Source organism: Lactuca saligna, chromosome 8 (genome assembly GCF_052625555.1).
Source record: "Lactuca saligna cultivar CGN05327 chromosome 8, ASM5262555v1, whole genome shotgun sequence".
NCBI classification, from domain to species: domain Eukaryota; kingdom Viridiplantae; phylum Streptophyta; class Magnoliopsida; order Asterales; family Asteraceae; genus Lactuca; species Lactuca saligna.
The window spans coordinates 6,956,443-7,028,531 of NC_136424.1; the positions used below are offsets into that span (position 1 = coordinate 6,956,443).

The 72,089-nt window shown below is 35.7% G+C and overlaps 2 protein-coding genes and 1 long non-coding RNA gene across 3 annotated transcripts; 1 reads left to right on the top strand and 2 right to left on the bottom strand.

Annotated features, from left to right (window-relative positions):
- Positions 1 to 5,769: 5,769 nt before the first annotated feature.
- LOC145011742 (large ribosomal subunit protein eL24-like) lies at positions 5,770 to 7,342 on the bottom strand. Its single transcript, XM_078970473.1, has 5 exons — positions 7,251 to 7,342; positions 6,652 to 6,727; positions 6,476 to 6,577; positions 6,240 to 6,388; positions 5,770 to 6,133 (listed from the first exon to the last, which is right to left on the bottom strand). Exons 1-5 carry the CDS (start codon positions 7,259 to 7,261, stop codon positions 5,986 to 5,988), a joined length of 486 nt encoding a protein of 161 aa, XP_078826599.1. The 5' UTR covers positions 7,262 to 7,342; the 3' UTR covers positions 5,770 to 5,985.
- Positions 7,343 to 32,234: 24,892 nt separating this feature from the next.
- On the top strand, positions 32,235 to 32,856 carry LOC145012423 (uncharacterized). The gene is made up of 2 exons (XR_013664489.1): positions 32,235 to 32,405; positions 32,495 to 32,856. It is a non-coding gene; the product is annotated as an uncharacterized LOC145012423 (long non-coding RNA).
- Positions 32,857 to 35,167: 2,311 nt separating this feature from the next.
- On the bottom strand, positions 35,168 to 36,689 carry LOC145010821 (large ribosomal subunit protein eL24-like). The gene is made up of 5 exons (XM_078969371.1): positions 36,579 to 36,689; positions 35,984 to 36,059; positions 35,808 to 35,909; positions 35,572 to 35,720; positions 35,168 to 35,466 (listed from the first exon to the last, which is right to left on the bottom strand). Exons 1-5 carry the CDS (start codon positions 36,587 to 36,589, stop codon positions 35,319 to 35,321), a joined length of 486 nt encoding a protein of 161 aa, XP_078825497.1. The 5' UTR covers positions 36,590 to 36,689; the 3' UTR covers positions 35,168 to 35,318.
- Positions 36,690 to 72,089: the final 35,400 nt, after the last annotated feature.

The following is a 72,089-nucleotide window of genomic DNA, read 5'->3' on the forward strand; positions in this document are numbered from 1 at the left end:
AGGCGCGAGCAAATCCCGACGTGGTGATGAGTATGTATCTTTCTCTTATCTCTTATTTGATATTGATTATTACTTATGTTTATATGTTGTGTTATAGGATCATTCTTAGTGAACAGTATATCAACTTTGGTATTGTTTGATTCGGGTGCCACCCGATCTTTTGTGTTGCTCGCGTTCAGCAAGCGATTTGTAGGAGCTCCGGGGGAGCTGGACTGCCCACTGGATGTGGAGATAGCAGATGACAGGACCATCAGGGTTATGAGGGTTCACATAGGATGTATGCTACAGTTATTCGATCAACAGTTTTCAGTAGACCTGGTTCCTATTCCCCTGCGTGGGAATAAGATTATAGTGGGTATGGATTGGTTGAGCCCTAATGGGGTAGTGATTGATTGTAAGCAGCATCTAGTGAGGGTTCACACTCTTAGTGGGGTAGGGTTAGTGATCCAGGACGAAAGGCCACAGCGTGGACCGGTGTTTTGTTCAGCAGCGAGGGCGAAGTGCCACTTTCAGCAGCGTTGCACAGGATACGTCGCTTATGTTATGGATACCCGGGATAAGGGTAAGGAAACAGTTGATGATGTATTGGTAGTGCGAGAGTACCCAAATGTATTCCCGAAGGATTTACCTGGGATACCTCCGGTGCGGCTCCGATAGCCAAGGCACCATATCGATTGGCTCCTCCCGAGATGCAGGAATTGTCTACGCAGCTGCAAGAGCTGCTAGACAAGGGTTTTATCAGGCCGAGGAGTTCACCATGGGGAGCGCCGATCCTATTTGTGAAGAAGAAGGACGGGTCACATCGCATGTGCATAGACTACCAGGAGCTGAACAAGGTAACGATGAAGAACCGTTACCAAGTTTCGAGGATAGATGATTTGTTTGATCAGCTTCAAGGGCCATCTTGCTTCTCCAAGATTGATCTACGGTTAGGGTATCACTAGAAGCGAGTCAAGGATGATGATGTGCAGAAGACAGTTTTTAGGACTCTCTATGGTCATTATGAGTTTGTGGTGATGTTTTTTGGGTTCACCAATGCTCCAACCATGTTCATGCACCTCATGAACCACGTGTGAAAACCGATGTTGGATCAGTCTATAAAAGTCTTCATTGATGACATCTTAGTTTACTACAAGACTCAAGAGCAGCATGAGGAGTACCTAAGGGAGATGTTGGAGACACTGAGGAGGGAGTGACTTTTTGTGAAGTTCTCCAAGTGTGAGTTATGGTTGCGTGAGGCGCAGTTCCTTTGGCATCTTGTCAACCAGAAGGGTATTCTGGTCGATCTGGCCAAGATAGAGGCCATGATGCAGTGAGAGATTCCGAAGTCTCCATCTGAGATTCGGAGTTTCCTGGGTCTGGTAGGGTATTACAAGAGATTTATTCAGTACTTCTCCAAGATTGCAGTTCCTTTGACCCATATGACCAAGAACTCGGTGGCTTTTCGTTAGGAACCTGAGCAGTAGACAGCCTTTGAGATGCTTAGGCAGCGGTTGTGTGAGGCTGCGATTCCCACTATACCATAGGCTGTAGAGGATTTTGTAGTTTACTGTGATGCTTCGACCATAAGCATGGGAGAATTTTTGATGCAGCAAGGTCATGTGATATCTTATGCTTAGAGTCAGCTGAAGCCTCGCGAGGCTAACTATCTGACGCATGATTTAGAGCTGGGGGTTGTGGTGTTCGCCCTCAACATTTGGCGGCATTACCTCTACGAGATCCGTTGTACCATTTACATAGACCACAAGAGTCTGAGGTACCTCATGGATCAGGAGAATCTGAACATGACGCAATGCCGGTGGTTAGTTGTGGTGAAGGACTACGATTATGAGATCCTTTATCACCAGGGCAAGGCCAACATAGTAACACCCTGAGCCGCAAGGCGGTAGCGGCCCCGATCTGATACATATGTTTGAGGATGATAGTGCTTACTCCATTGCTGGAGCAGATCTGAGGAGCGCCGCAAGTGCGAACGGATCATAGGCCAGGTAGCCTCATTTGATTACGACAGTTGTGGATTGTTGACCCTGCATGGAAGGGTTTGGGTACTGTACTTTATCGGTGAAGGTGGGTTCCATCTGATCACATATCGGCTTGGAAGGAGAACTAAACACTCCTTATAAGGGGTGTGGACACCTTCCTTGTCACAACGCGTTTTAAAGTCGCGAGGGCAGCAGATCCCATAAGAACTTTGCAATTACGCATGCTCAGGCGAGAGCAATCCAGGGATGGGTGATCCCCTAGGAAGTTTTCGCACCTGGAGCCCAAAGCAGACAATATTGTGTACGTGCAAGAGGGGGTGTTACAAATGGTATCAGAGCTAGGGCATGGGTCGATGTGTTCGACAGGGATGTCGATGTGTTCGACGGGGATGTCAAACCCTATAATGGGGTGAAGGTGGGTTGATATTGATCCCACATCAGCTTGGAAGGAGAACTAAACACTCCTTATAAGGGGTATGGATACCTTCCTTGTCACAACGCGTTTCAAAGCCCTGAGGGCAGCAGGTCCCATAAGAACTTCGCAGTTAAGAGTGATCGGCAAGAGCAATCCAGGGATGGCTGACCCCATGGGAAGTTTTCACGCCCAAAGCCCAAAGCGGACAATATTATGATATGTGCCAGAGGGCGATGTTACACATACACATGCAAGAGTTATTTAGACATCTAGCATCCTATCATAATAAACCTTGAGCCGGCATTGGTGCCTTCAACCCGCTAAACACAGTGAGGAGACTCGCCTCATTCCGCTGATAGCCAAATAACTGCCCAAGTCATTGAACCGGAAATCCTCGCACCAGCTATTAATAAATACAATTTTAATCAATAATTAACCCGATAACCCAAAATTCGAGGCCCACTCCATAAACTAGCTTCCTAAAGGGTAAAAGACCATTTTACCCTTTTCTTACTTGTTCCATAACCAAGGTCCAACCCAAATGCACAAAAGCCCAAAATGGCAACCCAAGGCCCAAACCAAAAGCAACATAAGCCCATTATGGTCCAATAACCCGATTGGTCCCCAGACCATCATGGACCTACTTCCAAGAAAACCCTAAGTCCATCCATGGCCCAAAGTCTAAAGTCCACTGGTCCAACAAGGCCTAAGTCTTAAAAAGCCCAAAGTCAACTTGTTGAGGAGTACGCCCCACGTACTCACCCACGAAGCACAAGGTACAAATAAACGATGCATAAAACCTTCATTAAGCTAAGTGTAATTCCAGTGTACTCATCAGGGACCAAAAATCCATACTAAGCTCTTAATGGTTAAGCCAATGACTTCCAAGCTCAGATATGACCTTAATGAGATGTCTTAACACGTTAAGTTGGCAACTTTACTCCCTTTTCATGGCTTAATGGGACCAAAAACCTTAATATAAACCATAATAAGCAGCCAAACTCATGAATGATCCAACACAACTCATCAATATTACATTTTTATAAACAAGGGACCTCCCAAATGTCATGATCTATCATATTAAGCTAATGGAGTAGCTCATACTCACATGGATGACTCTAAGGACCAAAAATGAACCTAAAATTCTCCTTAAACTAGATCTAACACCTAGAGTCATCAAGAGAGAAACTTTTTACCTCTAAATGATAGATAAAGATGTAACAAGCCTAGATCCAAAAGCTCCAAACAATCCCACACTTTTCCAAGAAGTTCCTTCTTCTTCAAAGATCACCAAAATGCTTAAAATACCACCAAAAGCTCAAAAACCACTCAAATGAGGGCTATGGTTTCGTTTCTAGGGTTTAAAGGGATAGAGGCTAAAGATAATAGGGTTTGGTGGTGAGTTAAGAAGCTTAAATATGGTCCAAGACCCTAAATTAGGGTTTAGGTCTGATTGGCGTACGCCCAGCGTATTGACCTCAGAACTAGTACGTCATGCATACACATGTGTACGCCCCACGTACTCGCTTAAACCCTATAACCATGAATCTTCCGAAGGCCATATCTTCTTTGTTATAAGTCCATTTTTGACGATCCTTATATTCACGAAGATGTAACAAGAAGCTCTACACTTCTATCAACTCATACTTACCTTAAAACCTCTCAAACAAAAATCCAAATTCCATACAAGCCCAAACTAACACTTTACCGAAATACCCCTTGGCTCCAAAACACAAACCGAACTTCCCGGATCATCCAAATTATCCTACCCACACCCAAATGGGTCTAAATCTCTTTTCCTCAAGGGCCCTAAGTCTGATGATGCTCGGTCTTCTGGTCCCCACCCCGTATTATGAAATGACTCGGAGCAGGGTGTTACACCCAAGGTCCTAAATCCTTTTCACTAGCACTTCCTAGGTGTTAATAGTGAAGCCCTGGAGCGCCATAAAGCCACGAGAAGTAGAAATTTTGGCTCAAAAGTTCTACCCGCACAGAGTCCGATTTCTCGCTAAACCACCTGTAAATTAAGTTATGCTTATCATACTTTAAGTATAGCTTATGTTTAAGTTCATTATTGTTATTATGAACCTATAAACAAGATTTATCAGTGATTCCAAACGGACCCTACCTCCGATATGATCCTATATGGTTGTTCCTTACTTGATAAATCTTGAAGTAGATTTTGTGTTAATAATGAATCTAGACTAATAATTAGTCGTAATAAATATAAGACTAAGACTTAGTGATAATGACACTAGACTACATCAAAGGAAAAGACAGTTGATAGAAGCGAAGCGCTGCCCAAATTTCGAGTCGTCACTTTAACAAGTGAGTGCACAGTTACTTTCATCTTACACATAGATATGAAGTATTTAATATTAATACATTTTGTATGCACTTATTATCTGTGTTCCTGATATCTATGCTAGATGAACGATTTATACATGTTTTACTTGATTTAAATTGTATATGTATTTTTATACCTATAAATATATTGGGTAAAAATGTGTAGATGAAAGATGATATAGATGAGAGGTGAAAGATGATGAGAAGCCTTGACTTTAAAGTTGATCCAGTCATCTAGCATAGTATAGATGGTAACCACAGACTATTCTAGACAGTCCAGTAGAACGCTACTAGGCTCACATCTTGTAGGTGTTTTTGAACTACGTGTACGCTAGATGTACTCTAAAAACTCTGGCAGATATGGACTTGGTGCTTTATAAATGAACATTAGCAGTTGTACCTAATACATAACATTGGCAGCTATACCTAATAGATAACCTGACGGCGATGGATTTCGTGCGTATTCCTTATGACAATCCTTAGGAATGAATAAATGAAGAATAGATGATTCTTAAGAAAGATCCTTAAGAATAAAGAAAATAATTGGAATGGAAATTTCGTTAATTGTTTGATGATTAAACATAATAAGTTTATTATTGTGAGTCGGAAACCCTATGTACTTACCAGATTTCTGTATTGACGAGGGCATCTCGATGTTTTAATATAAATAAAAGATATTTTTTCGAAAATGTTTTGATAAGAAGATTATCATGTTTTTGGGGAAAAATTTCACAATATTATTCTTCAAAAATGATACGCTAATTTAAACAAAAAAAAAAAAAAAAGGTATTTTTAACTATGAAAATGAAGATGTCAAACACTGGCATCCTCACATACATAGATACTCTCTAAAAACACTTTAAAACAAGATTATTTAGACTCAACTTTAGTTTGGAACCAAACCAATACAAGATTGTTTAAACTTAACTTTCTTTGTGGTAAAGAGCATTAACAAATGCCATTTCACAATGGAGGCAAACCAACATAAAGATTGCTAAAATCAACAAAACAAATCAACAGCTAAAATGAAACAACATAAAGTTTGCTAAAATCCAATGACCAGAGTCATAACCCTAATTTGATCCAAAACAACATATTGCAGATGCTTCACTCTCAAAATTGGTAAAAGATAGTAACAAACATCTAAAAGACAAGGTCGCTCAGAAGCAAATATCATAAACAATACAAAATATTAAAATGTTCAACCAAGAAAATCATCAAAAAAATAAAAGTGGTGGAATTTCAACGCTTGCCACCACCACCTCCTAACTTAGGTCCTTTACCTTTAGGGGCATTGCCACCCTTGCTTTGAGTCTTTTGTTTTGACACCACCTCTGCCTTCTTTGCTTTCTTCTCATCTTTTGTCTTCTTAATCCTTTCCTTTATCTCACTAAAATTTCATGAATGTAAAAAAAAAAATATAAATAGAAGATTTTTGGTTCAAATGGTAATATCACAAAAAAGAAAGAAAACCTAAAAAAGGAATGAACATATACCGAAGAGCTGCCTCCCTAGCAGCATCACGAACTTCAGGCTTCTCACTTCTTTTCTTCTGAATAACTTCCAAAGTGGCCCCCACAATGGCTCTTGAATATGGCTTCTTGGTTGCACGTCTTCTCTTCTTCACTGCTTCCTGAGCAATGTCCTGAAATAATTGAATGCCAAGAATAAAAATTGGTCAGATTATTATCAAAATGAGTGGAAAAACAAATCAATAGATTTTGAATCTGACCTTCTTGTGTTGCTTTCTGTACATGGCTGTCCATGTGAGCTTGGAAGGCTTCAACTTGTTATGGAAGTACCTCTTGCATTTGGAATTGGCAAACAGGAAAACCTAGATTGAAGAACGAAAGTCTTTTAATTCAAGAAAAGTATAACAATCTTGACATGTATAATCAGATCATGTACCTGAGAATCTGATCTAATGAATCTGATACCCCTTCCAGGATATATCTTCTGGCCACTGAAACGGCATAATTCAGTCCTACAAACGATTCATCGTAGTTGTCAGTTAACTTGAGGGGTTTCCATGGTATGTAACGATTTAGAAAAAGGAAATCAAAAGTACATACGATTAGATTTCATAACAAACCGTATAGCTCATGTTGAAGAGATATACAAGCAGAGCTAAACATCTACATTTTTTGGTCGTGATAATAGATGTAACGCAACAGAAACGTTTGGCCACATATGAATATAGAATCAATGTCGATAAAACCTATAACCAATCCTAGATCTTAAGAGCATATATCGTTGTATATCTCTAGTTGATCGCGTTTCTAACCCTAATAATACAGCTTCGACCTCTTTTACTTACGGTTTGGAAACCCTAATATGATTGCAACAGATTGGATTGAAATAATTGGGGGAAAATGACGATTAAGCAAGTATCTAAAAAATTAGCCATTTTATACCACTTCCTAATCAACAAAACCAACAATAAGCTTGGAGACTCAAACAAAAAAGCGTGAAATTTTCGACGAATTGTAAAGAAATTGGGAACATACTTCAAAACCATGGCGGCCGCTGCTACAGTTCTACACTTGCTGAAGAAAAAAAAACCCTAGGAACACCAATTGTATCCGTCCTTATATAGCACCATCACTTTTAACGAAACATGCGCGTTTTAATCATATCACACAGCTCCCTTGAGGAAATAGAGATGGCACTTGTAGCCCCTCTAGTTTTATTTTTGTCTTAAATTACCCAAACTAAGCAATTATGTGTATCGTTGCGTAAAATAAAGCTAGATAGTTACCCAAACTCTAGTTTTGTTTTTATCTTAAATTACCCAAACTATATTGCGTAAAATAAAACCATATATTTAAAGTTTTTTTTGTGTATACATAAATATTAACTATAAAATAATAATTTTTACAATAATTTAATATATAAGTTTGTAATTATTTGAATCATATTATAAAATATATATCTATTAAAAGCATACCATTCAACGGTATCTACTTGTGGTTTGCATTTAAATGGAATTAAATATGGTTTTCGATTTAAAATTACAATTTAACGTTATGATTAATTAATTTAGAAATTATTTATTTGTTGACTTTTTTAATTTCAATCATGATGGTTAATTAACATATAAACTATTGCTTGTAAGTTAACACAATGTATATTTTTTGTTAGAGAAAATAACATTGTAGCACAACAAAGTTTTAGCTGTCCTCGGATTGGTCAATGAAGTTAATTTTTTTACGTAATTAGTTCTTAAAGTTTCAAACTTCATGTCAATTACACCATTTTGCAAGATATGAAGCAAACACTCGGTAATACAGGTGACATGGCACGTTGTGTCCCACCTTTATTACCACATAACTCACACACACTACAGTATATTGAATCCTATTTTTTGTTGTACTCTTTGCAAATTTTCATATAACTCTCTGCTTCTTCTTCCCTAACCCAACAACACCTTTTGGCGAAGCAGAGGAAGAAGGTGGAGGTGGCGGTAGCGGTGGCGGTGTCGGCGAAGCATTTAGAAATAGTGAAGAAAGGTGAGAGATGGAGTGTGGTATGAGTTTAGTGACATCTAGTTGATACAATAGGATATGGAAAAATGGGTTTTCCCAGTTTATCACCATGAAACCTAACTATCTTTTCCTTTTTGTTCATTTTTTCATTCCGATATGGTTTTCTATGTCGACCAAAAGATTATGACCATTAGTTGAATCCAAAAATGTTAATGGGTTTGTGAATCCATGTGATGGCACACATGCAATCGCATCACAGACCACCTTATACCATCGCTTTTTTCACAACACTAATTGACACCCACCAACACCACCATATCACACAACAACACCACCATACCCCTGTATACCTTACCACTCCATAACAGTCTTCATCCTCCATTGAATAGACCACTATCTTCATCTATATTCATTGTTATGTTCATCAGCAACACTTGATTCCAACACTACATTGGATATCTATCATCACCATTTGTGCCCTTCATCATCGCATCAGCCAACGCAACACATGTAATAAAAACACAGCAAGAAGGATAAGAGGGAAAATCCACACACATTTGCAAAAAAACAAATTACACAGATATCAAGCCCTGTTCACCATAGATCGCACCATTAAAGACCATATATTCATATGTTCCTTTGAGTGAAGCCAGAAAACATGAAGAATGAGGAGTATGAGTCGAAGATCAAGTGGAAGGAGTAAAAGATTAAGATAAAGATCCGGGTGATTTTGAGTCTTGCAATGAATATGGTTTCCAAGGTGTTTGGTTTGTTGCCATGTACAACGATCGAATTGAAGATACATATATGCGGTGAGTGGGTGAATTTCTAAAGTTGTTGCCAACGAGATTTAGTGGCGATAGCGAAGAAGCCGTAGATGAGGTGTGGATACGACGTAGACAGCTATATGGCAGAGGAGATGGAAGCTAACCAATTCCAACCTAAAAGGAAATCGATTGTGGGATTGGGAAGAATAAGTAGTCTTCACTCTTTGGTGGGCTTTTGTCACACCCCCGAACCAGACGGCGGAAACGTCTGGGGGCTTGCACGTGACTTCATCCCTGTAGTATCATCACATAGTATATAATTGAAACATAACATCATCATCATCACACATGTAATATAACAACGTACATTGTTTACAACGAGTATTGTGTTTAAATATTACATGCCAAAAATATAAAAGTACGATGGAACAATATATAACAAGACATCTATTAAATTGTTCAGCTCAACCTGCTTCAACGGTTTCCTGAGAATACAAGTTAATTTGAAAATGTCAACATAAAAATGTTGGTGAGTTCATAAGCACGTTTTGAGAAAATGATTTGTATAACTTTGTAATCACAAGAAAATCCTGTATTTTCTTAAAATGGTTTAGTGTGTTTGTGTTCAATCTGGTATTAATGCATGTGTGTTTTTGTTTATTAGAATCCCAAAAGTAGGTGAAGAGAATGTAAAGAGAATGTCCCCAGACAACCCTATGTTGTCTGTAAAAGAGAATGTTGCCATACCACCCCCCAAGGTTGAGTATCGGTGTGGGTATGTTCCTGAGTAATCTAAATAGAAAAGAGAATGGTCTCCCGTAAATTTCATAATGTTAATTCATCTAAGTAAGTTGTTATAACCATGTTAATTAATGACAAATTTGTCTATCTTGGCTTTGCTGAACGCCGATGGAAAATAAAATAAGGATTTTGGTCACCCTACACTGATGTAGTCTAACTGTAACGAACAACTTAGGTGCAGGGTGTCATCCCCATATAGATCTATACACAAACCCCTACTCTCCCTCTAAGAGACTCTAGTTATAACTACAGGCTACGATCGTACACACATTAAGTGCAACTGACACGTCTCACTAGATCCTTAATCGAATTTTACGCGAAGAGAAACATATAAAACTCATTCCGGGCCCAATGAAACATGTAAGCGAACCACAGAGGCTCATTAAACACGTAAGTCATTTTTAGGCCTAAAAGGGATGAGATTATATAACATGGGCCCAAAATACATGTAAAAGTACAACTAAGGCTCATTTCACACGTAAGGTATCTATAGGCCCAAATAGTATCCAAGATCCATTGTGTATGTTAATGGGTTAATGAGGCCCAATAAACATATGAATATCATTCAGGATCTATCAAGCATGTAAATGGGCCACTAAGGCCCAATAATAATGAAAATGACAAAATTAGCCTGTTTGTTGTTATTTTTGCTAGTATTAGCCAAATTATTTATTAAAATAGCATAAAAAGCCCATTTTTTGTAAAAATTACATTCTTGGCCGAATAATCCAAAATTTACAATTAAAGCCCAATTTTAGTAAAACTAACACTTTAGTCCGCATTTTGGACAAAACTTGTATTTATGGCTAGTTTTTGGTTAAAAAAATAACATTTTAACTCATATTTGTCAAAATATCATTTTTAGCTTGGTTTTTGTGAAAATATACATTTCGGTCCATTTATAAAAAAAAATCATCTTTTTGGCCCAAATGTTCATAATTTCACAACTTTAACCCCATTTTATAAAAAATTTACATTTTTGACACAACTTTCTTGGAAATGACAATTTAACCCATAAAAGACCAAAAATTATCATTTTTGAGCCCAAAACTGTGAGAAGCCCAAATAAGGCCCATTCATAAAAATATTTACATTTTCGGTCCCTATAAGGGTTCAAATGTCGAGTTTAGCCATTGTTTAGCAAATATTTCCTTTTGATCCACATACCAACCGAGAGTTACAAAAACAACCTATATTTTGTCATTTTTAGCCCCTTTGATGAAGTTTTCTTAGATTCAACTATTCTTGATGTATTTTAAACCCTTTTCTTGTGAGATATGTTGAAAGGAGTGTTATATTATACCAATATCATCATCTTTTTAGTGGATCTTTTAGTTCATGAAGTTTACAACACATAAACTCATATGTAACCAAAGAAAACATGCAAAATCATGCATACACACATAGATCTACACAAAACAACTTGTATTCTCCCCCAAAACAAAGTGAAAATCGAAATTATGGGGTATGAACTCAATTTGCTTTGATGTTTTCGGTTTTAGGGGAGGAAATGAGAAGATCTCGGCCCTAGCAAGCTTCTTGAGAAGGTTTTCAAACTCTAAGATTGTCTAAGAAACATGATCCACGAAAAACATGGGTGTAAGAAGAGTGATTGAGCTTAAAAATTAAGTATATCAACTTGGATTTGCAAGATCTTACCACAATGTGAAGCTTGAAGTGATTCTCTTGAAGATCTTCCCTATACCCACGATTTTCTTGAGAGAAGAAGGGTGTAAGAGTGTTGAGAGAATAAGTGTTGATCTTGAAATGTGAGAGAGGTTGGAGAGTGAGAGAGAGAGAGAGAGGGTGAGAGGCCGAGAGATAGAGTGAGAGATAAGAAAGAAAAGAGGTTGAATTTAGTATAGGGTGATGTGAGAGTTGCATGGATACATGCACTCTTGCATGGACATCCAATATGTATTAATGAGGTGCCACCCCCCCCCACCACCACCACCACCACCATTTTCCCTCCCATTTGTTTTTTTGTTTTTTTTTTTTTTTGTGATGTTGGGCCGAGAATAGGGTAAGAAAAAAAAATGAATTGGTTTGGGCCTTTTCTTGCTTTAGTTCGAAATCATGAGGCCCAAAATAAATATTTTTCGATCTATTGGGCCTTTATGAGGATTCACGACCCAAAGAAGCCCAAGGATGTAGTTTACGGCCCATTAGGGCTTATGAAATTAATTATGGCCCATCATGACCCATTAGAAATAAGATGGATCATTTTAGGCCCATATGACCCACAATACCATAATGTCGTGAGTGTGGGTCCAATTAGAGCCCAAGTATGGTTCCTAGGCCCAAATTAGTCAAATTGAATGTTTATTGGTCCATTAAGCCCAATAAGAGAATCCTCGTCAATAATAATCTTAAACCGGGATTTTTAGGGTTTTCAACCAATATATGAATACATGAGATGTATTGTATTGGATTTTAAACTCCACTCAGGAGTTTGAATTCAAATGGATGATATCATGTCAGCGCATAGTATGATATTCACTTAGAGTACAAGTTTTTACAATAGTTGATGTTTACATGGGAATAGAATTTCCTAGCTGAAAATGCTAGTTGTGACAGCTTTTGTTTTATTTAGGGTTTTAATTATAAGAAAAATCCATTTTTAAATGTATTTAATAAAATTAAAAAGCCACATAGACTTTGGGTAACCGACAAAACTGGGAATATATTGGACATTTCTTTTATTAAAAGGTAAAATAACACATTAGTCGCCTATTGTGCAATATATATATATATATATATATATATATATATATATATATATATATATATATATATATATATATATCGATGACCAATCCGAGACAAAGCCAATAATTTGTTGTGATCTGATGTCATTTTCCCTTTTTGTTAATTAATTAAAAACCACATATTTGGAAAAAAATAAATTATAATAAAAATAATTGTTTTATATTTTTTATTTAATTTCACTTGTCATTTTACATTTATAATGTTTAAGACATTTCAACTAGTTTGAAAATAATTTTTGAATATATATTTTTAAGTTTATTTAATATTTTTATTGGTCTTTTGGATTTACTATAATATTTAAATTAAAAAATAAACATATTATAACAATTGTTTTAAAAGTCTACCAATGATAAGATAATATTAGTTGTTTGGTAGGATCTGAATTTTTAGGAGGTCCTGATTTCTAAGAGAATTTGAATTTGTAAGATCTAAATTTTAGCATTCTGTTTAGCTGGAACATGTGAATTTCTATGTTGAATGATAAAAATGATAATTTTACCCTTCATGTATCATTTCTTTCAATTATGACATTGTACTTTCAATTCTAACATTTTAATGATGTAAAAATAAGAATTATAATGTTATAATAATCTAACAATTGGAAGTATAACATTACTTCTTATCATAATAGGCACAATCCATCACTATCTGGAGCATTGTGTATGCATTCTACTTTCTCATAATTAAAAAAAACTCAAGTAGTTGATTTTTTTTTCCTTTTAAATTATAAAACATCAAATGTCATCAAATCGTGAAATGAACTTTAAGCTAAAAACTAACATCAAATTATAAAAAATGAAACTCAAGACAACACCAGCCCATAAACTCAATTGTAGTTCTATATATCCATTGATCATGGACTTGAAGCTTAGAAGTTGCAAAGAGACCCATAACAACATTGTAGTGATCTTGAAAGATGCAACTACCAAATGAATCGGTGTCTCATTAAATTAGTAGCTTTGGTTGCATAACAAATTATTTCCTAAATATGTCTGATGGTTAGTAACCAGTTGTTTCTTATTTATAAAACTTTGGAGGAAACTGTTGGATTAGTGTCTAAGTCCATAACTATTTTGGTATGTACTTGACCCAATGGTGCATGGTCCTTTTAGGTTGCCTTCACCAAAGCAACTTGATTGGAGAAATAAATAAAGAGAGAGATGATATTATGATTTATTAATATGTTATAAGAATAATATATTAAAGGAGAAATCATATTTGTTTAATTAATATTGGTCAATAATTAATTAGGAATTATTTTTGTGATCAAGTGTAATTAATTAAACTAGAGGGGCTGATTTGTAATTATGTGATAGTTACAAAATAAGGTAAGGATTATCTTAAATATATGGTGAACGAATTTGAGGTGATAAGGCCTTAGAATTCAACTATGATAAGGATTCAAGAATTATCTTATGGGTTGCTTTGTGGATAAGCAACTAGATAAGGATAATGACTGAAACCCTATCTCTACACCTATATAAACACCCCTTGGCTCATGAATTCGTGTATCCCTTCCCAAGGAGTCCTAAGGACGAATTCTAACATCTCTCCTCTTTCTTTATACCTTCTCCATTTGCTCTTGGTGTTTGTAAGCCATTAGAGGAGTGACACCTGTGACTCTAAGCATTCCAAAGTCATTACAAGGAGATTTGGGATTGTTATTGGTACATAACAATCAAGGTATGATCTTAAATCTATTTACATATTAATATGATTACTTGAATGCTAGAATTAGGATTTATAGTCATGGATTCAAAGCATGTACAATAGAGAAACCTAGATCCAAGCATTAGGGTTTGTATGAGCACATAGGATGTCTTATGACCAAAACCCATCAGTGGTATCAGAGCCTAGGATGGTTTCAATTGTATTGATGCATTGCATATCTAAAAAATTCGATTTTTGGTGTTCTAGAGGCTGGACTCGTCGAGTCCAGGGTGACTTGACGAGTCCAGGCTTGACTCGACGAGTCAACTCGGCAGATAGTGCTTATCTTGGGATTTCTTGCTGTTTTTGCATATGGATAGTTACCTTATCATGTTAGATCAATATTAATCCGATTATATGATATATTTGACTATATTTTTGATCTAATTGAAGATATTTATCAATTAATAAGATAATTGTTTCCTTATAAGATAATTGATTAATTATTTTGAGTAAATTGATAAATTGTTTTGCAAGAAATCATTAAACAAATCAAATATGGATAATTATGTAATTAAATGTTAGTTTAGATTATTTGTTATTTGATCCTTGTTGCTATGAAAAGTTTCATATTTTACCCTTTAGGATTTATAGTTTAAATTTGAACCCAAAAGTTTTGTTGTTTTGAAATTTAAATAGTTAAACCCTAATGTTTTGAAAAAGGTTTCAAAACTTGCCCTCAAGTTTTGGAATTTAAAAGTTGATTAAAAGTTGATTAGGAATGTTAAATTCTAAAACCCTAGTAATGTTTTGAAAAGTTCAAATACACCCTTATGGTTTTATTAATTAATTAAGGAGTATAATTAAAGGAGATTTAATAAATCCATAAAAGTTTAGGTTAACCATTTAATTGAATTAAAAGTGTAATTGTTAAAGTTAACCACATAGTATTTTAAAAGTGTAAAATGCACCCTATACTATATATAACATTAAAAGTCTAACATTATATATATGTATGAGTAAAAGTCAGTTTTACCGTTAGTAGGCCTCATTCACGAAGCTAGTCTATAAGGGGTGTTTAAGGAAATTGCCTATAAAATGGCGATTGAATGGGTATCCACTCTTACCCACCGCACTCTTGACTAGTGGAGGGTCGTTAGCCGAACGGGTAGGATAGGACGAAACCTTCCATTATAAGTATAATGAAATACAAAGTAACTAAATGTTTTTCAAATTCCCAATCTTAGTTACTTAGGCAAAAGTGAATTGATGCAATTCCATGAAATTACACTTTGTGCCCTTGCGAAGACGTTAGTGGAGCGTGTGTGGTTTACCGGCACACTAAATGGTTCTAAGCAAAGGTAACAAAGGGTGACTCAATGTTTGTCATAGTTCGGTGGAGCGTGTGTGGTTTACCGGCACATCGAATAGGTGACTGTAACATGTGAGGGCACCATGTAAGCTTGCATGGTTATTCACACCCGCTTTGTGATCCTCGGCATCCCAGTCACAAACGAGAGGGGCATATCGAGATTTAAACATGCCATTGAAATGTTCAATGAATCTCAAAGGATCTAGGAGTTTTCATAGATTTAAAACTTAAATTTCTTTTTCGTTTTTCATGGTGGAAATTAGTGAATCGTCATTCACTTACCTTTAAATATTATGCAACTAGATTACGACATCCCTTTTCTAGGTTGTAGAGTATTGTGTTGGGTCCTAGCCTTGGTATCTCATTTGGGTGATTTACTAAGGACTCAATCGATCAACTAACTTGAATTTGTTTTCTCCCGTTTTGTAGATGTCAAAGTTCGACAACTATGGTCTTCCCAAATCCCGTGGAACAAGCATTCCACATGAAGATGATATTCCACAATTCGATCGAGGAACAAGAAATCATGCTTTACTTCCTCCTCCTCCTCCAATTATTCTCCCTAACCCACAAGATTGTAGAATTGAAAGGTTCAATATCACTCAAGCCCTTTTGGCAAGTAAACATAAAGAAGGAAAGTCGGTGTGTGCACACGTCTTAGGGATGAAGTCACACATTGATAGGTTAAGAATGATGGGATCCATTGTCGGTGAAGAGATGACTGTTGATTGGGTTCTTCAGTCACTTCCTAACTCGTGTAGTGAGTTCGTAAGAGAGTACTATATGATGAACCACAACGTGACCCTTATTGATCTCACCTATATGCTTATTGCTGCTGAATCAGCAATGGTTTGGCGCAATAGAAAAGCAAAGTTGATTGGCGAATCTGCCTTCAAGACCTCTATGGATATAGACAATGGCAATGAAAGACATGCAATGATCGAAAAGTTTGATCATAAGAGAAAGGCGATGTCTGAAGTAGTTCCATGTGTTGTTCCAAAAGAGTCAATTTGCTTTTATTGCCAAGAGAAGGGGCATTGGAGACGAAGTTGCCCTATTTACCTAAGAGATCTAAGAGATGGGAGAGTCAAAAGTATGACTACGCTTCAGGTAAAATCCACTATCTAACTCCGCTAAGTTCCTATTCATTGATTCTTAATACATGATGTGATAAGATTGCATTTGAATATTTTGCAGGATCGGTGAAAAGAAAGGACGCTTGATAAGAGAGCAAGATGAATCTAATCACAAGAGATGGATCTCGATCGCATGGACTTGAAGATTGGATTTTGAGCTTAGATAGTTATGATAGAGTTGTTAGAAATTTTCCTTTTACATAGTTTTCAATAGATTTTGCATTGTAAGGACAAATGTTTTTCCGCTGCTTTTATAAATAAAATAAATTTTGTTTGACTTATTTATTTATTTGTTTACTTCCTTGCAATGAAATCATTATGAAAATTGATGTTTGCATATTTCTACAACGAATGGATATGATTCTTAGTTATGTTATTTATGGAAATGTCGAGAATTTACCAAATAGGGAGAGTTTCTCATTGCCCAAAGTTTCAATTGGACAGAAATTTGGAATCACGCAACTTGGTTGCATGATGAATGAGAAATTTCATATTTGATAATTAGACTAATTCGTTGACAAAGTGTCAAGTGAAGAACTAGGAGATCGGGTACACAAAGTTGTGTGTGGATCAAGTTCACCATAAGAGTAACAAAGATATTCATCATGATTTACTAAAGGTTTAGTAAATATGATTATACTTACATGATTAAGTGTAATTCGGAATTGATTAAAGGGTTTAGATCAATAGTAGAACGAATAAGAAGAATCAAGTAGGCAGAAAAAATAAAAGTTTCTCCATTCTAAGAAGAAGGGAGAATAACTTTTATGCTTTATGATATATCTTAATGATTAAGAACCATATCTCAATTGATCCTCTAAGTGAGTCTTAGTACAATTGTATGTTTAAGAAGAGGAATCAAGGATTGAAGAAATGGTTAAATCAAGAAGTCTATCATACTTCGTTCCAATAACAAGTCTTAAAGTTAAGATTGTGACAATGAGTGAGAAGTACTAAAGGTTTATAACATTCATCAAATGTGGAAAGTTGTGATGTCTTGAATAAGACAAAGACCGACTAGGACCAATTTATGAAGTGTTTTGATAAAAACTACACTAACTCTTGAATATTTGTTTGTCCAGAAATGTTTATTGACAAAAGAATCTTATATGTCAAGGAGTCAGTGGGAGTCTTAATGGTCTGGAAAGGTTTCAAGAACAAATCTAATAAACCTTATTGATCATCAGTAGCACACGAGTTGAGGTTTGCAACCTATCGTATTGACATTATTTTGTTTCTGTGTTGTTTCCAATTGAGTTAATTATGCATGTGAGCTCTATGAGTTCTCATTTTGAATGCATAAAAGGCAAGGCACCTTGATCAATGAAAGGTACATTAATAGGAAAAAGTTGAGATGCTTAACTACTTGGAAGACGTGGTGGGCAGCTATGCTACCATAAGGCAAGAAATCAAGATTATGAAAGTTCGATCCATAAGAGTTTGAATTTGTCGTAAACTTTGGTTTTAACAAATTCAGATGGATAGGAACAAATACACCGCTTTAAATCTAAGTTTCATAAGATTTCCTCCTTCTTGAAAATGATTGTGAGGAAATGCTTTCACTAAGAAAGATTTTAAGAAGATAGTGATTGTAAAATTGCATTTTCGAATTTTATTATGGTTACGGTATCCCTTTCCATAATTTGAATTGTGAGGTTTGGCAATTAGTCTTAATAGTTTAGACACACATATGAACTATCTAAGGCAAAGGTGTATAAGTTCAAGGAGCCTTGATAAAAGATTATCAAAGCATTAAGTATTAGAAATATGGACTCAAGAAATTCAATAGGTATTGTTTTTTTTTTTCTGAAAGTTAAGATGTTTATGAATACATGTAGAAGCTAGTGAGAGCATAAGTGTTATGTTTTATAGTAATCATCATGATAGTGGGAGCATAAAAGTTATGATTGTATGATTATTATGGAAAGTATTGCAAGTTGGCAATATTAATTATAGAAAAACAAGAGTTATACCTTGCAAAGTCGTAAGGTTGTAAAGTTGTTTTGCTATAATTAAGGGAGAGAATATTATGCTTCATTTTAAATCTAAAGGATTTGGTTGTGGAATGTTAATAAATTTAGTCAAAGGTACATTGTGTGTTCTTAAAATTTTGATTATGATTACGGCATTCCTCTTCACAATTCGAATTTTGAGAACATAGCAAATAAAACATTATGTGTCGTGTCCCAAACGCTTCGGGTATAGGATCGATTGCAAATGATTTAATGTTTGACCATTCTAAAATTTTCCAAATGTCTAGCACATTTAGAGGGAAAAAGGACTAGAATAGGTTTTGACTAAAATAATTAAACAATTATCAAAGGACAATCCAAAGTTCGACGAGGATTGGTTGCTTGTGAGTAGTTGGAAGCATGGTATTGAATGGACTATATCGACATTATTACAAATAGAAAAGATTCTATTAAGAATGAGTTGTCATGAGGAAAATATGGAAGCATGTTCATATTAGGAAGTAAATATTGAAAATCTATGTCTAGATTAGAAACTTTATGCAAAAGGATGTTCAAAGGAATGTACTTTGAGTGAGAGACATCGTATCTAAGGAATTGTCTTGTAACAATCTCCGATAGAGGACTTTGTAATATCATTGGCAATAGTCTTTGTGACTTTGGTGCAGTGACATTACGAAAGGATCGTTGCATAGGATGTTAGAATCTAGCATATTCTATAAGTAGCAAGAATTTGATATTCTTTCACTTATGAAAAAGGATTTGTAGTTGTGAAATGAGAATGATTGGAAATGTGTTCAATGTGATCTATTTCACAAAGTAAGAACCATAGGTAAACATTGTGTGCATGCTAGGAGCATGGGACAAGTGCTGGAATTCAAGTAAGAAGTTGATTACCCGAAACGACAAATAATGAGTAATCAATATGGTGATAAATAAAAGGGTTTTAATTTATACTCAATGGTTTGAGGCCATATGGGATTAGTATTATTCTTGTGTTTCACATTTGCATGTTTTGACTTCCAGAATAATTGAGTTTATTAAGAATAATCGAATTATTCGAACGGGCCACAGTCGCTAATATATTGGAAGTAGATATGAATGAAGACTGTTGGATTAGTGTCTAAGTCCATAACTATTTTGGTATGTACTTGACCCGATGGTGCATGGTCCTTTTGGGTTGCCTTCACCAAAGCAACTTGATTGGAGAAATAAATAAAGAAAGAGAGGATATTATGATTTATTAATATGTTATAAGAATAATATATTAAAGGAGAAATCATATTTGTTTAATTAATATTGGTCAATAATTAATTAGGAATTAATTTTGTGATAAAGTGTAATTAATTAAACTAGAGGGGCTGATTTGTAATTATGTGATAGTTACAAAATAAGGTAAGGATTATCTTAAATATATGGTGAACGAATTTGAGGTGATAATGCCTTAGAATTCGACTATGATAAGGATTCAAGGATTATCTTATGGGTTGCTTTGTGGATAAGCAACTAGATAAGGATAATGACTGAAACCCTATCTCTACACCTATATAAACACCCCTTGGCTCATGAATTCGGGTATCCCTTCCCAAGGAGTCCTAAGGACGAATTCTAACCTCTCTCTTTATACCTTCTCCATTTGCTCTTGGTGTTTGTAAGCCATTAGAGGAGTGACACTTGTGACTCTAAGCATTCCAAAGTCATTACAAGGAGATTTGGGATTGTTATTGCTACATAACAATCAAGGTATGATCTTAAACCTAATTACATATTAATATGATTACTTGAATGCTAGAATTAGGGTTTATAGTCATGGATTCAAAGCATGTACAATAGAGAAACCTAGATCCAAGCATTAGGGTTTGTATGAGCACATAGGATGTCTTATGACCAAAACCCATCAGAAACTTCATTGGAAATGGCAATGAAAGTACGATAGGGATATAATCGTATAGTTTTGTGATACCTTAATGTTGTATAGGTTTTGTGGTACATAAAATAGCATACATACAAACCTACAAATCTAAGTGAGTTACTTATCAGAAAGTAGAGAAATATGAATGATATGTAGAAATTGCGACTTTTGGCACCGATCGCAATTTACAAAAAGTAACAAAAGTCTTATATAATAGACTTAATAGTAAATACACAATATATATCGATATATGATAAAAATTTAAGTTTTGTATTAAGATAAATAGGAAAAATCAGTTGAATCGTCCATAAGTCGTAAAAATTAGTGTGTCGAAGCATATATATATATATATATATATATATATATATATATATATATATATATATATATATATATATATATATATATATATATATATATGAAGTATGCGTCTTCCCGACCCCGAAAATATAAATTTCATAAAAATCCGAGTTCATATGAAGGAGATATTAATTTTATAAGATATAAAAACCATTCGTGTAGTTAAAAATTATTAACGTCAAAAACTATGAAGTGAATGGTTAACTTGTGGGTAAAGTCATCAAAAGGAAAATCATAATACTAATAATAATTGCTAATAATAAATTCAAAATTTGCCAATACAATCTAAAGTAAAGTTGTAGTACTCATCAATAACTACGCAGATAAAAAAAAACATCAAATACGGAGTTCGTATGAGCATGTTATGGATTTTACAAGAACCGACATTTTCAGGGCGCGCCCAGCACGCAATGCGTGGCGCACACAAACTTCTAGAAGGGGATACATGGCACCACATATTTTGGACACATGGGAGAAGAAGAGTGGAGTGACGTCACAAACGCGTGACTCGCACCCTAAATGCACGATGCACACTTTCTTTTTCATCTCTATATAAAGCGTGAAAACCACTTATCAAATTCATCCAATTTCATTTTGTTGCTAAACCACTTTTCCGTTGGGACTCTCAAACCATTACCCATATTTCTTTAGGGTTTATTTATTTATTTATTATTATTTAAAACTTTTCCCTCTCGAGCCCAAGTAATCCCGAGCCTCTGATCATTTTCCAGCAATCGCTAAAGCACGTTATAAATGTAAGTTTTACGACCCACTTTTCCTACGTTTTATAAAATATAGGGGGGGGGTGGGGGATTACATGTTAATTATTTACCAATTGCTATATATCATTATAATTGCTATGTTAAAAATATTATTTTTATAACATATTAATACCGTTACTCTATCATAGGGGTGTAAGTGAGTCGAGCTACTCGTGAGCTACTCGTTAAAAACTCGACTCGAGATCAAATTAAACGAGCTCGAGCCGAGCTTCAATTAATGGACTTTATATATATATATATATATATATATATATATATATATATATATATATATATATATATATATATATATATATATATATAGAGAGAGAGAGAGAGAGAGAGAAAGACTCGTTTAAGCTCGATTAGGCTCGCGAGCCTACTAAATTGTTCACGAGCCGAGCTCGAGCTTCATTTCAAGGCTTGTTAAAGCCCAATGGTACAAATTTTGTTCTTTTACAATTGATTTCGAATCCCATATTGGTGATTCATTTGTGTGACCCCAAAATTAATATTCGTTTACTGTTCATGAATGTAACATACACGTTCAGTTATCGTGTATTGTAAAATATAAAATAGAATAATATTATGTGAAATTGAGTGTTGAGTTCTAACATATAGTTTTTACTAATAATGAAGGAAAATTGTGTTTAGAGTCACTTAGAAAATATTGGAAGTCTTATGGGATTTCAATTAAAAGTAAAATAGTGAAATTTAGCGAAAATATAAAATTTTAAATAAGTAAAATTTTATTATTGAAAGTTGTAAATAATCTCGTTAGAAATATTTAGGCGAAAACCTCGTCGAAATCCGAGTTATAACGAAGAAGTTATGACCAATCGAAGATCCGTGACAAAACCAGCACGACGCCGAATGACATTAAAAGTGAGTTTTTGATAAATTACTTTTTAGCCTTAGTAATCTAAATGAAAGTCGTAGTATTCGTTAAACCGAGAAGTTCGATAAAAAGAACGCCAAAATCTGACTTCGTATGAGGAAGGTATGATTTTTCGAAGTTTCAGATTAGCAGTAGACAGCTAAAAACTCGAATTTTAGATCGAGTGATTTTTAGCCGACACAACCTAAACGAGAATTGAAGGTCTCATCATTTGTAGTACAACGGTAAAAAGACTGACGAAAATGGACATCGGATGGAGATGTTATGAATTTTTAACGGAATTTTCCTGTCCCGGTCTGTTAAAAATATAATAATAAAAATGAAGTCAAAATTAACTGATGAAGTCTAAACGAAAGTTGTAGAGTATATTCTCACCTACACGTGTATATAAAAAACGTCAAAAACGGAGTTCATATGCGAAAGATTTGAATTTCTGAAATTATTAAATAAAAATAAATGAAAAATCAAAGTATTATCCGGAGCCGTACGCCCCGTGTACACGAGGTTACGCCCAGCGTACCTTGCACGTATCCGGTCCGGAGTCAGCAACGTAGTCTGCCTTCGCATGGTCTCCACATAGAAGCCACATCTGAGACCCGGGAACCGAGCATGCGACACCTCGCGTACACCCAACGTACCGAGGATTTACGCCCCGCGTAATAAGGTGCTTCGCACCCTGTATAAGGGATGCGAAGGTCTCCAGAAATGTTTGTTCATATTCACTATTTTACATCCTCTACTCTCATTTTTAGCCACTTTTAACCCCCAAAAGTCCCGTTATCATCCCCGACATCTGAAGCAAGCCCCGACGCCCCGAAGTTCCCGAGAAAATCTTATTTTCAAGTCGAAACTCTGCCCAAGTAAAGTCCGGTTTTCAACTAAAAACCCCGGTTTCGTTGCCAAAAGTCATATTTAGAGCCGAAGTGCTGCCCAAATTAATATTTTAACCCCGGTTATTTCAAGGTGAATTCAATATATATGAACAACTGTATGTTATGTGTTATATGTGCTATGTGCTTTTCAGTGTTATTATTCCAAGTTATTTTCCCGTGTTATTTTATTCGCTATTTTTAATAGCAAAGTTATACCTTTGACCATGTAATCAGTGAAAGGACTTAGATTCACAGTGGTACTGGTATGTAGCCTCTGGCCATGTAGAACATGTCTCATAAGAGAATGACTTCTATTCTATGGCATTAACATAAGGTTAGATAGGACAGGTATGTAGCCTCTGACCATGTAGAGCATGACTCCGTAAGAGAATGAACTCTATTCTATGGAATTGGCAAATTGTTAGACAGCGCTATAAGCCTGAAATCTACCAAAATATTAAACATAAATTATATGTCTTCTGTGCTATTTGGGCCAAAGCGTTATTGATGCATATCAAGTATTGAAATCATTATGTCTCATTGATCGTAAATCTTTGAATCAAATCTCGAGTTGATATTGAAAGCTTGACATATGATACGCATATGCTATTGTTGTTCTTGTTTCCTTTTGCTTCTGTCATATTGGTATATATAAGGCATAAGATTATATTGTATCTATTTATTGAATTCACTAAGTGTTATCGCTTATCCCTCTCAATATTTAACAATTGCAGGTGATGAGTATCCAATATAGTTTTATACTGCTGAAATATTTAGAATAGTTAATACTATTTCTCTGTATTTTAATGTTCATATATGTATATGAATAGTAGATTCCTGGGTAGACATGAAATGTAATAAAACTTAGTCAGTTTGTATCCAATCTTTTGTAATCACTTTATCAATATAAAATATTATTTTATAAATATGCATGTAGCATGTTTTGAGGAAGTAACTTGAGAATAATGTTGGAATAGTATGAAAGTTTGGGTCTTTCATAAATACGAAAGTTGGGGTGTTTCAATGAATCCTTTTAAGCCCAAAAGTCATTGAATATGTTTGAGAAACAAATGACCGGGTGGCACCCGAGTCGAACAGCACCTGAACCGAAATACCGTTCACATGGAACGATCCTAATGCATATATACAGAGCACATATCAATAACATAAGATCATCAAATAAAGTAGAGGGAAAGAATCATACCCGTCACCACATCGGGTGCGGCGCGTGCCTCTTCTGCAGTCAGCTGAAACGCCTGGCTCCTCACCACTGGAGCCTCTTCCTTGCCCTGCCGGCCATCTGTAATCCGTAGGGTAGCTGGAGTTGGCGCCTTAACCGGCGCTGGTGATGTCAACTGGGGGCAATTGGCCTTCTTGTGGCCCCTCTGGTTGCAGTGGAAACACAACAACTCCGATGTCTGAATCACAGGTGCAAGGGCGGTACAATCGCTACTGAAGTGCCCTAACTTGCCGTACTTGTATCAGTCTGACGATCCCAACTTGCGCGCTCCCTCGTGCGTCTTATCGCATTTCCTGCATCGGCCCCATCCCCGTTGGCCTTTCGGCCCCGCATCTGATCCCTTGGGTTTCTTCCCCGAAGCCCCCATAACATGCCCCTCCTCCATCTTCCTCTTCCGGATGTGCTCCAGATCTATCTCCCTCTCCCTTGCCCTGGTAATCATAGAGTCCAGGGTAGGGCAAGCTGACATGCTCCCGAATATCAGCTCGTAGCATATCATGATAGCGGGTCCTCCTCATATCCTCGTCACCCGCGTACTGGGGCACCAGCAACGCCCTCTCTCGGAACTTGGTGGTGATCTCCGCCACAGTCTCCGTCGTCTGTCTCATATCTAGGAACTCCCTGTCCAGCTGTTGAAGCTTGACAGCCGGTGCAAACTCTGCCCTGAACCTGGTCACGAAGTCCGACCAGGTCATAGCCTCGATAGCCGAGGCTCCCAATGAGTCACCGACGGACTCCCACCAATCCCTAGCTCGATCTCTCAGATATCCTGCTGCATATCTCACCTTCGACCCCTCAGGGCAGAAGCTAGTTAACTGTGCAGACTCAATGTCTGCAATCCATCGTCTGGCAGCTATGGGGTCCTTCGCCCCATGAAAGTCCGGTGCACCACTGCCCCGAAAGTCCTTGAAGGACAGTGTGCGGGGTCCTGACTGGCCAGATGCCATGTCGCTCCTGAATGCCCTAAGGCGATCCTCCATCATCTCCAATATCCCTTCCTTGATCAACCCGAAGATAATGGGGGTCGACTCTTGGATGCCTCTGGTGATCTCTGACGCGATGAATTCGCGTAGCCCCTCATCTACTGGCTCGGAACCTGATCCCGAACCCGATCCCTCTCCTGTACTACCAACTGCTGGCCTCGGGCGTAGTACCACCATTCTGAAATACAAAGAAATAACAATTGTTAGCGATACTGATACCCCTGGAGGGATCACACCCACTACAAGTTCCTTGGTCTTATCTTAGCCTTCCTCGGTTCGGGTACGGATCCTCTGCTTTCAGTAGTACGGGCCAATACTACCTTCCACATCTATTCGTACCTTCTCCAAAGACCGCCTCGACTCAACCAGGTCCCTTCCACTACCGCTGATCACTGCTACTCTTATCCTACGCTTACCCTAGGAAACCTCTGACTCCACCCAACCCAGTCCTCAACTGCTGAAGGCCTCTTGGTGATGCCAATTAGATATTACCTGAATACAATCACATGTGACGAGGCTTGAATAATCCTTCGAGTAAGGGACTCATCCCTACAACGGTTAGGACTCAAACAAGAGCTACGCAATAGGGTCAAATCCAACACTCTGAGATTATTCAACCCTGATCACATGTGACTTTAACGTATTCACCTAACAGCTAACTCCCATCACTTCAAAGCCCACATAGCACAAAGCAAGCAACATTTGTACATAAAGAAAACAATCTCAAGCAACTCTATCCTCGTAGAGAAAACTGAACTAGCATACAATGCTAAACTCGTACTATCAGGAATAACCTAAACATGCTACCCTATTGCTGTCTACTCAATTCTAGGATGCAACTCTTTCATATACTGAAGCACATAAAGCAGGCACATAAGGCATCACTCCTAGATCCTTAGTCCTATTCTAGCATGCTGTTCTACAGAAACTGATAAACATAAACAAATTTGTATGGGTACATTGGGGAGTACTTACTTGAGCTCGGCCGGTCACGCACATCACACACATTGTTCTTTCTTAAAACCCTTTACTTAGCCTTTTAGAAAACGCTTTTTCTTTCCAAAATCTTTTAATCCCTCGATTTGAGTTCAAACACCCCGAAGGTGTGTTCGAATCCCTCAAACCAGGGCTCTGATACCAACTTGTAACACCCCAAAAATACGAGCCAAAAATTTCATTTTTGAAAACATAAGTTTAGCAAAACATTCGAATTAAAACGTTTACTGATCATAATATTTTAGTAAGATATCGCATGTCTGGAAAACATTTCATAAAACATAACAATGCCAGAGTACAAATCCCCAGGAAGATCTCATGATGCAGAATACGAAGCATGTGTGTGATGGGCCGCTACCGCGCCAGCTCCTTCCCCTTCGAAGAAGAGGTACCTGAAACCAAAACTGAAAACTATAAGCATGAAGCTTAGTGAGTTCCCCCAACCTACCACATATCATACAATCACATAACATGCATATATCGTCAGGCATATCTGGGTGCCCGACCTACCCCTTCGGTCCTCTCGACCGGATACTGTCTAGTATAACTGGGAGCTTGCCTCCACTTCGGTCCTCTCGACCGGATACTAACTAGCATATTCGGGTGCTGGTCTCCCCCTTCGGTCCTCTCGACCAGATATTGGGGACTATCTCACCCCCTACTATTACCACATAACACATATATCTCGTAATCTATCTAGCATGGTTGGGCATGACCGCCCCTTCGGCCCTATCAACTGGTAATCTAGGGACTATCTCCCCCTACTGTCACTAGCACATAGCAACATATCATACTAGCACATAAACATATCACAGGTAGTAGCAACCTTAGATGAATATCACAGAGACAATCATCCATCATACAACTCCTACTGGTGGGATGGCATTGTGGTCGTAGACCCACCGCTACTGGAAGGTAACTCACCTCGTAGTAGCTGCTGATCTATGTGGGAATAGTCTGTCTGTTGTTTCTGCTGCTCCGGAAATCCTCCAGCTGTAATTCCCACAAAACACTTAGTCAAATACTGCTAGCCGCCCTCAGGGTAAATTGCCCATTTACCCTTAACAAGTCATGAGTCAAGTCACAGTCAACTGCCAGTTGACCAGACTCGCCGAGTTGGCTTGCCGACTCGCCGAGTCCCTTTCTCTATACCCAAGTCCAATAGTCCTTCATCCTACTCGCCGAGTTCGCCTTCATCCGAAGAACACTCTAAGCTATGACTCACCGAGTTGTATGAACAACTCGTCGAGTTGTTCTTGAGACGAGAAGATTGCCATGAACTCGCCGAGTCATGGCGCTGACTAGTCGAGTGACCTCATGAGTGAGTCTGGCTTCCAACCCACTGAGTCATACCCTATGACTCACTACTCCAACTCGCAAACACAAAAGGGAACAACCCTAGGACTCGCGACCCGACTCGCCGAGTCAGATGAACGACTCGCCGAGTCAGCCACATGGAAAAACCATACACGCGATTTTGCTTGGATCCAACTCATGCCATTCATAGATCTGGGTTCCTAGGGCCTGGTTTACACGTAAATTTTCCAACTTTACGTGTAGAAATGCATAGAATGGGGGTTAGGGGCGAAATAATGGCTAAGAAGGTAGATCTAGGACATTCCAGCAATTTACTCCCATAAAGGTTATAGATCTGAGCTTCTGGAGCTCAAAATGACTAGTTCTAGCGAATACTCAACCTATTACGACTTCTACTTCATGCACAAGCTTGGAAAAGGTTCAAGAAGAGCTCAAAAGGTGCTCTAATGGGGTTTCAAGCATGCAAACAGATTAGAGTAGAGATATACCTCAGAGAACTCTGAAATAGCACCAAGATATCTGGTCTCCTTCTCCTCTTCTTGCTCCACTCTCCTTTTTCTCCTAAAAACTTCAAGGAATCACTCTAATTAGTTCAATCTCACAAGAAACGAGTTAGGGTTTGATGTAGGGCGCTCTAAGGGTGAAAGGGCGTGAGCTTGGGTCGCACAAGCTAGCTTAAATAGGGGCAAACCCTTGGAATTAGGGTTTCATCAAACAGCGGTGACTCGCCGAGTCCAGGATATGGACTCGCCGAGTCGCCAACTTAAGCGTGCCCACCGGACCGCGTCACTACTCGGCGAGTCAGACCTACAACTCGCCGAGTCCAAGGCTAAAATGACATTTACTTAGTTAAATTTTTACGTACCAGGAACCAGGTGCTACATATTAATACATTTTGTATGTGCTTATTATATGTGTTCCTGATATCTATGCCAGATGAACGATCTATACATGTTTTACTTGATTTAAACCGTATATGTATTTTTATACCTATAAATATATTGGGTAAAGATGCATATATGAAAGATGATATGGATGATGAGAGATGAAAGACGATATAGATGAGAGGTGAAAGATGATGAGAAGCCTTGACTTTAAAGTTGATCCAGTCATCTAGCAGGGTATAGATGGTAACCACAGACTATTATAGACAGTCCAGTGGAACGATAGCTTGTAACTTGTATGTGTTTTTGAACTATATGTACACCATATGTAATCTAAAAACTCTGGCAGATATGGACTTGGTGCTTTATAAATAAACATTGGTAGCTGTGCCTAATAGATAACATTGACAGTTGTGCCTAATAGATAACATTGGCCGTTGTGCCTAATAGATAACATCGATAACTATGAACTTAGTGTCTGTTAGATAAACCCTAGTGGCGATGGACTTCGTGTTTATTCCTTAGGACAATCCTTAGGAATGAATAAATGAAAAATATATGATTCTTAGGGAAGATCCTTAAGAATAAAAAAGATAATTGGAATGTGAAATTGGGTTAATTGTTTGATAATTAAACATAATAATTATATTATTGTGGGTTAGAAACCCTATGTACTCCCCAGGTTTTTGTATTGACGATGATATTCCAATGTTTTAATATAAATAAAATATATTTTTTCGTAAATGCTTTCATAATAAGATCATCATGTTTTTGGGAACAATTTTCACAATATTATTCTTCAAAATGATACATTGATTTTTAAATAAATATAAAAAAATCAGTCTTTTCTAACCGTGACAATGAGGATGTCACACATTGGCATTCTCACATACAGAGATACTATGTGAAAACACTTTAAAACAAGATTATTTAGACTTAACTTTAGCTTGGACCTTCTCTTTCCGCCCCCACAATTATTAATGGAACCAAACCAATACAAGATTGTTTAAACTTAACTTTCTTTGTGGTAAAGAGCATTAACAAATGCCATTTCGTAATGGAGGCAAACCAATACAAAATAGTCATCTGCACATGGTGCAGATAGACAAAAGACAAAACAGTTAGAATGCCATTTTGCAATGATCTTTTTTGTTATTTGCTATATAAACAGAATATATTATAATAAACAATGTTAAACAAATATAATATACAAAAATAACACGATATTAAATCCAAAGTTGCTAAACTTTCAAATCATTGTCTTTTATTCATAAAAATTTCACAATAAAGACAAGTTATTTTTGCTAAGGTTATTGTCACCGTAGCCCAACAAACTTTAGTACATTGGTTTAAATGGTCTATCGGGACTATTTTTTGCATTTGAGGGGCACGTACTTGTGTTTTTATGTTTTAAAAAGTCGTTTTTTAAAATTTGAAAGGGTCATCCGGTGACACTCATCCTACTTTATACTTTTCCAATTCCATGTCATTGCCGTCTAGATTAAAGAAGTCCAGGTCATTGCCACGTGGGTGTGATAATGCTTACCCAGGTTTTTCATTTAGGCCATCCTACATTGGAGCAAATTGGTACTCTCATTCCCTTCTCCACATCTCGTGCTCCAGATTTCACTATCCCCCTCCACCTAATTTGCGACTATGGTGACTGTGACTGGGTTAATTGTCAATGTTATTGTCCTATGGAGAGAACCGGACCCAACAGTGGTAGCGAAAGTGTGGCGGTTTTTAGTGGAGGTTCGTGAATTTCAAGCCAAGTCAAGGGGTATCGACTATAAAAAGAAGAGGAAACGTCCTGTTGAGGTTCGCTTTTGTCGTTTGTGCTTGCGATGATACGAATCCGAGCTTGAGTTATAGTGCTTACGATGATACGAGGTTAGTAAACTGTTCTGATAGGGAAGTTTTGATGGCTATCAAGAAATTCAATCTAAAACACTTCGAATCAATAATGTTCCTCGACTATCAAACACCAGTCAACACCTCAACTCCAAACGAATGTGATGTCACATGGAGATTTCAGAACCAGAAAGAGAAATCATGGAGAAGGTATAGAGATCTGAAAAGGTTCAAGATCGAATTCACCGATTCCTACACTTACAAAGTATCAGAACAAAAGGATGTCATTCCAGTGTTGATGCACATCGTCCCCGACAAACCCCATTGGGAAAAGGTGAATGTTTGTTGGGGGATTGACCGGTGTCAATGAAGCTTGAGCAACTGCCGTCGACGAATTAAACCCATAACCGGAGCCGTCTTCAACCTACTCCCCGGAAGTTGCAGTATCGACAGCGTCACATTATTCACCTTGTTCTGCCACATCGGAGATGTCGGATAGGACATCGGAGATGTCAGATAGGACATCGGTGGAGTTGAACCGAGCGCCAATAAGCTCATCGAACCCATTTCCATTGAATTAACAGCAGCAAATCATGATTTTGGAGAAAAAATAGTTGATCTAGTAGAAGCGTACACTGGTCGGAGCTCTTCCACCTTGTAAGTAGGAGACTAGGCAGGAATACCTGCTAAAATCGGTAAAAGAACATTTTCAAACCGTAAAACACAAATACATGCACCTCAAATACATAAAAAATAGTGACGAAGAACCATTTAAATTAATATACGAAAATTTGTTGGGCTACATTAATAATAATTTTTGCATATTCAATCAATTCAATCACTTAACTATTTTCAAAAACAAAAGAACTACTTTCATCAAGTGAAAGAAAAAACTATTTTCCACTTTAACTAAAGCATTATACATTTTTCCCACTTACATATAGCTAGTTTTGTAAAACTCGTCGAGATGTCCGATTAATCATCCGAATACTCGCTACTCGGCCGCTTACCGATGCGAGTTGCAGAATCCCGAATACTTCATGATCGGCCCCTTTACTGAATTGAGCAGTGTTGTAAAACCCGGTCAACGCGATGATTAATATGTATAATATATACTTAATGATTTATTATTTAGCGCGCACATATATATATATATATATATATATATATATATATATATATATATATATATATATATATAACAATTAATCATGAAGAGTATTTTTGGGTTAGCTTTTTCATGTCAAAAGTAATTTTAAAAAAAAGTGTTTATTAGCTTATGATTTTTAGGAAAAACTGGTTTTAAAAATCGTTTGGATGCGAAAAACTGTTTTTTAAAGAGTAAAATGATTAAAATACTAAAAAGCTAGGATTCGGGAATATCACTCTAAAACCCTATGTATTTTGTATGAAAACCTAAATAAACCATTATATTTATTTTATGATCAATTTAACCCCTATTAATATCCTAACCGTCTAACCTATCTCAATTATCCGGTATAACCTTAACACGTTATTATCACTATGCGGGAAAACCCTTCGTCATTTGTAGTCTGCCATCGGAATTACTGAAATGAAGAGCGGAAGCAGGGTCGAGCAAAAAGCTTCGTGGATCAGGGGTAGCTTCACGAAAAAAAGGTAATCCATCCATCTTTGTTGTTTATTCTGTTCGTCAAAGGCATGAGGTGTCGTTTTTCTTAATCTGTTGTTCGCATTTATTGTTTAAGTAAGCCGTAAACAGGGACTATGTTTTCAAGTTCCCATCAATTTGTTGAAGTGCATATGGACGGTTTGAATGGCACAGATGATGAGTATGAAGAGGAAGAATATGTTCATTCTTCAATGGACAAGACAACATGGGATCCTTTTTTGAATGATTTGGTACAAGGAGGAATAAAATTGCCTGAACTGTCATCTGATTGATGGTGGATTGAGCTATTCAGATGAAGAATTTGACAAAGGAGAGCACATAAATCATGAAATTGGGGACCAATTTTTGTTTGTTTCTGTTTAGTTTTGTTTGTTTTGGACAAAAACATGTAATTATACTCAATTTTATGGTAATGGTGATTGTTTGGTGTGCTAATAACCGAAAGTATCAGCAAGGGCAAAATCGTCAACATCAAAAAATTAATTTTTTTGCGGCACACTTGTAATGGCAGTTGCGTTTTTACTGATTTCGGGTAAAGAATAGCAATTCAAGAATGCAAAAAAAATAAAAATAAATAAATAAATAAAAATAAAAAATAAAAAATAAAAATATAAGCAGAAAACTTAGGAAAAGGGTAAAACCACAACAAAAATGTAAGCTTAAATGGCTGATGCTGTTTGTGTTCTATGTTCAATTCCATTCCAATCTTCATTCTGTCCCACATTAATAGATCCACTGGGTTGCTTATCAGAAAGTGATTGTTGGTTTTTATTCAAACAATATGCATTTGGTGTTGAGACAAACATTATGCATTTGGTTGGATTCTTTTATGTCCCTGATTCGAAAATGACTTTTGCATCATATTACTTTCCTGTGCAGCTGTTGTTCGTGTCTAGGCTCCATTTACAGTTTCTTTTTTTTGTTCCTGATTCCAATCTTCATTCTATTCCTGTTCCTGATTCCATTATTCATTCCAGCTCTGTTTTATTATTGATTCCATTCTTGTTTCTCTTTTCTGTCCCTAATTCCAATCTTCATGTCATTCATGTTCTATTTTTGATTCCAGTCTTCATTTCATTCCATTCCATACTAATCAAATGAACCATAGCAAAAATCTTTAAAATGTCCAAGTACTCACAAAACCACAACTATAACACAAGGGTAAAACTGTCCAACTATAACAAAGGAACCTGATACAATCCAAGTACTCACAAAACCGCATTATCTTCAAAAAAACAAATGTGTATAATAACCAAAATCACGATTCCATTACAAATGTGCTTAATAAACCAACATCACAATTCCATTACAAAAGTTAGAAAAAGGGTAAAAACCAACATCACCCTATTACATAATTAACCATCTTAGATTAACCTAACTAGCCCAATTACATAAAAATTAACAAAATAAAGACGCTAACCACAACAATACCAAACATCATCAACCTCCATAGGAATATATCAGGCTCCTATTTGTCATTGACCTTAAGCTTCATTAACTCCTTCAGCAGAATCCATATTCTTCTTTGAAAGGTTCATATTTTCATTGAACAATTCCATATTCTCCCTATGCAACTCATTAATTTTACTCTCATACAAGTGCATACCCGAATCCTCATTTACCCATACAAAAAATTTACAATCTTTTGAAGGATCCTACAAAAAAGTGTAGTATCTGAGTAAGCATTACAAAATCAAGTCAATCAATGCTATAATTTCATATACCAGAGAATTTGGGCACGGAATCAAATGTCGGCCAGGGTTCTTCCGGGTAGTCGAAGTCCATATATTTGGTTCTTCACAACAAGTTTTTATAGTTTGAAGTTAAGGAAGAAGAACAAACCACTTGATCGATCACCCATTCTGCAACAGTTGGGAGGAAAGAAGAAGTCGATGAGAAACGATTTAGTGATTTTGAAGCCGGCAACATCTTTTAAACTTAACCTTTATTGTGTAATTGATACCACGTGAGTATTGTTACCGGTTGCCAAATTGCAACTGGTTAAAAAGCATTAAATGGGAAAAAAGTATATTAATAAAGGTTAAATTGATCATAAAATAAATATAATGGTTTATTTAAGCATTGAGACAAAATACATAGAGTTTTAGAGTGGTTTTCCCTTTCAGCTTTTTGATAAATAAACAAATACTTTTTTAGCTTATTAACTTTTCAAAAAGCTAATAAGCTTTTTTTAGAAACTATTCCAAACACCCACAAAGAAAGCTAATAAGCTTTTTTTAGAAACTATTCCAAACACCCACAAAGTAAGACCATTATGCATTTTTCCATTTTTATATATCCACATCAATCAAATTTTGTTATATATTTCAATCAACTTTTGCTTTTAAGTTATGATTTTGACATATAATTTCCTTAAAAATATTTTTACATGATCTACCGAATCCGAGTTCTTACCAAATACTCCAAATCCTCCCCGAATACTCGCTATTAGATAGTCGGCCAAATAAGTACTAAGTTACGAGTTTTACAACCTTGCATATAGCCATCAAGGTAAAATACAACACACACACAACAAAAAACAAACAAACAAAATATACTTCCATTTCACCAATATAACTATCAAATAATCTACTTTGGATCACAAAACAAATCAACAGCTAAAATGAAACAACAAAAATATTGCTAAAATCCAATGACTACAAAACAAATCAACAGCTGAATGAAACAACATAAAGATTGCTAAAATCCAATGACTGGAGTCATAACCCTAATTTGATCCAAAACAACATATTGAAGATGCTTCACTCTCAAAATTGGTAAAAGAAGATAGTAACAAACATCTAAAAGACAAGGTTGCTCAGAAGCAAATATCATAAACAATACAAAATATTAAAATGTTCAACCAAGAAAATCATCAAAAAAATAAAAGTGGTGGAATTTCAACGCTTGCCACCACCACCTCCTAACTTAGGTCCTTTACCTTTAGGGGCATTGCCACCCTTGCTTTGAGTCTTTTGTTTTGACACCACCTCTGCCTTCTTTGCTTTCTTCTCATCTTTTGTCTTCTTAATCCTTTCCTTTATCTCACTAAAATTTCATGAATGTAAAAAAAAAATATAAATACAAGATTTTTGGTTCAAATGGTAATATCACAAAAAAGAAAGAAAACCTAAAAAAGGAATGAACATATACCGAAGAGCTGCCTCCCTAGCAGCATCACGAACTTCAGGCTTCTCACTTCTTTTCTTCTGAATAACTTCCAAAGTGGCCCCCACAATGGCTCTTGAATATGGCTTCTTGGTTGCACGTCTTCTCTTCTTCACTGCTTCCTGAGCAATGTCCTGAAATAATTGAATGCCAAGAATAAAAATTGGTCAGATTATTATCAAAATGAGTGGAAAAACAAATCAATAGATTTTGAATCTGACCTTCTTGTGTTGCTTTCTGTACATGGCTGTCCATGTGAGCTTGGAAGGCTTCAACTTGTTATGGAAGTACCTCTTGCATTTGGAATTGGCAAACAGGAAAACCTAGATTGAAGAACGAAAGTCTTTTAATTCAAGAAAAGTATAACAATCTTGACATGTATAATCAGATCATGTACCTGAGAATCTGATCTAATGAATCTGATACCCCTTCCAGGATATATCTTCTGGCCACTGAAACGGCATAATTCAGTCCTACAAACGATTCATCGTAGTTGTCAGTTAACTTGAGGGGTTTCCATGGTATGTAACGATTTAGAAAAAGGAAATCAAAAGTACATACGATTAGATTTCATAACAAACCGTATAGCTCATGTTGAAGAGATATACAAGCAGAGCTAAACATCTACATTTTTTGGTCGTGATAATAGATGTAACGCAACAGAAACGTTTGGCCACATATGAATATAGAATCAATGTCGATAAAACCTATAACCAATCCTAGATCTTAAGAGCATATATCGTTGTATATCTCTAGTTGATCGCGTTTCTAACCCTAATAATACAGCTTCGTCCTCTTTTACGGTTTGGAAACCCTAATATGATTGCAACAGATTGGATTGAAATAATTGGGGGGAAATGACGATTAAGCAAGTATCTAAAAAATTAGCCATTTTATACCACTTCCTAATCAACAAAACCAACAATAAGCTTGGAGATTCAAACAAAAAAGCGTGAAATTTTCGACGAATTGTAAAGAAATTGGGAACATACTTCAAAACCATGGCGGCCGCTGCTACAGTTCTACACTTGCTGAAGAAAAAAAAAAACCCTAGGAACACCAATTGTATCCGTCCTTATATAGCACCATCACTTTTAACGAAATATGCGCGTTTTAATCATATCACACAGCTCCCTTGAGGAAATAGAGATGGCACTTGTAGCCCCTCTAGTTTTGTTTTTGTTTTAAATTACCCAAACTAAGAAATTATGTGTATCGTTTAAAATAAAGCTATATAGTTACCCAAACTCTAGTTTTGTTTTTATCTTAAATTACCCAAACTATATTGCGTAAAATACAACTATATACTTAGTCTTTTTGGTGTATACATAAATATTAACTATAAAATAATAACATTAAGTTTGTAATTATTTGAATCATATTATAAAATATATATCTATTAAAAACATATCATTCAACGGTATTTACTTGTGGTTTGCATTTAAATAGAATTAAACATGGTTCTCGATTTAATATTACAATTTAAAGTTATGATTGATTAATTTAGAAATTACTAATTTGTTGACTTTTTTAATTTCAATCATGATGGTTAATTAACATATAAACTATTGTTTGTAAGTTAACACAAAGTATATTTTTTGTTAGGAAAAATGACATTGTAGCACAACAAAGTTTTAGTTGTCCGTGGATTGGTCAATGAAGTTAATTTTTTTACGTAATTAGTTCTTAAAGTTTCAAACTTCATGTCAATTACACCATTTTTTGCAAGATATGAAGCAAACACTCGGTAATACAGGTGACATGGCACGTTGTGTCCCACCTTTATTACCACATAACTCACACACACTACAATATATTGAATCCTATTTTTCGTTGTACTCTTTGCAGATTTTCATATAACTCTCTGCTTCTTCTTCCCTAACCCAACAACGCCTTTTGGCGAAGCAGAGGAAGAAGGTGGAGGTGGCGGTGGCGGCGAAGCATTTAGAAATAGTGAAGAAAGGTGAGAGTGTGGTATGAGTTTAGTGACATCTAGTTGATACAATAGGATATGGAAAAATGGGTTTTCCCAGTTTATCACCATGAAACCTAACTATCTTTTCCTTTTTGTTCATTTTTTCATTCCGATATGGTTTTCTATGTCGACCAAAAGATTATGACCATTAGTTGAATCCAAAAATGTTAATGGGTTTGTGAATCCATGCGATGGCACACATGCAATCGCATCACAGACCACCTTATACCATCGTTTTTTTCACAACACTAATTGACACCCACCAACACCACCATATCACACAACAACACCACCATACCCCTGTATAGCTTACCACTCCATAACAGTCTTCATCCTCCATTGAATAGACCACTATCTTCATCTATATTCCTTGTTATGTTCATCAGCAACACTTGATTCCAACACTACATTGGATATCTATCATCACCATTTGCGCCCTTCATCATCGCATCAACCAACGCAACACATGTAATAAAAACACAGCAAGAAGGATAAGAGGGAAAATCCACACACATTTGCAAAAAAACAAATTACATAGATATCAAGCCCTGTTCGCCATAGATCGCACCATTAAAGACCATATATTCATATGTTCGTTTGAGTGAAGCCAGAAAACATGAAGAATGAGGAGTATGAGTCGAAGATTAAGTGGAAGGAGTAAAAGATTAAGATAAAGATCCGGGTGATTTTGAGTCTTGCAATGAATATGGTTTCCAAGGTGTTTCGTTTGTTGCCATGTACAACGATCGAACTGAAGATACATATATGCGGTGAGTGGGTGAATTTCTAAAGTTGTTGCCAACGAGATTTAGTGGCGATAGCGGAGAAGCCATAGATGAGGTGTGGATACGACGTAGACAGCTATATGGCAGAGGAGATGGAAGCTAACCGATTCCAACCTAGAAGGAATTCGATTGTGGGATTGGGAAGAATAAGTAGTCTTCACTCTTTTGTGGCTTTTGTCACACCCCCGAACCAGACGGCGGAAACGTCTGGGGGCTTGCACGTGACTTCATCCCTGTAGTATCATCACATAGTATATAATTGAAACATAACATCATCATCATCACACATGTAATATAACAACGTACATTGTTTACAACGAGTATTGTGTTTAAATATTACATGCCAAAAATATAAAAGTACGATGGAACAATATATAACAAGACATCTATTAAATTGTTCAGCTCAACCTGCTTCAACGGTTTCCTGAGAATACAAGTTAATTTGAAAATGTCAACATAAAAATGTTGGTGAGTTCATAAGCACGTTTTGAGAAAATGATTTGTATAACTTTGTAATCACAAGAAAATCCTGTATTTTCTTAAAATGGTTTAGTGTGTTTGTGTTCAATCTGGTATTAATGCATGTGTGTTTTTGTTTATTAGAATCCCAAAAGTAGGTGAAGAGAATGTAAAGAGAATGTCCCCAGACAACCCTATGTTGTCTGTAAAAGAGAATGTTGCCATACCACCCCCCAAGGTTGAGTATCGGTGTGGGTATGTTCCTGAGTAATCTAAATACAAAAGAGAATGGTCTCCCGTAAATTTCATAATGTTAATTCATCTAAGTAAGTTGTTATAACCATGTTAATTAATGACAAATTTGTCTGTCTTGGCTTTGCTGAACGCCAATGGAAAATAGAATAAGGATTTTGGTCACCCTACACTAATGTAGTCTAACTGTAACGAACAACTTAGGTGCAGGGTGTCATCCCCATATAGACCTATACACAAACCCCTACTCTCCCTCCAAGAGACTCTAGTTATAACTACAGGCTACGATCGTACACACATTAAGTGTCAACTGACACGTCTCACTAGATCCTTAATCGAATTTTACGCGAAGAGAAACATATAAAACTCATTCTGGGCCCAATGAAACATGTAAGCGAACCACAGAGGCTCATTAAACACGTAAGTCATTTTTAGGTCTAAAAGGGATGAGATTATATAACATGGGCCCAAAATACATGTAAAAGTACAACTAAGGCTCATTTCACACGTAAGGTATCTATAGGCCCAAATAGTATCCAAGATCCATTGCGTATGTTAATGGGTCAATGAGGCCCAATAAACATATGAATATCATTCAGGATCTATCAAGCATGTAAATGGGCCACTAAGGCCCAATAATCATGAAAATGACAAAATTAGCCTGTTTGTTGTTATTTTTGCTAGTATTAGCCAAATTATTTACTAAAATAGCATAAAAAGCCCATTTTTTGTAAAAATTACATTCTTGGCCGAATAATCCAAAATTTACAATTAAAGCCCAATTTTAGTAAAACTAACACTTTAGTCCGCATTTTGGACAAAACTTGTATTTATGGCTAGTTTTTGGTTAAAAAAATAACATTTTAAATCATATTTGTCAAAATATCATTTTTAGCTTGGTTTTTGTGAAAATATACATTTCGGTCCATTTATAAAAAAAATCATCTTTTTGGCCCAAATGTTCATAATTTCACAACTTTAACCCCTTTTTATAAAAAATTTACATTTTTGACACAACTTTCTTGGAAATGACAATTTAACCGATAAAAGACCAAAAATTATCATTTTTGAGCCCAAAACTGTGAGAAGCCCAAATAAGGCCCATTCATAAAAATATTTACATTTTCGGTCCCTATAAGGGTTCAAATGTCGAGTTTAGACATTGTTTAGCAAATATTTCCTTTTGATCCACATACCAACCGAGAGTTACAAAAACAACCTATATTTTGTCATTTTTAGCCCCTTTGATGAAGTTTTCTTAGATTCAACTATTCTTGATGTATTTTAAACCCTTTTCTTGTGAGATATGTTGAAAGGAGTGTTATATTATACCAATATCATCATCTTTTTAGTGGATCTTTTAGTTCATGAAGTTTACAACACATAAACTCATATGTAACCAAAGAAAACATGCAAAATCATGCATACACACATAGATCTACACAAAACAACTTGTATTCTCCCCCAAAACAAAGTGAAAATCGAAATTATGGGGTATAAACTCAATTTGCTTTGATGTTTTCGGTTTTAGGGGAGGAAATGAGAAGATCTCGGCCCTAGCAAGCTTCTTGAGAAGGTTTTCAAACTCTAAGATTGTCTAAGAAACATGATCCACGAAAAACATGGGTGTAAGAGGAGTGATTGAGTTTAAAAATTAAGTATATCAACTTGGATTTGCAAGATCTTACCACAATGTGAAGCTTGAAGTGATTCTCTTGAAGATCTTCCCTATACCCACGATTTTCTTGAGAGAAGAAGGGTGTAAGAGTGTTGAGAGAATAAGTGTTGATCTTGAAATGTGAGAGAGATTGGAGAGTGAGAGAGAGAGAGAGAGGGTGAGAGGCCGAGAGATAGAGTGAGAGATAAGAAAGAAAAGAGGTTGAATTTAGTATAGGGTGATGTGAGAGTTGCATGGATACATGCACTCTTGCATGGACATCCAATATGTATTAATGAGGTGCCACCCCCCCCCCCCACCACCACCACCACCACCATTTTTCCCTTCCATTTGTTTTTTTGTTTTTTTTTTTTTTGTGATGTTGGGCCGAGAATAGGGTAAGAAAAAAAAATGAATTGGTTTGGGCCTTTTCTTGATTTAGTTCGAAATCATGAGGCCCAAAATAAATATTTTTCGATCTATTGGGCCTTTATGAGGATTCACGACCCAAAGAAGCCCAAGGATGTAGTTTACGGCCCATTAGGGCTTATGAAATTAGTTATGGCCCATCATGACCCATTAGAAATAAGATGGATCATTTTAGGCCCATATGACCCACAATACCATAATGTCGTGAGTGTGGGTCCAATTAGAGCCCAAGTATGGTTCCTAGGCCCAAATTAGTCAAATTGAATGTTTATTGGTCCATTAGGCCCAATAAGAGAATCCTAGTCAATAATAATCTTAAACTGGGATTTTTAGGGTTTTCAACCAATATATGAATATATGAGATGTATTGTATTGGATTTTAAACTCCACTCAGGAGTTTGAATTCAAATGGATGATATGATGTCAGCGCATAGTATGATATTCACTTAGAGTACAAGTTTTTACAATAGTTGATGTTTACATGGGAATAGAATTTCCTAGCTGAAAATGCTAGTTGTGACAGCTTTAGTTTTATTTAGGGTTTTAATTATAAGAAAAATCCATTTTTAAATGTATTTAATAAAATTAAAAAGCCACATAGACTTTGGGTAACCGATAAAACTGGGAATATATTGGACATTTCTTCTATTAAAGGGTAAAATAACACATTAGTCGCCTATTGTGCAATATATATATATATATATATATATATATATATATATATATATATATATATATATATATATATATATATATATATATATCGATGACCAATCCCAGACAAAGCCAATAATTTGTTGTGATCTGATGTCATTTTCCCTTTTTGTTAATTAATTAAAAACCACATATTTGGAAAAAAAAATTATAATAAAAATAATTGTTTTATATTTTTTATTTAATTTCACTTGTCATTTTACATTTATAATGTTTAAGACATTTCAACTAGTTTGAAAATAATTTTTGAATATATTTTTTTAAGTTTATTTAATATTTTTATTGGTCTTTTGGACTTACTATAATATTTAAATTAAAAAATAAACATATTATAACAATTGTTTTAAAAGTCTACCAATGATAAGATAATATTTTATATTTTTAATTACATATTTTAATTTTCTAGACTAATTATGTTAAGTTATAAATTGAAAGATCATAGAGGTTTCAAATGCATATTATGATAGGAAAATGACTCATTTATAAGATATATAGATAGATATAAATATAGATAGATATAGATGAAATTTATTAGTTGTTTGGTAGGATCTGAATTTTTAGGAGGTCCTGATTTCTAAGAGAATTTGAATTTGTAAGATCTAAATTTTAGCATTCTGTTTAGCTGGAACATGTGAATTTTTATGTTGAATGATAAAAATGATAATTTTACCCTTCATGTATCATTTCTTTCAATTATGACATTGTACTTTCAATTCTAACATTTTAATGATGTAAAAATAAGAATTATAATGTTATAATAATCTAACAATTGGAAGTATAACATTACTTCTTATCATAATAGGCACAATCCATCACTATCTGGAGCATTGTGTATGCATTCTACTTTCTCACAATTAAAAAAAACTCAAGTAGTTGATTTTTTTTTTCCTTTTAAATTATAAAACTTCAAATGTCATCAAATCGTGAAATGAACTTTAAGCTAAAAACTAACATCAAATTATAAAAAATGAAACTCAAGACAACACCAGCCCATAAACTCAATTGTAGTTCTATATATCCATTGATCATGGACTTGAAGCTTAGAAGTTGCAAAGAGACCCATAACAACATTGTAGTGATCTTGTAAGATGCAACTACCAAATGAATCAGTGTCTCATTAAATTAGTAGCTTTGGTTGCATAACAAATTATTTCCTAAATATGTCTGTGATGGGTTTTTGGTCATAAGACATCCTATGTGCTCATACAAACCCTAATGCTTGGATCTAGGTTTCTCTATTGTACATGCTTTGAATCCAAGACTATAAACCCTAATTCTAGCATATGGAAATCAATATTAACATATAATAAGGTTTAAGAACATACCTTGATTGTTATATAGCAATAGCAATCTTAATTCCACCTTGAATTGACTTTGGAATGCTTAGAGTCATAAGTGTCACTCCTCTAATGGCTTACAAACACCAAGAGCAAATGGAGAAGGTATAAAGAGAGAGGAGAGAGGTTAGAATTCGTCCTTAGGACTTCTTGGGAAGGGATACACGAATTCATAAGCATTGGGGTCTTTATATAGGTGTAGAGATAGGGTTTCAGTCATTATCCTTATCTAGTTGCTTATCCACAAAGCAACCCATAAGATAAGTCTTAGAAATCCCTTATCCTTTATCCTTTGGACGATTTCAAGGATATCTTATCCCTTGAATTCGTCCAACCTATATCTTGGATAACTATTACCATATATTGTAACTATCACATAATTACAATTCAGCTCCTATAGTTTAATTAATTACACTTGATCACAAAATTAATTCCTAATTAATTATTGACCAATATTAATTAAAAAAATATGATTTTTCCTTTAATATATTATTCTTATAACATATTAATAAATCATAATAACCTCTCTCTCTCTCTATTTATTTCTCCAATCAAGTTGCTTTGGTGAAGGCAACCCAAAAGGACCATGCACCATCGGGTCAAGTACATACCAAAATAGTTATGGACTTAGACACTAATCCAACAGTCTCCCACTTGGATAAGTCTAATAACTATTATGCGCATGACTTCAAATCCTGATCTGCAATCGTCGCTTTCCAAAGCCGCTGTCAACTCTGATCCTATCAGATACGCGTGTCCTTAGATAAGGGATCATATATTCCTCAATTCTAGATATCATATGAGATATGATTTCTAATCATTCTCTTTGTACTATTTCTCAATTTCTGATTTATGGAGACAGACTAATTGAACAAATCAAATTAGCCCTAGCCCGGCCGAGCATTTACGTTTGTCATCACTAAACCATCGAGGGGCCCAAAAGATATCGCTTTTATCCTACCTTGGATAAAAGGAACGGATAAACTTTGATACAATGCTTTCTTGCACTCACTAACCAAATCACACACAACAATATGTTTTATAACACCAAGTTACTAGTGCGTTTACATATTATCAATGTGCAACCGATTAGCAAGATACAACTCACACATCTCAGTTTCAAGAATATAAGATGTTATCGTCTCACCAATCACTCATGATACAATTCATGGAGTGATCCAAGTGAACGTGGGTTTAATCCAATGCTCAAATTCATATTCATAAGCACCCATGAACGTTGCAGCAAACATTTGCTTATGTCTAATACTCTTTTAGACAATCCACACACCAATTCACGACAGTCTTGATTCATATCTACTTCCAACATATGAACGACTGTGGCCCGTTTGAAAAATTCAATTATTCTTAATAAACTCAATTATTCTGGAAGTCAAAACATGCAAAGTGAAACACAAGAATCATACTAATCCCATATGGCCTCAACCCTTTGAGCATAAATAAAACACCTTTTATTTATCACCATATCGATTACTCATTATTTGTCGTTTCGGGTAATCAACTTCTTACTTGAATTATTACACTTGTCCCATGCTCCTAGCATGCACATAATGTTCACCTATGTTTCTTACTTTGTGAAATAGATCACATTGGACACATTTCCAATCATTCTCATTTCACAACTCAAAATCCGTTTTTTCATAAGTTTAAGAATATCAAATTCTTGCCACCTATAGAATATGATAGATTCTAACATTTTATGCAATGATTCTTTCATAATGTCACTGCACCAAAGTCACAAAGACTATTGCCAATGATATTACAAAGTTCTCTAACGGAGATCGTTACAAGACAATTCCTTAGATATGATGTCTCTCACTCAAAGTACATTCCTTCGAACATCCTTTTGCACAAAAGTTTCTAATCTAGACATAGATTTTCAATATTCAATTCCTAACATAGACACGCTTCCATATTTTCCATATGAAAACTCATTCTTAATAGAATCTTATCTATTCATAATAACGTCAATATGGTCCATTAATACCATGCTTCCAACTACTCACAAGCAACCAATCCTCGTCGAACTTTTGATTATCCTTTGATAGTTGTTTAATTATTTTAGTCAAAACCGATTCTAGTCCCTTTTCCTCTAAATGCGCTATACATTTGGAAAATTTTAGAATGGTCAAACATTAAAGCATTTGCAATCGATCCTATACCCGAAGTGTATGGGACACGATGCACAATGTTTTATTTGCTATGTTCTCAAAATTCGAATTATGAAAAGGAATTCCGTAATCATAATCGAAAGTTTAAGAACACACTATGTACCTTTGATTAAATTTATTAACATTTCTCAACCTAAGCCTTTAGATTTGAAATGAAGCATAATATTCTCTCCCTTAGTTATAGCAAAACAACTTTACAACCCTTACGACTTTGCAAGGTATAACTCTTGTTTTTCTATAATTAATATTGCCAACTTGCAATACTTTCCATAATAATCATACAATCATAACTTTTATGCTCCCACTATTATGATGATTACTATAAAACATAACACTTATGCTCCCACTAGCTTTTACATGTATTCATAAACATCTTAACTTTCAGAAAGACAATACCTATTGAATTTCTTAAGTCCATGTTTCTAATACTTAGTGCTTTGATAATCTTTTATCAAGGCTTCTTGAACTTATAGACTTTTGCCTTAGATAGTGCATATGTGTGTCTTAACAATTAAGACTAATTGCCAAACCTCACAATTCAAATTATGGAAAGGGATACCGTAACCATGATTGAATTCGAGAATGCAACTTTACAATCACTATCTTCTTAAAAACTTTCTTAGTGAAAGCATTTCCTCACAATCATTTTCATGAAGGAGGAAATCTTATGACACTTAGATTTTAATGGTGTATATGTTCCTATGTGAATTTGCTAAAACCAGAGTTTACGACAAAATCAAACTCATATGGACCGAACTCTTTTAATCTTGATTTCTTGCCTTATGGTAGCACAACTCCCCACCACATCTTCCAAGTAGTTAAGCAACTCACCTTTTCCTATCAATGTACCTTTCATTGATCAAGGTGCCTTGCCTTTTATGCATTCAAAATGAGAACTCATAGGACTCATATGCATAATTAACTCAATTGGAACAACACATAATCAAAATATTATCAACACGATGGGTTGTAAACCTCAACTCGTGTGCTAGTGATGATCGATAAGGTTTATTTGATTTGTTCTTGAAACCTTTCAAGATCATTAAGACTCCCACTGACTCCTTGACATATAAGATTCTCTTCTCAATAACCATTTCTTGACAAAACACATATTCAAGAGTTAGTGTAGCTTCTATCAAAACACTTCATAAATTGGTCCTAGTTGGTCTTTGTCTTATCCAAGACATCAAAATTTTCCACATTTGATGAACGTTATAAACCTTTTAACACTTTTCACTCATTGTCACAATCTTAACTTTAAGACTTGTTATTGGAACGAAGTATGATGGACTTCTTGATTTAACCATTTCTTCAATTCTTGATTCCTCTTCATAAACATACAATTGTACTAAGACTCACTTAGAGGATCAATTGAGATATTGTTCTTAATCATTAAGATCTAGCATAAAAGCTACTCTCCCTTCTTCTTAGAATGGAGAAACTTTTATTTTTTCTACCTACTTGATTCTTCTTATTCATTCTACTATTGATCTAAACCCTTTAATCAATTCAGAATTACACTTAATCTTGTAAGTATAATCATATTTACTAATCCTTTAGTAAATCATGACGAATATCTTTGTTACTCTTATGGTGAACTTGATCAACACACAACTTTGTGTACTCGATCTCCTAGTCCTTCACTTAACACTTTGTCAACGAATTTGTCTAATTTCCAAATATGAAATTTCTCATTCATCATGCAACCAAGTTGCGTGATTCCAAATTTCAGTCCAATTGAAATTTGGGCGATGAGAAACTCTCCCTATTTGGTAAATTCTCGACATTTCCATAAATAACTAAGAATCATATCCATTCGTTGTAGAAATATGCAAACATCAATTTTCATAACGATTTCATTGCAAGGAAGTAAACAAATAAATAAATAAGTCAAACAAAATTTATTTTATTTATAAAAGCAGCGGAAAATTTTGTCCTTACAATGCAAAATCCATTGAAAACTATGTACAAAAGAAAATTTCTAACAACTCTATCATAACTTTCTAAGCTCGAAACCTAATCTTCAAGTCCATGCGATCGAGATCCATCTCTTGTGATTAGATTCATCTTGCTCTCTTATCAAGTTTCCTTTCTTTTCACCAATCCTACAAAAAACACTCAAATGCAATCTTATCACATCTTGTATTAAGAATCAATGAATAGAAACTTAATGGAGTTATATAGTGGATTCTTACCTAAAGTAGAGCCATACGTTCTGACTCTCCCATCTCTTAGATCTCTTAGGTAATTAGGGCAACTTCGTCTCCAATGCCCCTTCTCTTGGCAATAAAAGCAAATTGACTCTTTTGGAACAACACATGGAACTACTTCAGACATCGCCTTTCTCTTATGATCAAACTTTTCGATCATTGTATGTCTTTCATTGCCATTGTCTATATCCATAGAGGTCTTGAAGGCAGACTCACCAATCAACTTTGCTTTTCTATTGCACCAAACCATTGCTGATTCAGCAGCAATAAGCATGTAGGTGAGATCCATAAGGGTCACGTCGTGGTTCATCATATAGTACTCTCTTACGAACTCACTATATGAGTTGGGAAGTGACTGAAGAACTCAATCAACAACCATCTCTTCACCGACAACGGATCCCATCATTCTTAACCTATCAATGTGTGATTTCATCCCTAAGACGTGTGCACACACCGACTTTCCTTCTTTATGTTTACTTGCCAAAAAGGCTTGAGTGATATTGAACCTTTCAATTTTACAATCTTGTGGGTTAGGGAGAATAATTGGAGGAGGAGGAGGAAGTGAAGCATGATTTCTTGTTCCTCGATCGAATCGTGGAATATCATCTTCATGTGGAATGCTTGTTCCACGGGATTTGGGAAGACCATAGTTGTCGAACTTTGACATCTACAAAACGGGAGAAAAACGAATTCAAGTTAGTTGATAGATTGAGTCCTTAGTAAATCACCCAAATTAAATACTAAGGCTAGGACCCAACACAATATTCCACAACTCGGGAGAGGGATGCCGTAACCCTAATTGCAGAATATTTGAAGGTAAGTGAATGACGATTCACTAATTTCCACCATGAAAAAAGAAATTTAAGTTTTAAATCTATGAAAACTCCTAGATCCTTTGAGATTCATTGAACTTTCAATGGCATGTTTAAATCTCGATATGCCCCTCTAGTTTGTGACTGGGATGCCGAGGATCACAAAGCGGGTGTGAATAACCATGCAAACTACATGGCGCCCTCACATGTTACAGTCACCTATTCGATGTGCCGGTAAACCACACACGCTCCACCGAACTATGACAAACATTGAGTCACCCTTTGCTACCTTTGCTTAGAACCATTTAGTGTGTCGGTTAACCACACACGCTCCACTAACGTCTTTGCAAGGGCACCAAGTGTAATTTCATGGAATTGCATCAATTCACTTTTCCTAAGTAACTAAGATTGGGAATTTTGAAAAACATTTAGTTACTTTAGTAATTCATTATACTTATAATGGAAGGTTTCGTCCTATCTTACCCGTTCGGCTAACGACCCTCCACTAGTCAAGAGTGCGGTGGGTAAGAATGGATACCCATTCAATCGACATATTATAGGCAATTTTCTTAAACACCCCTTATAGACCAGCTTCGTGAATGAGGCCTACTAACGGTAAGATTGACTTTCACTCATACATATATATAATGTTATACTTTTAATGTTATATATAGTATAGAGTGTATTTTACACTTTTAAAATATTAGGCGGTCTAATTTAATAATTATACTTTTAATTCAATTAAATTGTAAACCAAACTTTATATGGATTCATTAAACTTTATTTAATTATACACCTTAATTAATTAATAAAACCATAAGGGTGTGATTTGAACTTTTCAAAACAATATTAGGGTTTTAGAATTTAACACTCCTAATTAAACCTTTTTAATCAACTTTTAAATTTCAAAACTTGAGGGCAAGTTTTGAAACATTTCAAAACAATTTAGTTTTAATCTATCTTAAAATTTCGAATTTATGACATTTAAATTAAAATTTTAAATATTAAAACTCTTGATTTAATAATTATCTTGAATTAGACTATTAATTTAATTATTAAATCATAAGGGATTATTTAAATAATGAGGATAATTACCATTTATACATTTAAGTTATCCTAATCCCTTAAATATCTATATAGATTTCGAAAATATGGATGGATAATGCAAGATCTTGAATTACCATATATAACAATTAGAGGATAATTACAAGATATGGGATAATCCAAATTCCTAAAAATTAGGATCTTATCTTGGGGAGGAGGCAACTTTCGAAAAACAAGGGATTATAACAAACCCTAGATTTCGAAATTTTAAGGGTTTAAGAAAAGGATTTGAAGATCTTATTCAAACTCTTGCAAATTAGGGTTTGCAAACCCTAATCTCAAAAAAACTTAGCCTCCTAGGGTTTATTGGCAATAAACCCTAATATATCATGTTCATACAATTGAAACCAAACCAATGGCTCTGATACCACTGATGGGTTTTTGGTCATAAGACATCCTATGTGCTCATACAAACCCTAATGCTTGGATCTAGGTTTCTCTATTGTACATGCTTTGAATCCAAGACTATAAACCCTAATTCTAGCATATGGAAATCAATATTAACATATAATAAGGTTTAAGAACGTACCTTGATTGTTATATAGCAATAACAATCCTAATTCCACCTTGAATTGACTTTGGAATGCTTAGAGTCACAAGTGTCACTCCTCTAATGGCTTACAAACACCAAGAGCAAATGGAGAAGGTATAAAGAGAGAGGAGAGAGGTTAGAATTCGTCCTTAGGACTTCTTGGGAAGGGATACACGAATTCATAAGCCTTGGGGTCTTTATATAGGTGTAGAGATAGGGTTTCAGTCATTATCCTTATCTAGTTGCTTATCCACAAAGCAACCCATAAGATAAGTCTTAGAAATCCCTTATCCTTTATCCTTTGGACGATTTCAAGGATATCTTATCCCTTGAATTCGTCCAACCTATATCTTGGATAACTATTACCATATATTGTAACTATCACATAATTACAATTCAGCCCCTCTAGTTTAATTAATTACACTTGATCACAAAATTAATTCCTAATTAATTATTGACCAATATTAATTAAACAAATATGATTTCTCCTTTAATATATTATTCTTATAACATATTAATAAATCATAATAACCTCTCTCTCTCTCTCTATTTATTTCTCCAATCAAGTTGCTTTGGTGAAGGCAACCCAAAAGGACCATGCACCATCGGGTCAAGTACATACCAAAATAGTTATGGACTTAGACACTAATCCAACAGTCTGATGGTTAGTAACCAATTGTTTCTTATTTATAAAACTTTGGAGGAAACTTCATTGGAAATGGCAATGAAAGTACGATAGGGATATAATCGTATAGTTTTGTGATACCTGAATGTTGTATAGGTTTTGTGGTACATAAAATAGCATACATACAAACCTACAAATCTAAGTGACTTACTTATCAGAAAGTAGAGAAATATGAATGATATGTAGAAACTGCGACTTTTGGCACCGATCGCAATTTACAAAAAGTAACAAAAGTCAAATATAATAGACTTAATAGTAAATACACAATATATATCAATATATGATAAAAATGTAAGTTTTGTATTAAGATTAATAGGAAAAATCAGTTGAATCGTCCATAAGTCGTAAAAATTAGTGTGTCGAAGCATATATATATATATATATATATATATATATATTTATATGAAGTATGCGTCTTCCCGACCCCGAAAATATAAATTTCAAAAAAATCCGAGTTCATATGAAGGAGATATTAATTTTATAAGATAAAAAAACTACTCATGTAGTTAAAAATTATTAACGTCAAAAACTATGAAGTGAATGGTTAACTTGCGGGTAAAGTCACCAAAAGGAAAATCATAATACTAATAATAATTGCTAATAATAAATTCAAATTTTGCCAATACAATCTAAAGTAAAGTTGTAGTACTCATCAATAACTACGCTGATAAAAAAACGTCAAATACGGAGTTCGTATGAGTATGTTATGGATTTTACAAGAACCGACATTTTCAGGGCGCGCCCAGCACGCAATGCGTGGCACACACAAACTTCTAGAAGGGGGTACATGGCACCGCATATTTTGGACACATGGCAGAAGAAGAGTGGAGTGACGTCAAAAACGCGCGACTCACACCCTAAATGCACGATGCACACTTTCTTTTTCATCTCTATATAAAGCGTGAAAACCACTTATCAAATTCATCCAATTTCATTTTGTTGCTAAACCACTTTTCCGTTGGGACTCTCAAACCATTACCCATATTTCTTTAGGGTTTATTTATTTATTTATTATTATTTAAAATTTTTCCCTCTCGAGCCCAAGTAATCCCGAGCCTCTGATCATTTTCCAGCAATCGCTAAAGCACGTTATAAATGTAAGTTTTACGACCCACTTTTCCTACGTTTTATAGAATATAGGGGGGAGATGGGGGGATTACATGTTATTTATTTACGAATTGCTATATATCATTATAATTGCTATGTTAAAAATATTATTTTTATAAAACATATTAATACCGTTACTCTATCATAGGGGTGTAAGTGAGTCGAACTACTCGTGAGCTACTCGGGATCGACTCGTTAAAAACTCGACTCGAGATCAAATTAAACGAGCTTGAGTCGAGCTCAAGCCTAAATATGAGGCTCGTTTATTAAACGAGCTCGAGCCGAGCTTCAATTAATGGACTTTATATATATATATATATATATATATATATATATATATATATATATATATATATATAGAGAGAGAGAGAGAGAGAGAGAGAAAGACTCGTTTAGGCTCGATTAGGCTTGCGAACCTACTAAATTGTTCACGAGCCGAGCTCGAGCTTCATTTAAAGGCTTGTTAAAGCCCAATGTACAAATTTTGTTCTTTTACAATTGATTTCGAATCCCATATTGGTGATTCATTTGTGTGAGCCCAAAATTAATATTCGTTTACTGTTCATGAATGTAACATACACGTTCAATTATCATGTATTGTAAAATATAAAATAAAATAATATTATGTGAAATTGAGTGTTGAGTTCTAACATATAGTTTTTACTAATAATGAAGGAAAATTGTGTTTAGAGTCACATAGAAAATATTGGAAGTCTTATGTGATTTCAATTAAAAATCAAATAGTGAAATTTAGCGAAAATATAAAATTTTAAATAAGTAAAATTTTATTATTGAAAGTTGCAAATAATCTCGTTAGAAATATTTAGGCGAAAACCTCGTTGAAATCCGAGTTATAACGAAGAAGTTATGACCAATCGAAGATTCGTGACAAAACCAGCACGACGCCAAATGACATAAAAAAAGTGAGTTTTTGATAAACAACTTTTTAGCCTTAGTAATCTAAATGGAAGTCGTAGTATTCATTAAACTGAGAAGTTCGATAAAAAGAACGCCAAAATCTGACTTCGTATGAGGAAGTTATGATTTTTCGAAGTTTCAGATTAGCAGTAGACAGCTAAAAACTCGAATTTTAGATCGAGTGATTTTTAGCCGACACAACCTAAACGAGAATTGAAGTTATGAATTTTTAACGGAATTTTCTTGTCCCGGTCTGTTAAAAATATAATAATAAAAATGAAGTCAAAATTAACCGATGAAGTCTAAACGAAAGTTGTAGAGTATATATTCTCACCTACACGTGGATATAAAAAACGTCAAAAACGGAGTTCATATGTGAAAGATATGAATTTATGAAATTATTAAATAAAAATAAATGAAAAATCAAAGTATTATCCGGAGCCGTACGCCCCACGTACACGAGGTTACGCCCAGCGTACCTTGCACGTATCCGGTCCGGAGTCAGCAACGTAGTCTGCCTTCGCATGGTCGCCACATAGAAGCCACATCTGAGACCCGGGAACCGAGCATGCGACACCTCGCGTACGCCCAGCGTACCGAGGATTTACGCCCCGCGTAATAAGGTGCTTCGCACCCTGTATAAGGGATGCGAAGGTCTCCGGAAATGTTTGTTCATATTCACTATTTTACATCCTCTACTCCCATTTTTAGCCACTTTTAACCCCCAGAAGTCCCGTTATCATCCCCGACATCTGAAGCAATCCCCGACGCCTCAAAGTTCCCGAGAAAATCTTATTTTCAAGTCGAAACTCTGCCCAAGTAAGTCTGGTTTTCAACGAAAAACCCCGGTTTCGTCACCAAAAGTCATATTTAGAGCCGAAGTGCTGCCCAAATTTATATTTTAACCCCGGTTATTTCAAGGTGAATTCAATATATATGAACAATTGTATGTTATGTGTTATATGTGTTATGTGCTTTTCAGTGTTATTATTCCAAGTTATTTTCCCATGTTATTTTATTCGCTATTTTTAATAGCAAAGTTATACCTTTGACCATGTGATCAGTGAAAGGACTTAGATTCACGGTGGTACTGGTATGTAGCATCTGACCATGTAGAACATGTCTCATAAGAGAATGACTTCTATTCTATGGCATTGGCATAAGGTTAGATAGGACAGGTATGTAGCCTCTGACCATGTAGAGCATGACTCCGTAAGAGAATGAACTCTATTCTATGGAATTGGCAAATTGTTAGACAGCGCTATAAGCCTGAAATCTACCAAAATATTAAACATAAATTATATGTCTTCTGTGCTATTTGGGCCAAAGCGTTATTGATGCATATCAAGTATTGAAATCATTATGTCTCATTGATCGTAAATCTTTGAATCAAATCTCGAGTTGATATTGAAAGCTTGACATATGATACGCATATGCTATTGTTGTTCTTGTTTCCTTTTGCTTCTGTCATATTGGTATATATAAGGCATAAGATTATATTGTATCTATTTATTGAATTCACTAAGCGTTATCGCTTATCCCTCTCAATATTTAACAATTGCAGGTGATGAGTATCCAATATAGTTTTATACTGCTGAAATATTTAGAATAGTTAATACTATTTCTCTGTATTTTAATGTTCATATATGTATATGAATAGTAGATTCCTGGGTAGACATGAAATGTAATAAAACTTAGTCGGTTTGTATCCAATCTTTTGTAATCACTTTATCAATATGAAATATTATTTTATAAATATGCATGTAGCATGTTTTGAGGAAGTAACTTGAGAATAATGTTGGAATAGTATGAAAGTTTGGGTCTTTCGTAAATATGAAAGTTGGGGTGTTTCAATGAATCCTTTTGAGCCCAAAAGTCATTGAATATGTTTGATCCAAATTCGATGATGTTTATCATTCATCTTCTTTTCTTACTTTACCTGTTTATAACATCGGATATTCTTGTCGCGTTCTTGAAGCCTTATTTTCATCTTCACGTTCCTGTTAATCGATTTGATGTACTTGCTAATCAGTTCTTGTGAATCGATTCAATATAATGTGTTAAATCACTGAAATCGATTATGATCAACGCAAATTTGAAAAATCGAAAAATTGAGTTTTTGATTTGAATGAAGTTGACCAAGATCACTTGAAATCAACGAAGAATAGTTGAAGAACAAGAAGTTTTGATTTTGATCTGAAATTGTTTTGAATATTATGGCTTTCATATTTGTCGATTTTGAATGTTTGACTTTCGAAAGTCAAAGAGTGTTTAAGAACAAATAGATTTTATTTTGATTTCATTCTTGATTGAAGTTGAAAGTTGGAAGGCTTAGTAATCGTGAAAGGATTCGAACACTATTAGAAGTCAATTATGTGAATCGACTTAACGAAATCAAATTTTGGCTAGAAAGAAACAGCGACGAATGAAGCTTTAATCGATTTGTGCTCAACTAAAATTAATGGCCAATATTCGTGTATCAATTGATGAAGCTTAATATCGGAGATCGATTACAAACAGAAGACAAACGTTGATTTGTGATTTCAAAGGTGAATGAATATGGGTTGTGGAACTGGGTATTTGTACAAAGTGGGTTTTGATAGAAGATGTTGATATATTGTGCTTGAATGATAATGAAGAAATTGGGATTTGATTTCAGTGATTTTGGAGTCGACATGAGACAAAGGTTAAGATTCGAAGACTTGAATGTCGATCTGTTATATCAAGAAGCAAATGCTTCGAAGCCTTGGTTATATGATCGATGGGTTGGAGTTAGTTGTTTTGATCGATGGTTTACATGATTAAGAAACGAAGAATTTTTTTTGGTGCTTGTGAATCAATCGAAGTGGTCACTGTTCATAAGTGAGGCTTCGTTATTCTTCGAAATCGTTAAAGGGGTTATATTTTCGTTCAATTTTGTTTGGGAATCAGTCAAAGGGTGTTTGGGAAAGAATAAAAATTCGTACGAAGGGTTAGTGAATGATTCATACGAAGGGTGTCATTAAAGTTTCGAATATAGTCCCTAAAATTTCGACAAGTTGACACATTTTAAAAGCCTTCGTATGTTTGATCATTGTTTCGAATGATTTGAAGTCAAATGGTAAATTTTTGAATTCAATCCCTGAGCCTTCGAATATTTGGCAATTCAAAAATTAAATGAAGTTTAAGATGTTTGATACTTTTCACCCAATTTCAAAAATTGTTTGAAGCTTTCTATGATTGGGTTACTTTTCGTATGATTTGAAGACAAAAGGGTAGATTTGTTGAAAATAGTCTCTAAGGTTTCGAATGTTTGGCAGTTCATACCCAAATTCAAAAAATGACTGTTTTTGCTGAAAATTGAAGAAAATGCATTTTAGGCCCCTGCAATTTGTGCAAATTGACGCTTTCTACCAAACTTTGGAAAAGGGGGAGAGTTTTGCATATTTTGTTGTTTTGGGGGCAACGGGTCCCTGTAGAATTCAGAAAATGACACTTTTTACCCGATTTTTGAAAAATCTTGCAACTTTCACCAAAAAAGTCAAAAAATTTCACAAATTGGAATTTTTTTTAGGTTTTTTCGTGATTGTTTTTTCGTGCAAGATTTTTGGTACACATCAAGGGGGAGTATTGTATTGTTCATTCCTCCAGGGTTTCAATCCTAACTTTGAGGAGGAGAATGTTAGGGTGCAAAGTCACCAAAAATCTTGCACGGAAAAACAATACCCCCCCTTTATGTGTACCAACTTTGAGGAGGAGAACGTTTGGTACACATCAAGGGGGAGTATTGTATTGTTCATTCCTCTAGCGTTTCTCACATTTTTTTTATTATAAAAAGGGGGAGAATGATGGGTATTCGAAGCGGGTTTCTTGGATATTCGTTTGCGGATTTGAAGATCGGTGTTAATTTGAGGTGGAGTTTTGGTTTTGATCGCGCTAGCTCGTTGGAAACTAAATTCGGGGCATCCAATCCTAACTCTGAGGAGGAGAATGTTAGGGTGCAAAGTCACCATTGGATGAGGCTTTACCCACTTGTATGTGTAATGAGTTGCCTTTCCTTTATAAGGAAGTGAGTGACACTCATTTTATGAAAAAAAAAACACTTTGAGAGCATTAGTTTAGAGAGAGAAATTGCAAGACCCATTTTGTACTCTTTCTATGAAAACTAATGAGAGCTTAAAAAGAATTATTTACTTCTTGTATTCTTGATTTTACATGATGATTCACTAGATCTTTCATATTCCGCACATGTCATCTTAAACAACACCTCATCAAGCACTTATAGTTGAATTTCGGGGACGAAATTCTTTAAACGGATGGAGGATGTAGCAACTGCGACTTTTGGCACTGATCGCTATTTATGAAAAGTCACTAACGTTGAATATAATAGACTTAATACACAATATATATCAAATATGATAAAATAGAATTTTTATATTAAGAAAAATAGGAAAAATCAATTGAATCCGTAAGTCGTCAAAAGTAGTGCGCCGAAGCATATATATATATATATATATATATATATATATATATATATATATATATATATATATAGTACACGTCTTCTCAGTACAGAAAATATAAATTTTGTAAAAATCCAAGTTCATATGAAGGAAATATAAATTTTATAAAATATAAAAATCAACTGCGTAGTTGAAAATTTTTAACGTCAAAAACTACAAAGAAAATAGTTGATTTTTGGGTAAAATCACCAAAAGGAAAATCGTAGTACTCTTTAAGATATATATTTTGATAAAGAAAACGTTAAAATCGGAGTCCGTACAAAAGAGTTATGATTTTTTACAAAATCATTAAGTTATATAAAAATAAGAGATGAAAATGAAGTCGAAATTTGTCAATACAACCTTAAGGAAAGTTATAGTATTCATCGATAGCTATGCGTAGATAAAAATAACATAAAAAACGGAGCTTGTGTAAGGAAATTACGAATTTGACAAGAACCAACATTATCGGCACACACACAAGCTTCCAAAAGGGATACGTGGCACCACAAATTTTGGACACGTGACAGCAGAAGAATGGAACGACGTCATAAACGCACGGTGTGCACCCAAAATGCATGATGCGCACTTGTTTTTCATGTCTATATAAAATGTTGAAACCACATATCGAATTCATCTAGTTTGATTTTGCTAAACTATGTTTCAGTTCGGACTCTCAAACCATTCCCTATATTTCTTTCTTTAGAGTTTATTTATCTATTTATTTATTTACTTATTTATTATTATTATTATTATTATTATTATTATTATAATATTTTCCCTCTCAAGCCCATGTTGTCCCAAACTTCTGATAATATTCCAACAGACGCTAAAGCACACTACAAATGTGAGTTTCATGTTTTCCAATGTTTTATAAAATATAGAGGGCATTTATGTTAATTATTTACCAATTGCTATACATCATTATAATCATCATGTTAAACATATTATTTTTTCAAAAACATATTTATGTCGTTATTTTATCCGCATAAATAGATAATTATTTTACTATATCGTCACTTTGACCGTATAAATATTGATAATTATTATAATCAATATTTATCGTTATAATCATCATGTTAAACATATTGCTTTTACAAAAACATATTTATGTCGTTATTTTATCCGCATAAATAGATAATTATTTTACTATATCGTCGCTAAAGCACACTACAAATTTGAGTTTCACAACCCTTTTTCCAATGTTTTATAAAATATAGAGGGCATGTATGTTAATTATTTACCAAATGCTATATATCGTTATAATCATCATGTTAAACATATTATTTTTACAAAAACATATTTATGTCGTTATTTTATCCGCATAAATAGATGATTATTTTACTATATCGTCACTTTGACCGTATAAATATTGATAATTATTATACGGCGTCGTCACTTTGTCCATATAAATCTTGATAGTTACTATATATTGTCGTTACTCTGCCCATATAAATATCAATAATTATATGTCGTTGTCACTTTGTCTATATATATATATATATATATATATATATATATATATATATATATATATAATACGTCGTCGTCATTCCGCCCGTATAATAAATATTAATAATTGTTATATTCAATCGTCACTTTGCCAATATAAATATTGATAATTATAACACGCCGTCTTCACTATGCTTATATAAATATTGATAATTATTATATGTCGATGTTACTTTGGCAGAACCTCTAGAGCAATATTATACCTAGTTGTAGCGCCGACCAAATTTAGGATAAGACATTGTACTTAATTGTTACTCTGCCATAGTATCTTGTTTAACTTTAAAACTGTAACACCTCACATTTTAAAGCAAAATTTTCATTTTTAAATTACCAAAATATTATTGATAAACCAAGTCATAAAAAACATAAGTGTCAAATACAAATCATCATCACAAAATATCAGAGTATCACGGACTGCCCCAATAACAAATTTCCCAGCGAGTGTGTACAATCAAACATTCGCCTTCCCGCGATCCTCATAAGTACCCGAAACATATATATCAAAATTGTAAGTACGAAGCTTAACGAGTTCTCCAAGATACCACATATAACACATCATAAAATAAACAATTATGAGTTATCAACAACATTGGGGACTATCAGCCAACGTTGTAGAACTCGTTACTCGGTACATGTTCGGCCGACTAACGAGTAACGAGTACTCGGGAGTACTCGTATTCGGTAATTCATGCAGAAATATTTCTAGGGAACTTATATATGTCAAAATTATAAGTTAACATCTTAAGTTGATTGAAATATATAGCAAAATTAGATACATGTGAATACACAAAAACTGAAAAACACATAATAATTACTGAAAATTTAAGATATATATGCAGTAATAATCACATGTGTGTGTTAAATAATAGATTGTTAAGTATATTATACGTATTAATCACCGAGTTGACTGGGTTTTACAACACTACCCAGTTCAGTAAGGGGCTGATCGAGGAGTACTCGGGATTCTGTAATTTGCCTCGATTAGGGGCCGAGTAGCGAGTAATCGGAGGAGTAATCGGCCAACTTGATGCATTTTACAACACTGTTATCAGCTGTCCGAGTCGGCAACAACACACCCTATGGTTTATCAGTAATCCTGGAGACTATCTGCAGTCTCAGTCACACATAAACAATATAATACAAAGTAACAACTAGACCCAACTAATCATCAAAAATACAATTATTCTTCCACACAAGTAAGAATAAGCAAGGAAACTCACCTGATACGGATGATAGATAAATCTCACATCGAACTGACGGAACTAGACTCCACCTAATAACAAAACAATTCACCCTAATTAATAATTAAGGTCCTCAACTCAACTCACAAGTCCAAATTCCACAACTAAGCCTTTTAATGGCAAAAAAGACCATTTTGCCCCTTTAACGTCCCAAAAACCCTAAATTTGACAAAAAGTCAAAAGCCAGCAAAAGTCAACTGCCCAGCGCGTACGCTGGGCGTACTCCTAGAACGCACGGGGGGTGGGGTACAAATCAAATCATCAACAAATCAGGGACGGGCCTGGCTATACGGGGCGTAGCTAGGAGTGCTCCTGGCGTACTCTACCTGATCTAACTTATCAACTTTTATGTCTTGATCCATTAAGACACGTATCCCAACTTCGGATCTGACTATAATAGGATGTCTTAATGAAAGACACACACTTTCATATTTAACAATTGTTACTCCAAAACATGTTACATGCATATTCATAAAAACAATATTTTACATTGATAAAGTGATTACGAACGATTGGATACAAACCGAGTATTACAAGAGGTTATATATTACACAACTACCCAGAATACTATAGTTCTATACATACGGGAGTACAAAATACAATAGTTTCAAACTATTCAAAATCTTCTATCAGTATATAACTATAATGGATGCTTATCTCCTGCAATTGTTAAACATTGAGAGGGTAAGCGGTGACGCTTAGTGAGTTCAATAATATATACAATATAACCTTATGTCATATATATATATATATATATATATATATATACACACACTTCAATATGGCAGAAGCAAAGAAGAACAAGGAACAACAAAGTCATATGTGAATCATGTGACAAGCTTTCCATATCAATCAATGATTTGATTCAAAGATATACAATCAATGAGACATAATAATTTCCATACTTGATATACATCAATAAAGCTTCGGCCCAAATGGCACAAAAGACATACACTTTCTGATTAAACATTTTGGTAGATTTTAGGCTTTCAGCCCTGTCTAACCTTTTACCAATGCCATATAATAGAAGTCATTCTCTTACGAGACATGCTCTACATGGCCAGAGGCTACATACCAGTACCACCGTGAATCTGAATCCTTTCACTGATCACATGGTCAAAGGTATAACTTTGCTATCATAAATAGTAAAAATAATAACAACGAAAAAGCACATAGCACATATAACACATAACATGCAATTGTTCCTACATATTGAACTCACCGTGATATAACTGGGGGTTAAAATAGTAATTTGTGCAACACTTTTTTATAATAAATAGCTTTCTTCGTTGAAAACCGGGAGCTTTATTGAAAACCGGGCTTTGCGAAGGTTGATCTTCAAACCGAAAAGATAAATTTCTCGGGCTCTTCGGGCACTTCGGAATGTATATTGGGGGTTAGGAATGATTCTGGGGCTTCGGGGAATTAAAAATGTATTAAAATAAAGTTTAGGGGTGAAAAGTGGCAAATTTCCAAATAAAACCGGGAGATCTCGCCCTGCCCTTATATAGGGTGCGAGACTGAGGTCTTCGACCGAGAAGGGACACACGACAGCAGCAGCGAAGGGTAGGTGGCAGTGCGCGGGCGAGCCAGCTGGCCTCGGATGCGAGCAGTCATCGACACGCATCAGAACCAGAGCGACATCAGACGGAGGCTGCACACGCGTCACGCTTTGGATGCGCCACGACCCGGACACGCAGCTAGCATGCGAAATTCCTCGGATTTCAGAAGTTTTTTTCGAATTTTGTGTCCCAAACTTCTAAAATCCATAAATTTCGCGTACGAGCTCTGTTTTTGATGTTCGTTATATGCACGCGTATGTAAAATTATGCTCCACAACTTTCGTTTAGATATTCGTCGGCTAATTTTTACTTTATTTGTAATATTATTTTTTTTAACAGACCGGGACAGGAAAATCCGTTAAAAATTCATAACTTCTTCAGCCGACATCCGCTTTCGTCAGTCTTTTTACTGTTGTACTACTATTGACAAGGAATTCGATTCTTTTTAGGTTGTGTCGGCTAAATATCATTCGATATTTATTTTGAGTTTTAGTTGTCTACTGCTATTCTAAAACTTAGAAAAATATAACTACCTCATATGAAGTCAGATTTGGATGTTCTTTTTATGAAAATTCTCAGTTTAACAAATACTATGACTTTCATTTAGATCACCGAGGATAAAATGTAGTTTATCAAAAACTCACTTTTTACGTCATTGGATGCCATGTCGGTTCTGTCGCGAAACTTCAATTAGTTATAACTTCTTCATTATAACTCAGATTTCGATGAGGTTTTCGCCTAAATTTTTCTAACGAGATTCTTTACAACTTTCAATAATAAAATTCTACTCATTTCAAATTTTATATTTTCGTTAAATTTCAATATTTTCCTTTTTGATTGGAATCTCATAAGACTTCCAGTATTTTTCGAGTGATGGTAAACATAGTTTTACTTAATTTCTAGTAAAAACTATCTGCTAGAACTCAATACTCAATATCACATAATATTTCATAATATTATTCATTACAAAACATGATTTCAAAACGTAAATGTTACAAATACCTCCTCCTTTTGAGGATTTCGTCCCCAAAATTACAGCGATTAAAACAAATGGGGATATTTTGCTTTTATCTCATTCTTATTTTCCCAAGTATAATTTGGGTCTCGATGGTGTTTCCACTTGACAATAACCAACTCCAATTCTTTATTACGTAGCTCAGTCGTTCTTTCGTTTACGATCTCTTTAGGCTCTTCTACATAAGTTAACTAATTATCCAATTTCACCTTAGATAACGAAACTGCTTCATCATATATGCTTAAACATTTACGCAAATAGATCACATGAAACACATCATGAATACCTACCAAATCTTCCGGTAATTCCAAACGGTGTGCTTGTTTACCAATCCTCTGAGTGATTTTGAAAGGACCAACAAATCTAGGACTTAGTTTTCCTTTCTTCCCAGATCACATAATGCCTTTCCACGGGGATACTTTCAGCATTACGAAATCACCCATCTGGAACTCTATGGGTCATCTCCTCTTTTCTGCATAATACTTATGTCGATCTTGGGCCCCTTTCATTCTTTCTCGTACGATTTAAATCTTGTCGGTGGTGTCTTTAATCATTTAAGGGCCTCGAAGGATTTTCTATCCTATATCACGCTAACATAATGATGTACGAAATTTACGACCATATAATGCTTCATATGGTGGCATCTTGATTGAAGTGTGGTAACTTGTATTATACGAAACTTCGACAAGAGGTAAATATTTATCCCAGTTACCACCGAACTCCAAGACACATGCACGAAGCATATATTCAATTGTTTGGATTGTTCTTTCCATCTGACCGTCGATCTGAGGATGATAAGTTGTGCTGAGGGCAACTCGAGATCACAATTCACATTGCATACTCACCCAAAAGTGAGAAGTGAAGCGAGTATCACTATCAGAAATGATCTTTAGTGGCACACCATGTCTTGCAACAATTTTATCCAAGTATACTTGTGCGTATTTCTGCATTGGAGCCGTTTCACACATGGCGAGAAAATGTGCACTCTAAGTTAGGCGGTCGATGATTAACCAAATGTTATCATGCTGTCTAGCAATCTTTGGCAATTTGGTAATAAAATCCATGGATAGTTCTTCCCATTTCCATACAGGAACACTAAGACTTTCTGTTGTTCCGTAAGGCTTTTGGTGCTCTACTTTGACTTGTAAGCATACTAAGCATTCCTGTACATATCTTCTAATGTCTCTCTTTAATCCAGGCCACTAATAATCAGCTCTTACATCATAGTACATTTTACTTGTACAAGGATGTATTGAAAATTTAGACTTATGGGCCTCATCCAAAATCTTTTGTCTTAATCCACCAATCTTCGGAATCCATAGCCGATTCTTAAATACTTTTAATCCTCGTGGATCATCAAGTAAAACATCAGCATAATGTACCATCCCTTCTTTCTTCACATTTTTTGGTTTTAAGGCCTCTTCTTCCCATTTCTCTAGTTCATCAAGAATAGTGAACTTTAATGTAGTGTGGGTAATAGTATAACACATACTATTACGATAAACTTTCATGCTAAGTGCATCAGCAACTACATTGGCCTTTTCAAGATGATACATGATTTCACAGTCATAATCTTTGATAAGCCTCATGGCTCGTTGTTGTCTCATATTTAAACTTTTTGACTGAATATGTACCTGGGACTTTTGTGTTCGGTAAACAATTGGCATTTTGTACCAAAAAGATAATGCCTCCAAAGTTTTAGGGCAAATACCACTACAGCGAGTTCGAGATCATGAGTGGGATAATTATTTTCATAATCTTTCAGCTGTCTTGATGCATAGGCTATCACTTTAACACGTTGCATCAACACACAACCGAGTCCTAATATTGAAGCATCGCTATATGCGAAGAAATCATCATCACCTTCTGGAAGTGATAAGATTAGAGCATGAGTCAAAAGATCTTTTAGAGTTAAGAAATATTTTTCTTGGGCTTCACCCCATTCGAACTTTACTTCTTTCCATCTAAGACTCGTGAGAGGTACGACTATATGAGAAAAGTATTTAATGGATCTCCGATAATATCCTGCGAGACCCAAGAAACTGCGAATTTCACAAGCATTACGAGGCACTTCCCAATTTTGAATGGCTTCAATTTTAGTAGGATCTATGGATACACCGTCACCTGAAATAACATGGCCGAGAAATTGAACTTGGCGAAGCCAAAATTCAGATTTCAAGAATTTAGCATATAGTTTCTCCTTTCGAAGAAGTTCTAATACCACACGAATGTGAATGACATGATCAGCTTCAGACTTGGAATAGATTAGAATATCATCAATGAATAAGATGATAGATTTATCGAGCATTGGGTAGCATACCCGATTCATCATATCCATAAATACACCAGGAGCATTTTTAAGACTAAATGACATGAAAAGGATTTCATAATGTCCATATTGAGTACTAAAAGTAGTCTTTGGTACATCCTGCTCGTGAACTTTCAATTGATGATTGCCAAATCTCAAAACAATATCTGAGAAACAGCTAACACCCTGAAGTTGATCAAATAAATCATCAATGCGAGGTAGTGGGTACTTATTCTTGATAGTCACCTTATTCAGCTCATGATAATCAATGCGCATTCGCATCGATCCGTCCTTCTTGACAAACAATATCGATGCACCCCAAGGAAAGATACTATAATGCCAGGGTTTTAGGGCTAAGCAGTTTAGATGATGTAATAGGCTAGGTCAACTATTGTAACTCTTTTTGAAGTAATAAAGATGAAATATTTAAATACTATGTGACTTATGTGTATTTGTGTGCTTATAACTTAATTATAAAGGTATAATTAAAAAAGAATAAAAATAAGTGTCAAAATTGAAGAGTGAGATTAACCCTAAATCTTTACATAAAGTTGTAGTGGTTGAAACAAGGATTTCGGAGATATAAAGAACGCCGAAATCCGAGTTATAACGAAGAATTTATGATCCGTCGAAGTTTCGGGATGTAACCGGCACGACACTGGGAAGCGTAAATAGTGAATTTATGATAGGGCGACTTTTAGCTTTATAGATCTAACCGAAAGTCGTAGAATACATTAAACCAAGAGCGTCCATAAAGAGAACGCGTAAATCTGACTTCGTATGAGGAAGTTATGATTTTTTGAAGTTTCGGCTTAGTAGTGTATAGCCCGAAGTTCAACTATTAGAACGAGCGGTATTAAGCCAACACGACCTCAATGAGAATCGAAGATCTCGTTAATAGTGGCGCAACAATAAAAAGATACGCAAAAACGGACGTCGGATAAAGAAGTTATGAATTTTTAATGTACCAAATCATGTCCCGGCCTGTTAATAATATAACTTTTAAAATAATGTCAAAATTAGACGACATAGTCTAAACGAAAGTTGTAGAGTATGTTCCCGCCTATGCGTGGATATAAATAACATCTAATATGGAGCTCGTATGCAAAAGATACAAATTTTCGAAGTTGAGGGTGCACTTTGCGAAACCTGTTGCGATAGTGATGACGTGGCTCGATCTGGGCCGTCCGATGAAGATCAACCTCACATCCTATGAATGACGCATCATCCTTCGCTATGCACCACGTCCGAGGTTTGGTACGACCAGCGTACCTCGGCCTTATCCCTTCCGAGTCCGGGTGCGAGCCAGTTGTTTGTGAGATGGACCCTTATCCAAAGCTACGCGCAGCGTAATGCAGCGGAACGCGCAGTGTAGGTCCGAAGTCCAGCACCCTATAAATAGGCGCGAACTCTTCCGAGAAAAACACACCAACCCTCTTTCTCTCTCTAGGGTTTCTACCCCTCCCTAAAGCCTAGGTGAACCCCTAGCACCCGAAGGAATCCCCGAGGCTCCCGGAGTCCCGATAAAAAAGGGTCTTTCGGTTTAGAAACGCTGCTCCAAGAAAAGTCTGGTTTTCTATAAAACCTGTTGTAAGTGAGCTACGCCTACGCCATTTTGAATATAGATTTTATTTAATTATTGTAACGTTATTAGGAACTTATAATGAGTAATTGGGCAATTATTATGGGTTATATAAGTATGGTTTAACGCTTATATAATAGTAATAATAACTAGACTATTAATTAGTCACGATTAACATTAGACTAAACCCTAGTGGTATTGATACTAGGTTTTGTCAAGGGAAAACTGTTTTGAGATAACGAAGTGTTGTCTGAATACCAAGTCACCACCTTCTCAAGTGATTGCATAGTTACTTTCATCTTACATATAGATTTGAAGTATTCTATATAAATTACGTGTTGTATGTGTATATTATCTGTATACTTGGTATGTATGTTGGATGGACGATTTTATACATGTTTTAAATGATTTAAACTGTATATGTATTTTATATCTACAAAATGTGTTGGGTAAAACATGGGTAGGTGTAATAGTTGGTATGTGACAAAATAAAATAATGAGAGGCCTCGTTATAGATGTTATTGATGATCCAGTCATCTAGCACAATATAGATGACGACCACGGACTACTATAGATAGTCCAGTGGAACGCTAGCAGGTTCGCAACCTATAGGTGTTTATTTGAATCGTGTGTTTACCATCAGTACTCCATCCCCCACATGGTTGCCTTATATGACATGAATTGCTAAGGAATCGCCGGAGCATGTGTTGTCACCCCGATGAAAGTCCTTATGTTGTATTGTTTATGCTTTTGATCTGTATCGAACGTGACATCCCGAGTCTTTTAATGAAATACATTTCTTTGGAAATGCTTTTGATAAATCTTTATCATATTTTGTTTTGGGACAAATTCCGCAGCACTTTTACTTAAAATGTTACTCTGGTTTTCAAACAAGCATAAACAAAATCGGTCTTTTCTGGCCATGAAAATGGGGATGTCACAGTTGGTACCAGAGCATTAGTTTAAGCGAACTAGGAATTTGTAGGATTTCTAGACTTCAACTTAGAATGCTAAGCGATGATTGTGAGATGTGAGCGCTAGCTTATTTTAGGAATTGTGCCTAAAATGCCTTTATGTGCTAAATGCTTTGTGCCTGATATGTTGTTATTTGTTCGGATCGATGGTCTGTTGTCGACCGGATCAGGAAACCTTATGTGTTTAGGATTTTGCACTTACGACTACGATATTAGAACTAACATGTAAACGTTTCAGAGGGATAACGATGATTTAAACGTCTATCCTAAATAAAGATCTAAATTCACCTTATTCGGTGTATAGATCAAGATGGAAAGAACCCTTAATGGAGCCGGGAATGAAAATGGAAACAGAAACCAACCTTCAATGATTGAGCTAATACCAATTGTGGTAGCCGCTCCTGAGCCAATGACGATGGCCAGAGTGCAGATAATGATCCAGATGATGTTGGATCGTCGAATGGAGGAAACCAAACGTTTTCTCTAACAAAATCAAGAGGAAGCTACAATACCAATCGAACAGACCGAGTTGAACAAAGGACAGTCTAAGGAGGGAAACTACAGCAGGACTGTTGGTCAAGCTGATCCACCGGTGATTAGGAGGAACAATCAAGACAACGGAGTCGAGGGGAATGCATTCAAGTACAAAGATTTTCTGACTTGCAAGCCATCAACCTTCACCGGGAAGGAAGATCCGATCGAAGTTATGGATTGGATCTTAGAGATGGAGCTAGCTTTCATGACGTGTGGTTGCAGAGGCAAACTACAAACCACCTTTGCAGTACATCGGTTCCGTGGAGGAATAACGCGTTGGTGGAACACCTTGGCGAAGACTTTAAGCCCAAACAATCCCGTGCAGTTGACATGGGCAGAGTTCTTAGTGCAGTTCAAGCGAAAGTACTGCTCAACTCAAAACTTGCTCGAGCTAGAGAACCAGTTCCTGACCCTGAAGAAGGGAAGCATGTCAATTGATGAATACACGAACAACTTCACAGAGAAGATGGAGTTTTCCTTACATCTTGTGTCGGATGAATTGACGAAGATCGACAAGTACGCGAAGGGACTTCCATGGGAGTATGCAGTGCCAGTACGTCAGGCACATACTCTAAAGGCAACTATCTGGGCTGCCAAGTCTGTGGAGGATATGATTAAGGGAAGAGCTGCCAGCAAGATTGAGGTTGGCGAGACGAGGAAATTTGAAGGGTCTGCTAAGCCCAAAAATAAGAAGAGCAAGTTTGGTTTGAAAAAGTTCGGGGGAGGAGGAAATGAATCGAAATGGAGCGAGAAGTGCAAGAAGAAGCACTTGGGAAAATGTAGCGAGAAAGTAACCTGCTACAAGTGTGGGAAAATGGGGCACTATGCTAATGAGTACACCATAAACAAGAGGGTGTGCTATGAGTGACGTGAAGAAGGGCACATCGCCAAGGATTGCCCTAAGAAGAAGGAAGTAGGAAGACCCAACATTCCACCGAAGCCAAAGGGGAGAGTCTTCCAGATGACGCTCGAGGATGCGAAGGAGGCAATAGATGTCGCTTGAGGTACCTTTCTTGTAAATGGTTTGCCTGCCATTATGTTGTTTGATTCCAGAGCAAACTACTCCTTTGTGTAACATAATTTTGGTGGGAAACTAGCATTTCCCGTAGAGAAACTTGATAATGCCTTTGTTGTGGAAGTTGACAGTGGCAAGTTTGTACCTATTAGTGATCGTAGTAGGAACGTCGTTATCAACCTAAACATAAATGAATTCCACAAGGAGTTATTACCCATAGAGTTAAACGGTTTTGACATCGTTTTGGGAATAGATTGGCTTAGCGCCAATGATGTTGAGATTCTTTTTAGGAAGAAGATAGTAAGGGTGAAACCACCTGGAAAAGATTCATTTATGGTGTACGGGGACAAACGCACAGTAAATTCTGGAATTATCTCCCTGATGAAAGCCAGAAAATGTTTATCCAAGGGATATGCATCATACTTGACATTTGTTATCGATTCTAAGAAGGAAAAGAAGGAGGTGCAGAACATACCGGTCGTGTGTGATTATCCGGAAGTCTTTCCCGAAGATCTTCCCGGATTACCACCTGATAGACAAGTAGAGTTCCGAATAGACTTGTTACCAGGAACGACACCAATAGAAAAAGCACCGTACTGATTTGCACCAATGGAGATGAAGGAGCTCATGATGCAACTTCAGGAGTTGTTGCACAACGGTTTCATTCGACCTAGTTCATCCCCCTAGGGAGCTTCGATGTTATTCGTGAAGAAAAAGGATGGAAGCATGAGAATGTGTATAGACTACCGAGAGCTGAACAAGGAAACGGTGAAGAACAAGTACCCTTTTCCAAGGATTGATGAACTATTCGATCAACTGCAAGGTTCGAGCTATTACTCAAAGATCGATCTTAGGTCAGGATATCATCAGCTAAAGGTGAGAGAGCAGAATATTGAGAAGGCTTCATTCAGAACAAGATATGGACACTATGAGTTCTTGGTTATGTCGTTTGGATTAACCAATGCTCCAACAACATTCATGGATTTGATGAACAGGGTTTGTAAACCATTCCTTGATAAATCTGTGATAGTGTTCATAGGTGACATTCTCGTCTACTCGAAAAGTCAGGAGGAACATGGAGAGCATCTACGATAAGTGTTGGAAGTCTTGAAAAAGGAGAAGTTGTATGCAAAGTTCTCCAAATGAGATTTTTGGATCCGAGAAGTCCAATTCTTGGGTCATGTGGTTAATCAAGAAGGGATGATGGTTGACCCAGCAAAGATCAAAGCAGTGATGAAGTGGGAATGACCAAAAAGTCCCACAAAGATTCGAAGATTTTTGGGATTAGCCGGATATTACTGATGATTTATCCAAGGCTTTTCTTCGATAGTTGCTCCATTAATAGCTTTGACCCACAAAGGAGCTACTTATACGTGGAGTGAGAAGCATGATGAAACATTCAAGAAGCTAAAGAAGAAGTTATGTGAACCACCGATTCTTTCTCTACCTGATGGAGTTGAAGATTTCGCGGTGTATAGCAATGCGTCGGGAGTCGGGTTGGGCTGTGTTCTGACCCAAAGAGAAAAATTGTTAGCATATGCCTCTTGACAATTGAAGGAGCACGAAAGAACTACCCTACTCATGATTTGGAGTTGGCAGCGGTAGTTTTTGGTCTAACGATATGGAGGCATTACCTCTATGGTACAAAGTGCAAGCTTTTCACTGATCATAAGTGTCTCCAATATATCTTTAATCAGAAGGAATTGAACATGAGACAACGACGATGGATGGAATTACTCAAAGACTATGACTGTGAGATACTTTACCACCCTGGTAAACCCAATGTTGTTGCTGATGCTCACAATTGGAAAGTTAACCTTAAAAGGAAAAGGCCAAGAGCGTTGAGAATAGAAGTTGTCTTGATGATTGTGGAAAGTATCAGGAAAGCTCAAGAAGAAGCTTCAGAGAAGAATGACCGAAAGGAAGAACGTTTGGGCAAAACGTTAGTCTTCGGTACAAACAGTCAAGGACTGAAGGTATTCCAAGATCGGATTTGGGTACCTAAGACGGGAGGAATAAGAGAAATTCTGATGGAAGAAGCGCACAAGAACATGTACTCAATTCATCCCGGTAGCACTAAAATGTATAGGGACATAAAACCCTACTAATGGTGGCTGACAATGAAGCTCGATGTTGCAAAGTATGTGGCCGAGTGTGTGACATGTGCAAGAATTAAGGCACAACATCAAAAACTGTATGGGAGTGTAGAACCTTTACATGTACCCATGGGTAAATGGGAAGGCATCACCATGGATTTTGTGACTAAACTAGCCAAGACGAAGAAAGGTCACGACATGATTTGGGTAGTCATGGATCGTTTCACTAAGAGTGCACACTTCATAGCAGCTAATGAGAGGTGGTCTATGGATAAGCTCACAAATGCTTACGTGAAGGAGATAGTAAGACTTCACAGTGTTCCTCTAACGATTATATTCGATCGTGATAGCCGTTTCACGTCAAGGTTCTTGAGAAGTCTACAAGAGGAATTGGGTACGAAGTTGTGTTTAAGTACAACTTACCATTCGTAGACTAATGGTTAGAGCGAAAGAATGATTCAAACACTGGAAGATATGTTGAGAGCATGTACCCTGGAGTTCTAGGATAAATGGGACGAGCACTTACCTCTGATAGAATTTTCCTACAACAACAGTTTCCACTAGAGCATCAAGATGGCACCCTATCAAACTTTGTATGGACAGAAGTGTCGTACACTGTCTCGTTGGCTCGAGGCTGGAGAAAAGCAGTTTTAGGGACTCGAGATAGTCCACGAGACTGCTAAAAAGTTGAAGGAATTTGGGGAAAGAATGTTATCAGCTCAGGATCGTCGGAAGAGCTATGGTGACAAGAAAAGACGACCGATAACCTTTGAAGTTGGGGATTTAGTTTTGCTTAAAGTCTCACCGTGGAAGGGACTTATAAGATTTGGGAAACAAGGAAAGCTAAGTCCAAGGTTTATTGGACCATTCAAAGTTCTGCAGAGGATTGGGAACCAAGCTTACAAGCTCGAATTACCCGAAGAACTAGATGATATTCATAACACTTTCCACGTGTGTTATCTGAGAAAGTTCACGGGAGAAGTTCCCAACATAATCCCGATCTCAGAGTTAAGAATGG

Bases quoted from the DNA above. Each gene is read 5' to 3' on its own strand.
- LOC145011742 (XM_078970473.1), bottom strand. The intron at 6,389-6,475 runs GTCAGATTCAAA...CAATTATTTCAG, and splicing joins ACAGAAAGCAACACAAGAAG to GACATTGCTCAGGAAGCAGT. The intron at 6,134-6,239 runs GTATATGTTCAT...ATGAAATTTTAG, and splicing joins GCTAGGGAGGCAGCTCTTCG to TGAGATAAAGGAAAGGATTA.
- LOC145010821 (XM_078969371.1), bottom strand. The intron at 35,721-35,807 runs GTCAGATTCAAA...CAATTATTTCAG, and splicing joins ACAGAAAGCAACACAAGAAG to GACATTGCTCAGGAAGCAGT. The intron at 35,467-35,571 runs GTATATGTTCAT...ATGAAATTTTAG, and splicing joins GCTAGGGAGGCAGCTCTTCG to TGAGATAAAGGAAAGGATTA.